The sequence below is a fragment of the Oncorhynchus kisutch genome, linkage group LG22 (genome assembly GCF_002021735.2).
Source record: "Oncorhynchus kisutch isolate 150728-3 linkage group LG22, Okis_V2, whole genome shotgun sequence".
NCBI lineage: Eukaryota > Metazoa > Chordata > Actinopteri > Salmoniformes > Salmonidae > Oncorhynchus > Oncorhynchus kisutch.
The window spans coordinates 35341408-35413496 of NC_034195.2; positions in this window are offsets into that span (position 1 = coordinate 35341408).

Sequence of the window (72089 nt, forward strand, 5' to 3'; positions counted from 1 at the left end):
TCAGTCCCCTCCTGTACTCCCTGTTCACCCACAACTGCATGGCCAGGCACGACTCCAACACCATCATTAAGCTTGCTGACGACACAACAGTGGTAGGCCTGATCACAAACAACGACGAGACAGCCTATAGGCAGGAGGTCAGAAACCTGGCCGGGTGGTGCGAGAACAACAACCTATCCCTCAATGTAACCAAGACTCAGGAGATTATTGTGGACTACAGGAAAAGGAGCACCGAGCACGTCCCCATTCTCATTGACGGGGCTGTTGTGGAGCAGGTTGAGAACTTCAAAGTCCTTGGTGTCCACATCAACAACAAACTAGAATGGTACAAACACACTAAGACAGTGTTGAAAAGGGCACGACAAAGCCTATTCCCCCTCAGCAATACAAAATTGGGTTTCATTATTTATTTACTAAATACCTAACTAATCACACAGAATTACATACACACAGAATTAATCATACCTTGATTACAAATGACGTCATAAAGGAAAACGTCCCAAGCAGGCGGAACAGATATGACAGATGGTTACACAAAAGAAAAGGGCTGGGTTTGAGTGAAAGAGCGGGAAGACTGAGAGGCAAAGGGAGAAGCTGTGCTATCGTAAACATAGTATTTTATGCATTCTAAATTACTGCCTATTTGGAAAAGGAAAATGCAATAAATATTTACTCTGAGCTGCGATTCGGTAGGTTGGTGGTAGATGGAAGGCCGTGTTGCCAAACCGAGTCCTTTGTCCTTTGAAGAATGTCTCTGGTGGTCAATTGGATATGTTGTTGTAACGTCGTAGTGTGATAGACAAGATACTCTGTCTGTTCCTTCCTAACCCTCATTTGCAGCTGCTGTTGCTAACTCAACGGCTAGGAGGTATCACTTCTGAAGTGAATAAGAGTTCAATGTTCATACCATTTGCAACCAAAGCTCACGCTGAAGTTGGCTTCGTTCTGCAGTTATTATCTGAACCATTCTGACATCGGACAGTCGTCCTCAAATCCTCGGAACAGGAGGTTACATTTTTGTCAAGGGTTTATATAGTGGAGGGAGAAAAGGGGTGTGTTTCATAGTTTACAACCTATGTCTCTTCACGTGGGCAGGCCACTGAGTCGTGCCTAATTCACTCATGAAAACACAATTCTCACATTTTAGAAGCTAAAATCACAGTTCATCCCATCACGAAGAATTTCATATTCAAACATTTATATTGAACAACAATTCCATGTGAATCCGATAACTCTGATGTGTAGACTTTACACTGTACAGTTTATGTCATCTTATCGTTGATGAGAATGTCTCAGATGACAACCGAACTGACATCATATTCATTAATGCAACCGCTGTGTCAGAATTTCTTTTTAAACGTTACGAAAAAAAGCATACCATGCAATAATCTGAGACGGCGCTCAGAAGTAAATATATTTCTCCGCCATGTTGGAGTTAACAGAAATATGAAATTACATCACAAATATTCCCTTACCTTTGATGATCTTTCATCAGAATACAGTGCAAGGAATCCTAGTTCCGCAATACATTGTTGTTTTGTTCCATATTGTCCACTACTAGTGTCCAATTAGCTACTTTTGCTAGCAGGTTTAGTTCACATGCTGGCACTGGTCCAGGCGAACTCGGACGAAAACTTCAAAAAGTTATATTCCAGGTCGAATAAACTGGTCAAAATAAGTAGAGAATCAATCTTCAGGATGTTATTATCATATATATCCAATAACGTTCCAACCGGAGCATTCGTTTTTGTCTACAGAACGTAAGGCGATATAACGACTACTGCGCGTAACCAGGAAATGGCAATCTGCCAGACCAGTGACTCAAATAGCTGCCATCCGGGTCCCACATCACACTAGAGGCTTCATTCCATGTTCTACTGACTGTTGACATCTAGTAGGATGTGCGAACAGATCCATATCTTATTTGGCTGTGAATAGGCGATGAGTTGAAAATCAACCAGCCCCAGAATTTCCACTTCCTGTTTGGAAGTTTGCCTGCGCTATGAGTTCTGTTATACTCACAGACATAATTCAAAGAGTTGTAGAAACTTCAGAGTGTTTTCTATCCAATAGTAATAATAATATGCATATATGGGCACGCAATTCATCCAAAGTGAAAATGCTGCCCCCTATCCCTAACAGGTACCACTGCATATGTTCAATTTGTCGGATTACCAGAATATAGTTCATTTCCCCCCACCTTCTGATGTTCCCAGAATCTCTATGTTAACCAATGGGGTTTTCAAATGTAACATCAGTAGGGTAGAGAGAGGGGGGAGAAAGCATGTAGAGGTCTGTAATTTTTTATCATAGGTACACTTCAGCTGCGAGAGACAGAAAATCACAGAAAATCCAGAAAATCCAGAAAATCATATTGTAATTATTTTTAAGTCATTCATTTGTAATTTATTGCATGACATAAGTATTTGATACATCAGAAAAGCAGAACTTAATATTTGGTACAGAAACCTTTGTTTGCAATTACAGAGATCATACGTTTCCTGTAGTTCTTGACCACGTTTGCACACACTGCAGCAGGGATTTTGGCCCACTCCTCCATACAGCCATTGTCCAGATCCTTCAGGTTTCGGGGCTGTCGCTGGGCAATACGGACTTTCAGCTCCCTCCAAAGATTTTCTATTGGGTTCAGGTCTGGAGACTGGCTGAGCCACTCCTTAGTTGCCCTGGCTGTGTGTTTCGGATCGTTGTCATGCTGGAAGACCCAGCCACGACCCATCTTCAATGCTCTTACTGAGGGAAGGAGGTTGTTGGCCAAGATCTCGCGATACATGGCCCCATCCATCCTCCCCTCAATACGGTGCAGTCGTCCTGTCCCCTTTGCAGAAAAGCATCCCCAAAGAAGGTTTCCTCCATGCTTCATGGTTGGGATGGTGTTCTTGGGGTTGTACTCATCCTTCTTCTTCCTCCAAACACAGCGAGTGAAGTGACCAAAAAGCTCTATTTTTGTTTCATTAAACCACATGACCTTCTCCCATTCCTCCTCTGGCTCATCCAGATGGTCATTGGCAAACTTCAGACGGGCCTAGACATGCGCTGGCTTGAGCAGGGGGACCTTGCGTGCGCTGCAGGATTTTAATCCATGACTGCGTAGTGTGTTACCTATGGTTTTCTTTGAGACTGTGGTCCCAGCTCTCTTCAGGTCATTGACCAGGTCCTGCCATGTAGTTCTGGGCTGATCCCTCACCTTCCTCGTGATCATCGAATCACCACGAGGTGAGATCTTGCATGGCGCGCCAGACCGAGGGTGATTGACCGTCATCTTGAACTTCTGCCATTTTCTAATAATTGCGCCAACAGTTGTTGCCTTCTCACCAAGCTGCTTGCCTATTGTCCTGTAGCACATCCCAGCCTTGTGCAGGACTACAATTTTAGCCCTGATGTCCTTATACAGCTCTCTGGTCTTGGCCATTGTGGAGAGGTTGTAGTCTGTTTGATTGAGTGTGTGGACAGGTGTCTTTTATACAGGTAACGAGTTCAAACAGGTGTAGTTAATACAGGCAATGAGTGGAGAACAGGAGGGCTTCTTAAAGAAAAACTAACAGGTCTGTGAGAGCTGGAATTCTTACTGGTTCGTAGGTGATCAAATACTTATTTCATCCAATAAAATGCTAATTAATTACTTAAAAATCATACAATGTGATTTTCTGCATTTTTGTTTTAGATTCCGTCTCTCACAGTTGAAGTGTACCTATGATAAAAAATTACAGACCTCTACATGCTTTGTAAGTAGGAAAACCTGCAAAATCGGCAGTGTATCAAATACTTGTTCTCCCCACTGTAGATGGGCTGTTTACAGATGGGCTATATACAGGTGCAGTGATCTGTGAGCTGCTCTGACAGCTGGAGCTTAAAGCTAGTGGGCGAGATATGAGTCTCCAGCTTTCATTCCAGTCATTGGCAGCAGAGAACTGGAAGGAAAGACGACCAAAGGAGGAATTGGCTTTGGGGGTGACCAGTGAGATATACCTGCTGGAGTGTGTGCTATGAGTGGGTGCTGCTATGGTGACCAGTGAGCTGAGATAAGGCGGGGCTTTACCTAGCAGAGACTTGTAGATAACCTGTAGCCAGTGGGTTTGGCGACGAGTATGAAGCGAGGGCCAACCAACAAGAACGTACAGGTCGCAATGGTGGGTAGTGTATGGGGTGACAAAATAGATGGCACTGTAATAGACTGCATCCAGTTTGTTGAGTAGAGTGTTGGAGGCTATTTTATAGATGACGTCACCGAAGTCGAGGATCGGTAGGATGGTCAGTTTTACGAGGGTATGTTTGGCAGCATGAGTGAAGGATGCTTTATTGCGATATAGAAAGCCAATTCTAGATTTAATTTTGGATTGGAGATGCTTAATGTGAGTCTGGAAGGAGAGTTTACAGTCTAACCAGACACCTAGGTATTTGTAGTTGTCCACGTATTCTAAGTCAGAGCCTTCCAGAGTAGTGATGCTGGACAGGCCAGCAGGTGCGAGCAGTGATCGTTTGAATAGCATGCATTTAGTTTTACTTGCGTTTAAAAGCAGTTGGAGGCCACGGAAGGAGATTTGTATGGCATTGAAGCTTGTCTGGCGGTTAGTTAACACAGTGTCAAAAGAGGGGCCAGAAGTGTACAGAATGGTGAAGTCTGTGTAGCGGTGTACCAGAGAATCACCAGCAGCAAGAGCAACATCAATGATGTATACAGAGAAGAGTCGGCCCGAGAATTGAACCCTGTGGCACCCCCATAGAGACTACCAGAGGTCCAGACAACAGGCCCTCCTATTTGACACACTGAACTCTATCAAAGAAGTAGTTGGTTAAGCGAGGCAATCATTTGAGACACCAAGGCAGTCGAGTCTGCCAATAAGAATGTGGTGATTGACGGAGTCGAAAGCCTTGGCCAGGTCAATGAATACGGCTGCACAGTAATCAAATCAAATCATCAAATCAAAAGTATTTATATAGCCCTTCGTACATCAGCTGATATCTCGGAGTGCTGTACAGAAACCCAGCCTAAAACCCCAAACAGCAAGCAATGCAGGTGTAGATGCACGGTGGCTAGGAAAAACTCCCTAGAAAGACCAAAACCTAGGAAGAAACCTAGAGAGGAACCAGGCTATGTGGGGTGGGGTGGCCAGTCCTCTTCTGGCTGTGCCGGGTGGAGATTATAACAGAACATGGCCAAGATGTTCAAATGTTCGTAATGACCAGCATGGTCAAATAATAATAATAACAGGCAGAACAGTTGAAACTGGAGCAGCAGCATGGCCAGGTGGACTGGGGACAGCAAGGAGTCATCATGTCAGGTAGTTCTGAGGCATGGTCCTAGGGCTCAGGTCCTCCGAGAGAGAGAAAGAGAGAATTAGAGAGATCATACTTAAATTCACACAGGACACCGGATAGGACAGGAGAAGTACTCCAGATATAACAAACTGACCCTAGCCCCCAAACACATAAACTACTGCAGCATAAATACTGGAGGCTGAGACAGGAGGGGTCAGGAGACACTGTGGCCCCATCCGATGACACCCCCGGACAGGGCAAAACAGGAAGGATATAACCCCACCCACTTTGCAAATGCACAGCCCCCACACCACTAGAGGGAAATCTTCAACCACCAACTTACCATCCTGAGACAAGGCTGAGTATAGCCCACAAAGATCTCCGCCACGGCACAACCCAAGGGGGGGGGGGTGCCAACCCAGACAGGAAGATCACATCAGTGACTCAACCCACTCAAGTGACGCACCCCTCCTAGGGACGGTATGAAAGAGCCCTAGTAAGCCAGTGACTCAGCCCCTGTAACAGAGTTAGAGGCAGAGAATCCCAGTGGAAAGAGGAGAACCTGCCAGTCAGAGACAGCAAGGGCGGTTCGTTGCTCCAGAGCCTTTCTGTTCACCTTCACACTCCTGGGCCAGACTACACTCAATCATATGACCCACTGAAGAGATGAGTCTTCAGTAAAGACTTAAAGGTTTAGACTGAGTTTGCGTCTCTCACATGGGTAGGCAGACCATTCCATAAAAATGGAGCTCTATAGGAGAAAGCCCTGCCTCCAGCTGTTTGCTTAGAAATTCTAGGGACAATTAGGAGGCCTGCGTCTTGTGACCGTAGCGTACGTGTAGGTATGTACGGCAGGACCAAATCAGAGAGATAGGTAGGAGCAAGCCCATGTGATGCTTTGTAGGTTAGCAGTAAAATGTTGAAATCAGCCCTTGCCTTGACAGGAAGCCAGTGTAGGGAGGCTAGCACTGGAGTAATATGATCAAATTCTTTGGTTCAAGTCAGGATTCTAGCAGCCGTATTTAGCACTAACTGAAGATTATTTTGTGCTTTATCCGGGTAGCCGGAAAGTAGAGCATTGCAGTTGTCTAACCTAGAAGTGACAAAAGCATGGATTAATTTTTCTGCATCATTTTTGGACAGAAAGTTTCTGATTTTTGCAATGTTACGTAGATGGAAAAAAGCTGTCCTTGAAACAGTCTTGATATATTCTTCAAGAGAGAGATCAGGGTCCAGAGTAACGCCGAGGTCCTTCACAGTTTTTTTCGAGACGACTGTACAACCATTAAGATTAATTGTCAGATTCAACAGAAGATCTCTTTGTTTCATGGGACCTAGAACAAGCATCTCGGTTTTGTCCGAGTTTAAAAGTAGAAAGTTTGCAGCCATCCACTTCCTTATGTATGAAACACATGCTTCTAGCGAGGGCGATTTTGGGGCTTCACCATGTTTCATTGAAATGTACAGCTGTGTGTCATCCACATAGCAGTGAAAGTTAACATTATGTTTTCGAATGACATCCCCAAGAGGTAAAATATATTGTGAAAACAATAGTGGTCCTAAAACGGAACCTTGAGGAACTCCGAAATTTACAGTTGATTTGTCAGAGGACAAATCTTTCACAGAGACAAACTGATATCTTTCCGACAGATAAGATCTAAACCAGGCCAGAACTTGTCCGTGTAGACCAATTTGGGTTTCCAATCTCTCCAAAAGAATGTGGTGATCGATGGTATCAAAAGCAGCACGAAGGTCTAGGAGCACGAGGAGAGATGCAGAGTCTCGGTGTGATGCCATTAAAAGGTCATTGACCACCTTCACAAGTGCAGTCTCAGTGCTATGATGGGGTCTAAAACCAGACTGAAGCATTTCGTATACATGGTTTGTCTTCAGGACGGCAGTGAGTTGCTGCGCAACAGCCTTTTCTACAATTTTTGAGAGGAATGGAAGATTCGATATAGGCTGATAGTTTTTTTATATTTTCTGGGTCAAGGTTTGGCTTTTTCAAGTGAGGCTTTATTACTGCCACTTTTAGTGAGTTTGGTACACATGCGGTGGATAGAGAGCCGTTTATTATGTTCAACATAGGAGGGCCAAGCACAGGAAGCAGATCTTTCAGTAGTTGAATTGGAATGGGGTCCAGTATGCAGCTTGAAGGTTTAGAGGCCATGATTATTTTCATCATTGTGTCAAGAGATATAGTACTAAAACACTTGAGTGTCTCTCTTGATCCTAGGTCCTGGCAGAGTTGTGCAGACTCAGGACAACTGAGCTTTGAAAGAATACGCAGATTTAAAGAGGAGTCCGTAATTTGCTTTCTAATAATCATGATCTTTTCCTCAAAGAAGTTCATGAATGTATTACTGCTGAAGTGAAAGCCATCCTCTCTTGGGGAATGCTGCTTTTTAGTTAGCTTTGCAACAGTATCAAAAATAAATGTGGGATTATTCTTATTTTCCTCAATTAAGTTGGAAAAATAGGATGATCGAGCAGCAGTAAGGGCTCTTCGATACTGCACGGTACTGTCTTTCCAAACTAGTCGGAAGACTTCCAGTTCGGTGTGGCGCCATTTCCGTTCCAATTTTCTGGAAGCTTGCTTCAGAGCTCGGGTATTTTCTGTATACCAGGGAGCTAGTTTCTTATGAGAAATGTTTTTCGTTTTTAGGGGTGCAACTGCATCTAGGGTATTGCGCAAGGTTAAATTGAGTTCCTCAGTTAGGTGGTTAACTGATTTTTGTCATCTGGCGTCCTTGGGTAGACAGAGGGAGTCTGGAAGGACATCAAGGAATCTTTGTGTTGTCTGTGAATTTATAGCACGACTTTTGATGTTCCTTGGTTGGGGTCTGAGCAGATTACTTGTTGCAATTGCAAACGTAATAAAATGGTGATCCGATAGTCCAGGATTATGAGGAAAAACATAAATTAAGATCCACAACATTTATTCCATGGGACAAAACTAGGTCCAGAGTATGACTGTGACAGTGATTAGGTCCAGAGACATGTTGGACAAAACCCACTGAGTCGATGATGGCTCCGAAAGCCTTTTAGAGTGGGTCTGTGGACTTTTCCATGTGAATATTAAAGTCACCAAAGATTAGAATATTATCTGCTATGACTACAAGGTCAGATAGGAATTCAGGGAACTCAATGAGGAACGCTGTATATGGCCCAGGAGGCCTGTAAACAGTAGCTATAAAAAGTGATTGAGTAGGCTGCATAGATTTCATGACTAAAAGCTCAAAAGACGAAAACATCATTTTTTTTGTAAATTGACATTTGCTATCGTAAATGTTAGCAACACCTCCTCCTTTGCGGGATGCACGGGGGATATGGTCACTAGTGTAGCCAGGAGGTGAGGCCTCATTTAACAGAGTAAATTCATCAGGCTTAAGCCATGTTTCACTCAGGCCAATCACATCAAGATTATGATCAGTGATTAGTTAATTGACTATAATTGCCTTTGAAGTAAGGGATCTAACATTAAGTAGCCCTATTTCGAAATGTGAGGTATCATGATCTCTTTCAATAATGACAGGAATGGAGGAGGTCTTTATCCTAGTGAGATTGCTAAGGCGAACACCGCCATGTTTAGTTTTGTCCAACCTAGGTTGAGGCACAGACACGGTCTCAATGGGGATAGCTGAGCTGACTACACTGACTGTGCATGTGGCAGACTCCACTATGCTGCCAGGCTGGCTAACAGCCTGCTGCCTGGCCTGCACCCTATTTCATTGTAGAGCTAGAGGAGTTAGAGCCCTGTCTGTTGGCAGATAAGATGAGAGCACCCCTCCAGCTAGGATGGAGTCCGTCACTCCTCAGCAGGTTAGGCTTGGTCCTGTTTGTGGGTGAGTCCCAGAAAGAGGGCCAATTACCTACAAATCTTTTGGGAGGGGAAGAAAACAGTTTTCAACCAGCGATTGAGCTGTGAGACTCTGCTGTAGAGCTCATCACTCCCCCTAACTGGGAGGGGGCCAGAGACAATTACTCGATGCCGACACAGCTTTCTAGCTGATTTACACGCTGAAGCTATGTTGTGCTTGGTGATCTCTGACTGTTTCATCCTAACATCGTTGGTGCCGACGTGGATAACAGTATCTCTATACTCTCTACACTCGCCAGTTTTAGCTTTGGCCAGCACCATCTTCAGATTAGCCTTTACGTCGGTAGCCCTGCCCCCTGGTAAACAGTGTATAGTCGCTGGATGATTAGTTTTAAGTCTAGTACTGCGGGTAATGGAGTGGCCAATGACTAGAGTTTCACATTTGTCAGAGCTAATGGTGGGAAGCTTCGGCGTCTCAGACCCCATAACGGGAGGAGTAGAGACAAGAGAAGGCTCGGCCTCTGACTCCGACTCGTTGCTTAATGGGGAAAACAAGTTGAAAGTTTCTGTCGGCTGAATGAGCGACACCGGTTGAGCATTCCTACAGCATTTCCCTCCAGAAACCATGAGAAAGTTGTCCGGCTGCGGGGACCGTGCGAGGGGAATTATACTAGTGTTACTATCTGTACTTACTAGTGGCATAGACGCTGTTTCCTCCTTTTCTACACTGAAATTACCCTTGCCTAACAATTGCGTCTGAAGCTGGGCATGTAGCACACCTATCCTCGCCGTAAGGCGATCGTTCTCCTGTATATTATGAGTACAGCGACTGCAATTAGAAGTTAATGTTACTACTTAGCTTCGGCTGTTGGAGGTCCTGACGAACCATGTCCAGATAAAGCGTCCGGAGTGAAAAAGTTGAATGAAAAAAAAACAGTTGAGGGAAAAACCACAAATATAAACGGTAATTAAAAAGTAAAAACCGTAAAGTTGTCAGGTAGCAAAGTAAGGTTGGCAAAAAAACGCACAGCAACACGTAAACAAGTCTGCAAGGTGTGACCAGAAATGTCGACAAAATCTTATCGTTGGCGGTTATTATGTCGTTTAGGACCTTGAGCGTGGCTGAGATGCACCCATGACCAGCTCGGAAACCAGATTGCATAGTGGCGAAGGTACGGTGGGATTCGAAATGGTCGGTAATCTGTTTGCTAACTTGGCTTTCAAAGACCTTAGAGAGGCAGGGTAGGATAGATATAGGTCTGTAGCAGTTTGGGTCTAGAGTTTCACCCCCTTTCAACAGGGGGATGACCGCGGCAGCTTTCCAATCTTTGGGAATCTCATACGATACGAAAGAGTGTTGCAACAATTTCGGCAGATATTTTTAGAATGAGAGGGTCCAGATTGTCTAGCCCGTTTGATTTGTAGGGGTCCAGATTTTGCAGCTCTTTCAGAACATCAGCTATCTGGATTTGGGTAAAGGAGAAATGGTGGGGGCTTTGGCAGGTTGCTGTGGAGGGTGCCGGGCAGTTGACCGGGGTAGGGGTAGCCAGGTGGAAAGCATGGCCAGCCGTAGAGAAATGCTTATTGAAATTCTCAATTATAGCAGATTTATCGGTGGTGACAGTGTTTCCTAGCCTCAGAGCAGTGGACAGCTGGGAGGAGGTGTTCTTATTCTCCATGGACTTTACAGTGTCCCAGAACTTTTTGGAGTTAGTATTACAGGATGGAAATTTCTGTTTGAAAAAGCTAGCCTTAGCTTTCCTAACTGCCTGTGTATATTTGTTCCTAACTTCCATGAAAAGTTGCATATCACGGGGGCAATTCGATGCTCATGCAGAACGCCACAGGATGTTTTTGTGCTGGTCAAGGGCAGAGAGGTCTGGAGTGAACCAAGGACTATATCTATTCCTAGTTGTAAATTTCGAATGGGGCATGCTTGTTGAAGATGGTGAGGAAGGCACTTTTAAAGAATAGCCAGGCATAATCTACTGATGGGATGAGGTCAATGTCATTCCAGGATACCCAGGACAGGTCAATTAGAAAGGCCTGCTCGCAGAAGTGTTTTAGGGAACGTTTGACAGTGATGAGGGGTGTTAGTTTGGTCGCAGACCCATTACGGATGCAGACAATGAGGCAGTGATGGCTGAGATCTTGATTGAAAACAGCAGAGGTGTATTTGGAGGGCGAGTTATTTAGGATGACATCTATGAGGGTGCCCGTGTTTACAGATTTGGAATTGTACCTGGTATGTTCATTGATAATTTGTGTGAGATTGAGGGCATCAAGCTTGGATTGTAGGATGGCCGGAGTGTTAAGCATGTCCCAGTTTAGGTTCCATAGTCGCACGAGCTCAGAAGATAGTTGGGGGCAATCAATTCACATATGGTATCGAGGGCACAGCTGTGGGCAGAGGGTGGTCTATAGCAAGCGGCAACAGTGAGAGACGTGTTTCTGGAAAGGTGAATTTGTAGAAGTAGAAGCTTGAATTGTTTGGGTACAGACTTGAATAGTAATACAGAACTCTGCAGGCTATCTTTGCAGTAGATTGCATCACTGCCACCTTTGGCATTTCTATATTGGCGGAAAATGTTTTAGTTAGCAATGGAGATTTCAAGATTTTGGGTGGTTTTCCTAAGCCAGGATTCAGACACGACTAAGACATCCGGCTTGGTTAGAGTGTGCTAAAGCAGTGAGTAAAACAAACTTAGGGAGTAGGCTTCTAATGTTAACATGCATGAAACCAAGGCTTTTACAGTTTAAGGCTTTTACAGAATTCAACAAATGAGAGCACCTGGGGAGTGGAGCTAGGCACTGCAGGACCTGGATTAACCTCTACATCACCAGAGGAACAGAGGAGGAGTAAGATAAGGGTACGGCTAAATGCTATACAAACTGGCCGTCTAGCACGTTCGGAACAGAGAGTAAAAGGAGCAGGTTTCTGGACACAATAGCATAGATTCAAGGCATAGTCTACAGACAAAGGTATGGTAGGATGTGAGTACATTGGAGGTTAACCTAGGCATTGAGTAATGATGAGAGAGATACAGTCTCTAGAGACGTTTAAACCAGGTGATGTCATCGCATATGTCCGAGGTGGAACAACATGGTTGGTTAATTAAAGCATATTGAGCAGTATTAGTCTCTACAGTGAAATAAGACAGTAATCACGAACCAGAACAGTAATGGACGAGGCATATTGGTATTAGAGAGAGGCATGCGTAGCCAAGTGAACATATGGGTCCAGTGAGTGGTTGGGCTGACTGGGAACACGGCGATTCAGACAGTTAGCAGGCTGATGCTAACACGCTAACAGTTAGTAGGCCTGGGCTAAATAAGCTAGCAGTTAGCAGACCGGGGCTGGCAAGCTAGCAGTTAGCAGACCGGGTTAGCAAGCAAGCAGTTAGCAGGGGATAGCAGTTAGCAGACCGGGGCAGGCAAGCTAGCAGTTAGTAAACCGGGGCTAGCAAGTTAGCCTTTGAGGGACATCACGATGGGGGTAAGTTTGACATGCGGTGACGTGTGGTGATGTCGATAGACCCGTCGTGGAGTTAGTAGGGTTCCAAGTAGCTCTCGGTAGCTAAGCAGGCCTAGCAGGTTAGCAGAATGGGCCTTCAGCGGGCGTTGCACCTGAGGGGCCTGTTGAAATCCTCGGGCAGATTCGGTCTGTATTCCAGTCGTAGAGGATCGGTGGGGTTCCGTGCCCTGTACCGGCAGTAGAAGGGGTCCAGATGTTGTAGCCCAGGAGTGGGCTTCGGTGGTAGCACAGGAGCCCTCGCCGGGCTAGCTTCAGGCTAATTGGTGTTTGCTTCGGGATGGAAACGCTAACCAGGACTGGTCACCCTGGTCACCTGTTGTTAGCTAGTTGGGAATTCCAGATGAAAATGTTCCGAGTTTGCGGTAGGAATCCGGGGTTATGGAGAGAAATAGGTCCATTATGCTCTGGTTTGAGTCACGTTGTTCGAACTGGCGAGAGCTTTCCGAGCTAAAGGTTAGCTGATGACCACTATCAATGGTTTGCTAACTGATAGCTGGTAGGTAGTTAGCTGGCTAGCTTCAGTTGAGGGATTCCAGATCCGGAGTAAATAGAAATGCTTTAGAAAAAAGCAGATCCACGCCACATTGGGTGAGCCGGGTTGCAGGGGAGTCCTTAGCAGTTGAGGTTTAGGAAAATATTTAGAAAAAATGCGAAGAAAAATATGTAAAAAAGATATATACAAGGGACATGACAGGACAAAAGACAAAGATGTCTGACTGCTACGCCTTCTTGGAATTATCTGAGGTTTTGGTCAGGTAGCGGCTCCCATCACCTCACTGCTGAAGGGGGGCCTGGTACGCTTGCATTGGTCGGCTGAGGCGGGCAAGGCTTTTGGTCACCTGAGGGCTCTGTTTACCTCGGCTCCCTTGCTGGCCCATCCGGATCCTTCTTTGGTGTTCATAGTGGAGGTGGACGCGTCCGAGCCTGGGATAGGAGCCATGCTCTTTCAGCGCTTGGGTACGCCACCGAAGCTCCGCTCCTGTGCTTTCTTCTCGAAAAAGCTCAGCCCGGCGGAGCGAAACTATGACGTGGGGGACCGGGAGCTGTTGGCTGTTGTCAAGGCTCTGAAGGCGTGGAGACATTGGCTTGAGAGGGCTGCATTTGAGAAACCGGATCCTGTCTATTCTCCGTTTATCTCTGCTGGTTGTGTTTCCTTAACAGGAGAACAAGCTGATCAAAAGCCTATCCAAATCCTACGAGACACCGGGACGGCGTAGTCAGTAATCGTTACTGATGCTTTACCCTGGTCTCCTGAAATGTATTGTGGATCGCATGTCATATTACAGGGGATAGAGACAAAAACCGTACCTGTACCATTACACTGGGTCCACTTAGTGTCAGACTTGGTATCAGGACGTTTCCGTGTTGGTGTAGTGTCTACACTGCCAGTAAAAGGAGTCACATTGCTACTAGGGAATGATATTGCTGGTGGTAATGTCACTCCTGTGTTAGAGGTAGTAGACAACCCAGAAATCAGAACTACAGATGAGAAATTGGTTCAAGCATTTCCACATGTTTTTCCTACTTGTGTGTTAACGAGGGCACAATCTCGCAAGCTATGAGATGTGGTGGATTTGGCTAGTTTCATTTTTGAGAATGTTGAGGTAGAAGACAATGCACCGAGTATGCCTTCTGCAATGCCAACAGTTTTTACCCCCGTAAAAACTAAGGCAGGGGGAAACGAAATTGTGCCCCAATTACATTACATTCTTTTGTCTGTCACCCCCGAGAAGGTGATTGAATGTCAAAAAAGAGACACCAATTATGTGATAAAGACACCAGATCGAAGGCGTTCTTCCCGTGTGTGTCATGTTAACATGCTGAAAACATATTATGTGTGTGATTCTCCCGACAGCTCCTCAAGTAAGCCGGTCCAGCCCGCCGTCTCCAGTGTGGCTGCGGTGGTGCTGAAGCCTGGCTGGGACCTAGATGAGGATAAGGAGGACGGGTTGGAGTTATGCCATACGTTACAACAAGGTGAACGCCTATGTAATTCAGAGATGCTGAAAAAGTTACCCTCTCAAATGGAACATTTGTATAACGATCAAACTAAGGATCTTATCCTATTGATAAACAGTTTTCTCAGTGTGTTTCATGACATTCCAAGTCGCACATCCATCTTGGAACATGACGTGGATGTGGGGAATGCTCTTCCTATACGTCAACATCCGTACCGGGTTAATGCTAAGAAAAGGGAGGAAATGAAAAGTGAGGTAGCTTATTTATTACAGAATGACATGGCAAAACCCAGTAACAGCTCCTGGAGTTCCCCATGTATTCTTGTTCCTAAGCCTGACGGTACGTCCCGCTTATGTATGGACTATCGTCGCGTAAATGCAGTTACAAAGTCTGATTCTTTTCCCCTACCTCGCTTAGATGACTGTATTGATAGAATTGGGTCTGCTGCTTACTTTAGTAAGTTAGATTTGCTAAAAGGTTATTGGCAGGTGCCTCTGACCTCTCGAGCTTCTGACATATCGGCTTTTGTTACGCCAGATAACTTCGTACAATACACTGTGATGCCCTTTGGCATGTGTAATGCACCTGCTACTTTTCAGCGGCTAGTTAACATTGTGTTTGCAGATGTGCCAAATTGTACTGCTTACCTTGACGATGTGGTGATTCATTCGTCTACATGGTCTGATCATCTCTCCACTTTGAAAAGTGTGTTTCAGCGGTTGGAGAATGCTTCTTTAACCCTCAATTTGGCCAAGTGTGAGTTTGGGAAGGCTACAGTGACTTACTTAGGGAAACAAGTGGGACGAGGTCAAGTGCGCCCAGTAACTGGCAAAGTGGAAGTAATTGTTGCTTTTCCTGCTCCCACGACTCGCCACCAGTTGCGCAGATTCCTGGGGATGGTAGGGTACTATCGTACATTCTGTAAGAATTTCTCAACGGTAGTAGCTCCCCTTTCATCTCTGCTTAGTCCCAAGGTACCATTCAAGTGGTCCAAGGACTGTAACTACGCTTTTGAGTCCGCTAAAGCGCTACTTTGTAGTGGCCCAGTGCTTGCTGCCCCCAACTTTGGTGGGTGCGGTTCTCTTACAGGAAGATGAAGACGGAGTGAATCGGCCCGTTAGTTTCTTCTCCCGTAAGTTCAACTCGTGTCAGTCAAGGTACTCTACAATTGAACAAGAGACGCTGGCTTTATTGCTTGCCTTACAGTTCTTTGAGGTATATGTGGGCTCCAGTGCCTTGCCTGTTATGGTCTTCACGGACCATAATCCGTTGGTGTTCTTGAAACAAAGGTACAACCAGAACCGCCGCCTTATGCGGTGGGCTCTGATTGTACAAGGATATAATGTACAGATAGCTTATGTGAAGGGCTCGGCGAATGTGGTTGCTGACGCTCTATCACGGGTTTACTAACTGGGGATGCGATGGCTTTTGTTATTGCAAAACTAGGTTTGCAATTTGTGTGGTGGGCGTGTTACGTTCCCCAGTTTATGTGTTGTAGTTTGTGTATTTGCATGTGTTTATTTCAGGAAATGGCTTCCTGAAATCCCTCAAGCAGCTGATTGGTCGACTCCATGGCTAATTGGAGAGCTGACCCCGCCCCCTCGTCAAGACGCAGCTGTCTCCAATTACCTATTCCTTCTGAAGCTATATAAAAGCCAGTGTTCTGTTCAGGAGAGAAAGTCATTGCTGGGAGGTCATTGCAGAGAGGTCATTGCAGAGAGGTCATTGCAGAGAGATTGAATGTGAGGGAGGTCATTGCTGAGAGAGGAGGCTGATGGCTGTGGATAATTTACTATGTTAGTTGTTGGTAGCAGTTGGTATGTTCTGTGAGTTTGTTGCTCAGATAGAGCTTATTTGATGTCCTTTGTTTCTTAGTTTGTTTGAGAAATTATTTGTTCTCCTGTTTCATTTGTTCCCAGGGGGGAAGGGGAAGGCACCTAGGGAGTGCTTAGGCAAGAGGCCCGCGGGCATACATATACCCGTAGTATATTCATTGTCTAGGCACAATAGGTAAGACCTGGGCAGACCACCCCCTGTATTTTGGTTAGGGCACCAGGTGGTGCTAAATTAGGTAAGTATTGGTTAGGCAGGTAAGATAGGAGAGGGGGCTTCGAGATTGACTTTCTTTGCTTTGGTTCCGTCCAGCCCCTTTTCCCCATATTACCGTGTAAAGGAATAAAGTCCTTGTAAACGGTACCACATTCTGCCTGTTGTCATCCTTACTCACGCCTACAGTCCATACCTCTTTCTCTTCACGGAGAGTTTAGTTGTAGCAGGGTGTTGCGTTCCATCTTCATAGAGGAGTGCGTAACAGGGGCAAAACACCCTTTTCTCATCTGGACTGACCACCGCAATCTGGAGTACATCCGGGCAGTGAGGAGACTGAAACCTCGCCAGGCAAGGTAGGCCATGTTTTTCAACCGTTTTTGTTTTTCCCTTTCCTACAGACCAGGTTCCCAGAACGTGAAGGCAGACGCACTGTCCCGGCTGTATGACACAGAGGAGCGGCCCATGGATCCCACTCCTGGCCTCCTGCCTGGTGGTGCCGGTAGTGTGGGAGCTGGACGCGGACATTGAGCAGGCGTTACGTGCAGAGCCCTCTCCCCTCCAGTGTCCTGCAGGGCGTCTGTACGTTCCGTCTGTTGTCCGTGACCGGTTGATCTATTGGGCCCACACGTCACCCTCCTCTGGTCATCCTGGGATCAGTTGGACGGTTCACTGTTTGGTTGGGAAGTACTGGTGGCCTACCTTGGCCAAGGACGTGAGGGTTTATGTTTCCTTCTGCTCGGTGTGCGCTCAGTGTAAGGCTCCTAGGCACCTGTCCAGAGGGAAGCTAGCACCCCTTACCAGTTCCACAGCAGCCTTCGTCGCACCTGTCAGTGGATTTTCTTACCGATCTCCCCCCTCACAGGGAAACACCGTTGTGGTCGTTGTGGATCGGTTCTCTAAGTCCTGCTGTGTTCTCCCTCTGCCCGGTCTCCCTATGGCCCTACAGACTGCTGAGGCCTTGTTTATGCACGTCTTCCGGCACTACGGGGTGCCTGAGGATTTAGTGTCTGATCGAGGTCCCCAGTTCACTTCGAGGGTCTGGAAGGCGTTCATTGAACGTCTGGGGGTCTCGATCAGCCTTACCTCAGGGATTCATCCCGAGAGTAATGGGCAGGTGGAGCGAGTGAACCAGGATGTAAGCAGGTTTCTGTGGTCGTATTGCCAGGATCAGCCGGGGGAGTGGGCAGCGTTCGTGCCCTGGGCCGAGATGGCTCAGCCACTCCTCCACTAACCTCTCCCCTTTCCCATGCGTACTGGGGTACCAGACCGAGGCTCCTGCGGTGGACGACTGGTTCAGGCGCACGGAAGAGACATGGGACGCCGCCATGTTCACCTCCAGCTGGCCGTACTGCTCCAGAAAGCCAGCACAGACCATCACAGCAGTGAGGCCCTGGTGCGAACACCAGGGGACCGGGTCTGGCTCTCGACCTGAAACCTGCCCCTCCGACTGCCCTGCCGGAAGAAGGGCCCGCGGTGTGTGGGGCCATTTAAAGTCCTGAGGAGAGTGAACGAGGTTTGTTATAGGTTACAGCTTCCCCCCGATTACTGTATTAGCCCCTCGTTCCATGTTTCTCTCCTCAGGACGGTGGTGGTTTGCCCGCTCCAGGAGTCTGAGGTGCGGGAGGTTCCTCCACCCCCTCTGGACATCAAGGGAGCCCCGGCGTACTCCGTCCACTCCATACTGGATTTGAGGCGTCGGGCGAGGGGCCTTCAGTACCTCGTGGAGTGGGAGGTGTACGGTCCGGGGGGAGAGGTGCTGGGTTTCAGTGGAGGACGTGTTGGACCCTTCAATGCTGCGGGAGTTCCACCGTCTCCGTCTGGATCGCCCTGCTCCTCGCCCTCCGGGTCGTCCCCTAGGCCAGCGTCGGTGCGCTGCTGAAGCCGCGCATCAAGGGGGGATACTGTCACGACTTCCGCCGAAGTTGGGTCCTCTCCTTGTTCGGGCAGCTATCGGAGCTCGGCATCACCGGACTTCTAGCCATCGTCGATCCACTTTTCATTTTCCATTTGTTTTGTCTTGTTTTTTCTCACACCTGGTTTCAATTCCCTCATTTACTTGTTGTGTATTTAACCCTCTGTTCCCCCCATGTCTTTGTGTGGTATTGTAGTGCTTGTGCACGTTCCCCGGGAGCGCATGACGGGTTATTTTGTGCCCATTTATTCTTGTTGTTCCGGATGCCGTTGGTTTTGCTTAATACATCTCCGGTTATTACCAAGTTCTGCTCTCCTGCGCCTGACTTCTCTGCCGCCAACTACGCAACCCGCTACGACAAGGGTGGAGTAAACAGCTTCTGCTGGAAAATGTTTTGCAACAGATTAACCATTTTGCAACAGAATCGGCGTAATGAATACACCCCTGATGTCTGTGTTACCTTAGTCCAGCTTGCTACCAAGGTCTTTCAAGTTAAACTACATGACCAACAGTATGTGGACACCTCGTTGAACATCTCATTCCAAAATCATTGACATTAATATGGAGTTGCCCGCCCCCATGCTGCTATAACAGCCTCCACTCTCCTGGGAAGGCTTTCCACTAGATGTTGGAACATTGCTGCGGGGACTTGCTTCCATTCAGCCACAAGAGCATTAGTGAGGTCAAGCTCTGATGTTGGGCGATTAGGCCTGGCTTGCAACCGGCATTCCAAATAATCCCAAAGGTGTTCGATGGGGTTGAGGTCAGGGCTCTGTGCAGGCAAGTCAAGTTCTTCCACACCGACCTCGACAAACGATTAATGTATGGACCTCACTTTGTGTACAGGGGCATTGTCATGCTGAAACATGAAAGGGCCTTCCCCAAACTGTTGGCACTATGCATTCGGGCAGGTAGGGTTCTCATAGCATCTGCCAAACACAGATTTGTCTGTCGGACTGCCAGATAGTGAAACGTTATTCATCACTTCAGGGAACACGTTTCCACTGCTCCAGAGTTCAATTGCGGCGAGCTTTACACCTTTCCAGCCGATGCTTGGCATTCCGCATGGTGATCTTAGGCTTGTGTTTTATGGCTGCTTGGCCATGGAAACCCATTTCATGAAGCTCCGACGAACAGTTCTTGTGCTGACGTTGCTTCCAGAGGCATTTTGGAACTCGGCAGTGAGTGTTGCAAGCAAGGACAGACGATTTTTAGTGCTTCAGGACTCGGAGGTCCCGTTCTGTGAGCTTGTGTGGCCTACCACTTCGCGGCTGAGCCGTTGTAGCTCTTAGACGTTTCCACTTCACAATAACAGCACTTACAGTTGACCAAGGCAGCTTTAGCAGGGCAGAAATTTCATGAACTGACTTTTTTGGAAGGATGGCATCCTATGACGGTGCCACATTGAAAGTCAGTAAGGCCATTCTACTGCCAATGTTAACCGGGTCCACTAATTTGAAGGGGTGTCCACATACTTTTCTAAATATAGTATATGTTCTCTCGCTGTTGGGTATTATCATCAGAACAACTTAGACCTACTTTTTGAGCAGACAAACCGGGTTTCCATTCAAACGTTTTATTTATTTAGTACGTTGGATAAAAAAAAGTCATGATAGGCCCAAATTTGTAAACTTGTCGCCAAAACAAAATACGCTAGACCAGTTGAGTCATCTCCCACTATGACTCGGGAAAGCATACAGTTTATTAGGCTACACATTAAATAAGTTATGAAGAACTTCACAGGGTGAAAATGCACAGTGATAAGCTTGCTGCTCTTTTCCAAAAAAAGATCAAGGGTCTGATTCTGGTGACACAATGACCAATGCTTGGCTGCTGCTATATACTGAACAAAAATATAAATGCAACATGTAACAATTTCATTGATTTTTAGTAAGTTACAGTTTATATTAGGGAATCAGTCAATTGAAAGAAATTCCTTAGGCCATAATCTATGGATTTCACATGACTGGTAATACAGATATGTATCCGTTGGTCACAGATACCTTTAAAAAAAATGTGTCTCAGGATCTCGTCACATTATTTTTGTGCACTCAAATTGCTATCAATAAAATTGAATTGGGTTTATTGTCTGTAGTTTACACCTGCCCATACCATAATCCCACCGCCACCATGGGGCAGCAAACCACTCGTCCACACAGCGCCAGCGTGGAGAAATTATCATTCAATTATCTGGCAACAGCTCTGGTAGACATTCCTGCAGTCAGCATGCCAATTGCACACTCCATCAAAACTTGAGACATCTGTGCCATTGTGTTGTGTGACAAAACTTCACATTTTAGAGTGGCCTTTTATTGTCCCCAGCACAAGATGCACCTGTGTAATGATCATGCCGTTTAACCAGCCACAATGGATTATCTTGGCAAAGGAGAAAGGCACACTAACAGGAATGTGAACAAATTTGTGCACAACATTTTTGAGAAATAAGCTTTTTGTGTGTATTTCAGAGATCTTTTATTTCAGCTCATGAAACATGGGACCAACACTTCATATTTTTGTTCAGTGTATTAATGAAAAAATAATAGATTTTACATGCCTCCTCTAGATTGCATGGTATCAGTAAACGCAGATATTTCACAAGTGTCTTTGTCCATTCACACTTAAATGTACTATCCAAGTTTCAATTAGAAATGGCCATTATTTTTCCCAATACACTTTTAATCCTGATACAGCACCATATGTGTCCAACAGTAGCAAAATAAATGACAGAGAATGTTCTGGTTCAGATAAATCAAGTAAAATGTCATCTGCATACAATGATATCACATGTTAATCTTCACCAATCTCTATGCCCCGGATTGAGCCATGAGTTATAATTATTGATACCAGGGGTTCTGTAGCTAAAATAAATAAATAGCTAGACAAAGGGCATCATTTTTTTGTCCCTCTTGATAACTTAAATGATTCAGAGATCTGTCCATTTGTTCATATACAGTGGGGCAAAAAAGTCTTGTAGATGCTTGGTGGATTCGTACAATAGCTTAATCCAGGAAAGAAATACTGGACCAAACCACACTTTTTGAAGACAGCCACCAAACATTCCCGTTCCACCATATCGAATGCTTTTTCAGTAACTTTTGATACTGCCACTTTTATAGCGTTCAAGTTCTTGGTATAGTCGATGACACTGAAGAAAAAAAAACTGCTGAGATTGATGACCTGAGTGAATCAACTTTTGTATTACTGTTTCTACACTGCTCAAAAAAATGAAGGGAACACTAAAATAACACATCCCAGATCTGAATGAATTAAACATTTTTATTAAATACTTTTTTCTTTACATACTTGAATGTGCTGACAACAAAACCACACAAATTATCAATGGAAATCAAATTTATCAACCCATGGAGGTCTGGATTTGGAGTCACACTCAAAATTAAAGTGGAAAACCACACTACAGGCTGATCCAACTTTGATGTAATGTCCTTAAAACAAGTCAAAATCGGGCTCAGTGGTGTGTGTGGCCTCCACGTGCCTGTATGACCTCCCTACAACACCTGGGCATGCTCCTGATGAGGTGGTGGATGGTCTCCTGAGGGATCTCCTCCCAGACCTGGACTAAAGCATCTGCCATCTCCTGGACAGTCTGTGGTGCAACGTGGCGTTGGTGGATGGAGCGAGACATGATGTCCCAGATGTGCTCAATTGGATTCAGGTCTGGGGAACGGGCGGGCCAGTCCATAGCATCAATGCCTTCCTCTTGCAGGAACTGCTGACACACTCCAGCCACATGAGGTCTAGCATTGTCTTGCATTAGGAGGAACCCAGGGCCAACCGCACCAGCATATGGTCTCACAAGGGGTCTGAGGATCTCATCTCGGTACCTAATGGCAGTCAGGCTACCTCTGTTGAGCACATGGAGGGCTGTTCGGCCCCCCCAAAGAAATGCCACCCCACACCATGACTGACCCACCGCCAAACCGGTCATGCTGGAGGATGTTGCAGGCAGCAGAACCTTCTCCACGGCGTCTCCAGACTCTGTCACAACCTCCACCTGTGGACGTCGGGCCCTCATACCACCCATACCACCCAGCATTTGGCAATGCTGCTATTAGACAATAGAAATGCATTGAATAACAGATTTACTACATGGAACAAAAAAAATCTAAAGAAAGATTGTTCTGAAGTGATATAAGAAATGTGTTTTTTTAAACTTGTATTTATCTGTTTGGATGCTACAGATGTTTTCGTGACAAGACCATTTTCGGCATGTCTCATGGTATGAAAAACATCACTCTAGCTCTGTCACCTTTCACCGCAGATGCAGAGGGGCAATATTTTAACAAATGGATTCCAGGTGATTACCTCATGAAACTGGTTGAGAGAATGCCAAGAGTGTGCAAAGCTGTCATCAAGGCAAAGGGTGGCTACAAATATATCAATATTTTGATTTATTTAACACTTTTCTGGTTACTACATGATTCCATATGTGTTATTTCACTGTTTTGATGTCTTCACTATTATTCTACAATGTCAGAAATAGTTTAAAAAAAATAAAAAATAAAAAAACTTGAATGGGAAGGGGTCCAGAGTGGCGCAGAGGTCTAAGGTACTGTATTACAGTGCTAGAGGCATCACTACAAACCCTGGTTCGATCCTGGGATGTGTCACAACCGGCCGTGATCGAGCGTCCCATAGGGCGGAGCACAATTGGCCCAACATCGTCTTGGCTAGGGTTTGGCCGGTGTAGGCCTTAAAATAAAAAAAATAGGTGTGTGCAAACTTTTGACTGGTAATGTAGATCGGCAGGTAAGGGTGATCTCAAGTGGCTAGATGTTCTTTATCATTCGGCCATCAGATTTGCCACCAATGCTCCTTATAGGACACATCACTGCACTCTATGCTCCTCTGTAAACTGGTCATCTCTGTATACCCGTCGCAAGACCCACTGGTTGATGCTTATTTATAAAACCCTCTTAGGCCTCATGCCCCCTCCTAATCTGAGATACCTACTGCAACCCTCATCTTCTACATACGACACCAGTTATGCCAGTCACATTCTGTTAAAGGTCCCCAAAGCACACACATTCCTGGGCCACTTCTCTTTCAGTTCGACTGCAGCTAGTTACTGGAACGAGCTGCAAAAAAACATTCAAACTGGACAGTTTTTTCTCCATCTCTTCATTCAAAGACTCATTCTGTTACATTCCCCAGTTTCTGTGTTGTAGTTTGTGTATTTGCATGTGTGTATTTCAGGAAATGGCTTCCTGAACTCCCTCAAAAAGCTGATTGGTCGACTCCATGGCTAATTGGAGAGCTGACTCCGCCCCCTCGCCAAGATGCAGCTGTCTCCAATTACCCATTAGACTCCTTCTCCAGTTATAAAAGCCAGTGTTGTTCAGGAGGTTGATCATTGCAGGGAGGTCATTGCTGAGAGAGAAAGACGATTGCTGAGAGAGAAAGACGATGGCTGAGAGAGAAAGACGATGGCTGAGAGAGAAAGACGATGGCTGAGAGAGAAAGACGATGGCTGAGAGAGAAAGACGATGGCTGAGAGAGAAAGACGATGGCTGAGAGAGAAAGACGATGGCTGAGAGAGAAAGACGATGGCTGAGCGAGGAGGCTGATGAACCAATTTACTATTTACATTCATGCACTTCAAAATCAATTTAAATGCTTCTGGGACAACATTTTTTACGTTTTCCCCATTTAATGTGGGGAAAGTCTTCCTGGCATAAATTAGGTGCTCAATTGGTATCAAGGGAATGTTTCCATGCCCTGAAAAACCCAGACTGTTCTGGAGGCAAAGGGGGGTCCAACCTGGTACTAGATTGGTGTACCTAATAAACTGTCCTCAGTGTATACCGTGCATTTGACTTTTTCCACAATTTTTTACATTACAGCTTTGTTAAATGGATTTAAAATGTTCTCCATCTACACACAATACACTATAATGACAAAGTGAAAACAGGGTTTTAGAATTTTTCACATTTATAAAGAATGTCAAAAAGAAATTCCTTATTTACATAAGTATTCAGACCCTTTGCTATGAGACTTCAGCTTAGGTGCTGTTTCTACAACTTGATTGGAGTCCACCTGTGGTAACTCCAATTGATTGGACATGATTTGGAAAGGTACACACCTGTATATGTATGGTCCCACAGTTAACAGCGCTTGTCAGAACAAAAATCAAGCCATGATTTCTGCGGCATTGAAGGTCCAAAGAACACAGATTCTTCTTGAATGGAAGAAGTTTGAAAAGACCAAGACTCTTCCTAGGGCTGGCAGCTGGGCCAAACTGAGCAATCGATGGAAAAGGGCCTTGGGCAGGGAGGTGACCAAGAACCCAATGGTCCCTCTGACAGAGCGCCAGACTTCCTCTGTGGAGATGGGAGAACCATGCAGAAGCCCAGACATCTCTGCAGCACTCGACCAATCAGGCCTTTATGGTAGAGTGGCCAGACGGAAGCCACTCCTCAGTAAAAGGCACATGACAGCCCAAATGGAGTGTGCCTAAAGGCACCTAAAGGACTCTGATGATGAGAATCAAGATGAAACTCTTTGGCCTGACTGCCAAGCGTCACGTCTGGAGGAAACCTGGTACCATCCCTATGGTGAAGTATGGTGGTGGCAGCATCATGCTGTAGGGATTTTTTTCAGTGGCAGGGACTGACCGGCAGGGACTAGTCAGGATCAAGGGAAAGATGAACGGCTTAATGTACAGAGAGATCCTTGATGAAAACCTCCCCCAGAGCACTCAGGACCTCAGACTGAGAAGAAGGTTCACCTCCCAACAGGACAACGACCCTAAGCACACAGCCAAGACAACGCAGGAGTGGCTTCGGGACAAGTCTCTGAATGTCCTTGAATGACCCAGCCAGAGCCTGGACTTGAACCCGATCCAACATCTCTGGAGAAACCTGAAAAGAACTGTGCAACGATGCTCGCCATTCAACCTGTTCGATTGAACATTCGAATGGGCGAAATGAGTGACCTAAGCATCTTTGACCGTGGTATGATTGTCGGTGCCAGGCGCACTGGTTCCAGTATCTCAGAAATGGCCTCTTGGGATTTCCATGAACAACAGTGTTCAAAAACAGTGTTCAAAAACATCCAGTCAGCAGAAGTCCTGTGGGTGAAAGCATCTCATTGATGAGAGCTCGAAGGAGAATGGCAAGACTCGTGCAAGCTAACAGGCAGGCCAAAAACAGGCAAATAACGGCACAGTACAACAGTGATGTGAAGAACGGCATCTCGAAACGCACAACTCGTCGTCCTTGCATGGATGGGCTATTGCAGCAGATGACTACACCGGGTTCCACTCCTATCAGCTAAAAACAAGAAGAAGCGGCTCCAGTGGGCATGCCATCACCAACACTGGACAATTGAGGAGTGGAAAAAACATTGCCTGTTCCGACGAATACCGATTCCTGTTGCGTCATGCTGATGGCAGAGTCAGGATTTGGCGTAAGCAACCTGCCTGGTGTCAACGATACAGGCTAGTGGCAGTGGTTTAATGGTGGGGGGAATGTTTTCCTGGGACACGTTAGGTCCCTTGATACCAATAGAGTAGCACTGTTCTGGAGGCAAAGGGGTTCCGACACAGTACTAGATGGGTGTACCTAATAAAGTAGCCAATGAGTGTTATAAAACACAAGGGAAATCACGTTTTTGACTGCACTGGGCCTAAAATAATGACTAGAGTAAGTGCCTATCAAGTACCAAATAAAGTAACAGGGTTGACAGCAACAGTGTTGACCGTAACGTGGTTGACGATTGAATCTTAAATCAGCCATAAATACCCTTTTGACAGGGGAAATTGAAGCATGTTGTATGCAATAGGGAGTGGCAATTGAATGCAAGCTTCACAAAAAATGTCTAGCCTGTCTATGTATGGGTTGATGTGTTATGCTCGACCCACTCAGTCTTCCACCACAAAACGCCCGAAAATGACTAAAAAGAGTAGAACCAGCTCACCTGCTTTTACACTATGATTTGACTTTAAATGTTCCTTTAAAAAAGGAATGGTGTCACTATATTAAAAAGAGAGTTCAGTTCACGTAACAGGGTTGACCTTGAAGTGAGGGACATAGTTAAATGAATCACTAATCACGTGAAATTAATAATAATCTTCAGAAATTACTTTGGCACAGCAACAAAATAACTAGGACTTTACAATGATGGTGGAACTTGGATAAATGTTTGGATTAAGTGGGTTGGACTCTTCCTACGGGGTTGATAGAGGGACAATTCATAATGCTGAATATCGGATTTATTGAATTCGGTCTATATTAAAGGGCACTTCACTATAGCAGGCTTTTAAAATTCAATATTGGTGCACAATCTCTACTTAAAATACTGTATCAAAGGGAAGCAAAAGGCACTAGAACGACCCAGATGGGGTTGACTGACACAGATCTTTTACTAAACACTGTAGAAACCATGCATTCAAAGACAAATTGAAAACTCCTGTTCGTGTGCAGGACACCTTGAATTGAATCTCAGTTTCAGTCAAGTAATCTGATTGATAATGTGAATATGGTTGAAAACAGACGTAAAAAACGTATATTTTCAATCATTGTAAAACTTGACCGTGACAAAACTTCAGGTGCTGCTCACGTCGATCAAATGAATGATAACGTGATATCACTACTAGAAGAAGTGCCTCCTCACAGTAGAGTTGCTACATTCTTACAGTAATGACTATCTTCATGGCTCACAAAACCATGATCTCAAAATCGATGTGATTTTTTTCTTGAAAGATTGATGGTGGATCCTGACCTTGACTCACAACAGCACAATGACACTCAGTCAGCACCTGGCAAAGACAGCCACCCACTTTCCTTACCCATCCACTCACTCCGATACCGTTAGTTTACAAGGTAACTCACGCCCTCTAACGAGTCCAAATTAACATCATTGCATCAAGGACGGGGCGGCAGGGTACCCTAGTGGTTAGAGCTTTGGACTAGTAACCGAAAGGTTGCAAGTTCGAATCCCCGAGCTGACAAGGTACAAATCTGTCGTTCTGCCCCTGAACAGGCAGTTAACCCACTGTTCCTAGGCCGTCATTGAAAATAAGAAATTGTTGTTAACTGACTTGCCTAGTAAAATAAAGTAAAAATTGAAAAAAATTTAAAGGACAAACCTCAGTTGCCATACCCTTTTAACTTTTCATGACATGAGTGAAATGTTATTGTATTGTAAGGCTGAAGCAGAGATCCCCAGTTAAAGTTATTGAAGATGGCTGGCACCAGAACCGATGTTGATGATGATAGGCTCAGTGAGGTTACAGAGTCTCTCCCACTCCAACCAGTCAGTTCATCTCTCCATCCCCACTGCACTCCCTCCCACTGACCCCTCTCTTTATTGGGGACCTGCCCAGTAAGGCTCTGCTGATCAGAAGCCTTTCCTTCTAACCAACGTCAGTGTCAACCGTCAGGAAACTTTATGGACTCTGACGGCCAATACGAGCCCTAATCAAGACCTTATTACAGTACCAAACGCACAAATCATCCCCAGCTTTTTGCGAAGCCAGTCAGCTGGCACCTCTCCTTTTTTCGCTCCCTCTCCTCCTCCCTTCCCTGTGAGATGCTGGGTGGAGCAGTTGAGGAAAGCAATCGTGTCGGAGGAGATTTCCAGGAGGCCTTGACAGAACGGATGGGTCTCTATTACTGTAATGAGACTGCAGGAATGGCCGCCGCGCTTCTCTTACTTACGCCATCCCTGCACCTCCTCCAGAGGATACACTCTCTCGTCCATAATAGCCTACTCAGTCTTCTTTTTCATTCTCTCCCTCTCCTTCTCGCTCTATCCTGCTTCTTACCTTCTTTCCTCTAATGTTAAATCAAATCCAAACAAAATGTATTTGTCATATGCTTCATAAACAACAGATGTAGAGTAACAGTGAAATACTTCCTTACGGGTCATTTTCAAATCAAATAAAAATAGAAATAGTGACACAAGGACTGAATAATGCAGAACAATAACGAGTTAAAATAACATGGCTATATAAAGGGAATACCAGTACCAAGTCGATGTGCAGGGGTACGAGGTAATTGAGGTAGCTATGCACATGTAGAAAGGGGTAAATTGACTAGGCAACAGGATAGATAATAGATTGAGCTGTAGTAGCAGCATATGTGGAACAGTAGCAGCATATGTGGAACAGTAGCAGAAACGTATGTGGAACAGTAGCAGCAGCGTATGTGGAACAGTAGCAGCAGCGTATGTGGAACAGTAGCAGCAGCGTATGTGGAACAGTAGCAGAAACGTATGTGGAACAGTAGCAGAAACGTATGTGGAACAGTAGCAGCAGCGTATGTGGAACAGTAGCAGCAGCGTATGTGGAACAGTAGCAGCAGCGTATGTGGAACAGTAGCAGCAGCGTATGTGGAACAGTAGCAGCAGCGTATGTGGAACAGTAGCAGCAACGTATGTGGAACAGTAGCAGCAGCGTATGTGGAACAGTAGCAGCAGCGTATGTGGAACAGTAGCAGCAGCATATGTGGAACAGTAGCAGCAGCGTATGTGGAACAGTAGCAGCAGCGTATGTGGTGAGTGCGAAAGTGTGTGCTATTTCCATCTTTATATAGTGTGTGTGTGTGGTGTGTGTGTGTGGTGTGTTGCGGTAGAGGCCAGTGTGTGTGCAAGAGATTTAGTCAAATAAAAAAAGGGTCAACGCAGGTAGACCGGGTAGACATATGATTAGCTATTTAGCAGCCTTGTTTAGCGGTCTTATGGCTTAGAGATGTTCAGGGTCCTGTTGGTTCCAGACTTGCCGTGCTGTAGCAGAGAAAACGATATATGGCTTGGGTGGCTGAAGTCTTTCATCATTTTTTGTGCCTTCCTCTGACACTGCCTGGTGTAGAGGTCCTGGATGGCAGGGAGCTCGGCCCCAGTGGTTAACTGGACCGTACTCACCCCCATGCTCTGTAGCGCCTTGCAGTTGCCGTACCAAGTGGTAATGCGACCAGTCAAGATGCTCTCAATGGTGCAGCTGTAGAACATTTTGAGGATCTATGGGCCAATGCCAAATCTTTTCAGCCTCCTGAGGGGGAAGAGGTGCTGTCGTACCCTCTTCACAACTGTGTGGGTATGTGTGGACCATGTTAATTCCTTAGTCATATGGACAGCGAGGAACTTAAAGATCTCGACCTGCTCCACTACTGCCCTATTGATGTGGAGGGCATGTTCACGTGGGGGCATGTTCGCCCCTCCATTTCCTGTAGTCCACAATCAGCTCCTTTGTCTTGCTGACATTGAGGGAGGTTGTTGTCCTGGCACCACACTGCCAGGTCTATGACCTCCTCCATGCATCATTTTTTTAAATATTTATTTTACCTTTATTTAACTAGGCAAGTCAGTTAAGAACAAATTCTTATTTTCAATGACGGTCTAGGAACAGTGGGTTACAAATGGGTCTTCCAAATGGACAATGACCCCAAGCATACTTCCAAAGTTGTGGTAAAATGGCTTAAGGACAACCAAGTCAAGGTGTTGGAGTGGCCAACAGAAAGCCCTGACCTCAATCCTATGAAAAAGCGTGTGCGAGCAAGGAGAGGCCTACAAACCTGCCTCAGTTACACCAGCTCTGTCAGGAGGAATGGGCCAAAATGCACCCAACTTACTGTGGGAAGTGTGGTAAACTGTGGGGTGTTGGGTTGAGTGTGCAGAGATTGACACAGAGACAGGGAGGCTTTAGTCCACAAAAACTACTTTACTAAGACATAAAATAAACATAACAAAGAAAATCACTTAGGTTTGGCACAGTCCTTCTTCTCCTCTGTGGCTTGGTGTCGGTCTCCCGCGGTGTGCCACCGTGCTTGTTTTATTTGGCCTCCACAGCTGGTTGGCACTTTCCTCTAATTACCTCCACTTAGCTGTCCGTGTCGGGGTACCCAGCTCCCGTATTCCCAGCAGAGGGAGCCAACGTCGCCTCACGTACCTCCCCTCTATTACCATCCCCCGGGGTAGACCTCCTGAGATACCACAGAAGCTTGTGGAAGGCTACCCGAATTGTTTGACCCAAGTTAAACAATTTAAAGGCAATGCTACCACATACTAATTGAGTGTATGTAAACTTCTGACCCACTGGGAATGTGATGAAAGAAAGAAATGCTGAAATAAATCATTCTCTCTACTATTATTCTGACATTTCACATTCTTAAAATAATGTGGTGATCCTAACTGACCTAAAACAGGGCATTTTTACTAGGATTAAATGTCAGGAAATGTGAAAAACTGAGTTTAAATGTATTTGACTAAGGTGTATGTAAACTTCCGACTTCAACTGTATATACTGTGTGTGGGTGCGTGCGTGCGTTAGGTTGGTTGCATCAGAGACTTTCTTGGAAACGGTGGGACTAAATGGATATTCTTGCTCTTGCAGCTTAGTCCCTGAAGTGTAGGCCGTGGCTGCCGATAGGGCCACATCTCAGAGGTGACATAACACTTCACTTTAGGAAGTGCTAATTTAGTCATGTGGAGTTTTTGAGCTTGGCTCTGGGTGAGTCGGTGGCGTATACATCACTAATATAAATCAATTAAGTTTGAATGCACATTGTACATCAAGAATGGGGATGACATCCACCTGTTGCTTGAGAAATGAGAAGTGTCTGCAAAACAAATAGTTACTTACACATACAATGATCCAAGCAGAGGAGAGAGGAAAGTGAGATGTAGAGGCAATGAGAGTGGGAATGAGAGAAGGTAGAAGGTGAGAAACAAGGAAAAGTCTCTGACTGTTGAAGGCCCACGGTGTCTTTTTTTTAGTTTTTTACCAGTGCAGCAGTACAAGGACAAAACAAAAAAAATGTACCCAAAATGACACCAAGCTTTCAGTGCAGCACATAGCCTTCCATGGACGTATTTTAAGGAAATTGTTTTTCACCTAATCAATTCTAGCAAAGATGTTTTTATTTATTCCCTAACTACAACAATAAAGATGCCAGGATCAATCAAATTTTGTTGGGCATGGTTGAGCTTACTGTTGCTTTTTCCTCAATTAAGTAATTTCTCTGGTGCAGGTGGTGTATTGATCGGCTGTGGACAGTGTGTATCTGTGGATTTGATAAGGCTGCTGCTGTGGCAGTCAGAGTTCAAATGCTATTGATCCACATTGGGAGGGTAGGGAGCATGAGTGAGCCCAGGGGGAGACCCATATCAGTCCCATAACTACTCCTCTCTTGAGTCTTTCTCTCTCTCTCTCTCTCTGTGTACTTTTTCTCATCGAAATATATGTCAATACATTGTATAGTCTCTAGCTGCCTTTTCATTGTTTATACATTTCAACAAGTAAATAAAAGGGATTCTGTTGTGTGATCATTCATCTGGCTTTAATAACCTAATGTGAACATCAACAAAGCGAGAGGTCCAAGTATTGCTTCCTGTAATAAACAAAAATATTCAAACCAGTGAGCTTTTGGATAGCAGTCATGCATAGTATACCCACCCACCCACACCACTACACAAACACATACAGGCTCAGAGAGTTCCCTAAAGTACACTGGAGCTTTCAGAAAAATATGAATTTCTCACATAACAATGAAGAGGACAGTGAAAATTCTCCATGTGTTGCTTGACAGTTCATCTTGTACACCGTTTTGGTGGTGGTGGAAAGACTAGCAGTTAATTTAATTAATGAAGGTGATGATGTAAATCATTGGCTCTTGATAATTCCCCACAGGGGTAAAGGTCTCCAGAGTATACGATCAACTAATTAACATCATGGCAGAAAGGTCTACTTCGTTAAATTGCTTTTTAATGTAACTTTTCAGGGGGGGTTTTGTAATTAAATTAGGAACTACAAGAAAACGGATGTTAATTTGCAGTGTATGAGGTAGTATGACAGAGCATGTTAATGATGCATATCAAATCAATTCCCTGAATACAACACGTTTCTGTTGTAAAAAATAATTTAAAAAAACATGTTAATCAGAAAGAAAACATGCAAAGAATCTCCATGGAGACCAATGGGCAGTTTAAGGCCAAGTACTCTCCTGTCCTGACAGATGTCTAAATGGTTTAAATTCATTTGTATTTTATTTGTAGCTACAGGTCATATTTCCTGCTCTGTTGACCTGACTTTATGGCCCGGCCCTTCAGGTCCAGCCACCCTGTGATGCCTGATATATAGCTTGGAGACCATTTTGTTAGCAAGTCAGAATTATTCACTTTTATCAGCATTCTCCAGGATGTAGGGAGATATCAAATCAAATCAAATCACATGTTATTTGTCACATACACATGGTTAGCAGATGTTAATGCGAGTGTAGCCAAATGCTTGTGCTTCTAGTTCCGACAATGCAGTAATAACCAACAAGTAATCTAGCTAACAATTCCAAAACTACTACCTTATAGACACAAGTGTAAGGGGATAAAGAATATGTACATAAAGATATATGAATGAGTGATGGTACAGAGCGGCATAGGCAAGATACAGTAGATGGTATTGAGTACAGTATATACATACAGTATGAGATGAGTATGTAAACAAAGTGGCATAGTTAAAGTGGCTAGTGATACATGTATTACATAAAGATGCAGTAGATGATATAGAGTACAGTATATACGTATACATATGAGATGAATAATGTAGGGTATGTAAACATTATATTAGGTAGCATTGTTTAAAGTGGCTAGTGATATATTTTACATCATTTCCCATCAATTCCCATTATTAAAGTGGCTGGAGTTGAGTGTGTTGGCAGCAGCCACTCAATGTTAGTGGTGGCTGTTTAACAGTCTGATGGCCTTGAGATAGAAGCTGTTTTTCAGTCTCTCGGCCCCATCTTTGATGCACCTGTACTGACCTCGCCTTCTGGATGATAGCGGGGTGAACAGGCAGTGGCTCGGGTGGTTGTTGTCCTTGATGATCTTTATGGCCTTCCTGTGACATCGGGTGGTGTAGGTGTCCTGGAGGGCAGGTAGTTTGCCCCCGGTGATGCGTTGTGCAGACCTCACTACCCTCTGGAGAGCCTTACGGTTGTGGGCGGAGCAGTTGCCGTACCAGGCGGTGATACAGCCCGACAGGATGCTCTCGATTGTGCATCTGTAGAAGTTTGTGAGTGCTTTTGGTGACAAGCCGAATTTCTTCAGCCTCCTGAGGTTGAAGAGGCGCTGCTGCGCCTTCTTCACGATGCTGTCTGTGTGGGTGGACCAATTCAGTTTATCTGTGATGTGTACGCCGAGGAACTTAAAACTTACTACCCTCTCCACTACTGTTCCATCGATGTGGATAGGGGGGTGTTCCCTCTGCTGTTTCCTGAAGTCCAGATATACTGTATGACATGGGAGCCTGCTCAGAGGGAATGCAGCAGGGCAGGGATTATGGTTGAGGCAGGGCAATAAGTCATATTTTATTCACATTTTATACCATGCATGGGGAAGACATTAAAGAGGTTAGCCTGCTGATTAATCTATGCCTAACTTACTGCAGCTACAATGCACTGTGCACTGAACAAGGCTGTGGTTATTCCACAGTACTCAAACAATAAAACCCAGACACACTCTCACACTCCCAGATACACAAAATACACACAGGCACAAACAAATACTGTAGAGCCACAACCGATTTGACACTGTCAAATGACTAGGCCTAAGGTTTGGCACACAGTGACTTGTACAGAAGCCAACCTGAGGAGTAGGTCTTTGATAGTTGCAGTGGCTTCATCATCTCACCTGACATTCCCTCCATGTGTTCCTTTTCACATCACAACTCCCTGTCCTATCTCTCTAACAAAACCTGGATGCAAACCACACTTGAAAGTAAAACTACCAAAGTCGAATGACATTTAATCACGAAACACCTTACATTTTCACAGCGTTTCATCTACCTATCAACTTAGCAAAAGGTTTGTTGAATCCATAATATTTTCCTGCTCTGTAGGTCAGTCAGTACACTTTTCATCTTATTGTCAAGAAAAAAGACCTGTCAGAGAGAAATGAGGTGGAAAAAAACATTTCTACTTTCCCGAGCTACCTCACTGGAAGTCCAACGATTCTCCTTTGGGAGTTTGACAGGCCGCTGCTGTGAGCAATACAGCATCACTCAAGTACTGATCCAGCTGCAGCTCCTCAGCTCTCTCTCTCACTTTATCTATTTATTTTTTTCCATCTCTCATTCTCCCTCTCTCTCTTTTTATCTTTCTCCCTCTCTGCCTCTCTCTTTCTTCTTCTCTCCCTTTCTCTCTCTCTCTCTCTCTCTCGCTCTCTCACTCTCTCCACTAACCCCGCTCTCCTGTCTTTGTGAGACGTCCTGGATGCACAGCAGTGTGGACTCCCCACTTTCAACAACACAAAGCTGCCAGACTCTAGAGGTAGCTGGAAGGATTAACTTCAGTATTGCATTGCCAGGAGATATACAGAAATGTGTTGTTGTTGTAAGGCCATGATTGTAAGGCCCTGAGGTTTATTGTTGTAAACCATGATTATAAGGCCCTGAGGTTTGTTGTTGTAAGGCCACAATTTTGAGGAAATTGAGCACCTGTGCGAGTGTCCTCGATCTTCAGGGTACAATGAACCAAATAAAAGAGGTACGAATGAAAAGCCAGGGGAAGAAGTGAATGAAAGTGTCCAAGTCTTGGCAAGACACTCAAAAATAATCTGAAGTTGGTGTAAAGGGAGGTGGTCTCTTGACTTTTTCGTTCAACTCCAGTGTCATTTTACAAGAAGATGTTCAAAATCGTAATAACATTGAATAGTGATAGGGATTTCAGAGAGTTGAGAGGGATTTGTATACATTATCATAAGTTTAAATACGATAGCAATTATTTTGCAATGTTATTGTTCTATCTGTAGGCCTTTTGCCCAGGCTCGCTGAGAGCCATCTCTTCAGTGTCAAAATTATAATTTATTGATCTAATGGTAATTACTCACCATCACACCTGGACCAGTTCTGCACATCAGGGGACCTCCCTCCACTCCGCTCAGAATGAATGGCTTCTCCATCGAGGTGGAGAAACAACAATACATATATGTCACATGTAATATTAACCTGGTGTTCTCAGGGTTCCCTAGCTGTGCTGCACAGCTCTGTAACACGGCTACGATACTAAATATTCATTCTGTAATAGTATTTCAGTTTTTTACACTGCGATGATGGATCTCCCTGTCTAGGCCCACCTTGAGAACACTGTTTCATATATATTTAATGGGGTCTTCTAAACAGTTTTTTAATTTTGTCATCTTCAATGATGCATGCCATCAAATACATTGGAGAAGCATTTCGCCCCCAACTCAGCAAAGTGCAGAATATTCAGGCTCTGTGTTCACATCTTTTAACCCATTTTAATGTGGATGTTTGTAGTCCCATAGTGCCTAACTGTAATGGATTTGTAATAACATGTTCATATGAGATATTTTTAAATACATAGCAATTGCAATCCATCAAAAGGCATGTGTACGTGGATGTCACAACTGTGTGAGTAACATTCATTTATTTGATCCCCAAGGCTACATTTATGCATACTAAAGCAAAGTGTAGTAATCATTGCAAGCTTGATAAATAAAATACATTTGGATTCTAAGAACATTTATAATGTACATAAACACATCCGAGCCCACACACACTCAAAGTACAAAATAGTTCAGTTCGAAAAATACTGCAATGACAGGCACTCAAGAAATTGAATGAGAGTGGCAGAAAGAGACAGACAGGTGGTGGAGGAGGAGGAGGAGGGTGGGGAGGAGACAAGAACTGAGGTACTGTAAGCTGCTGTTTATAGGGGCATCTCTACCACTGAGGGGTTGTGAAATTGTCCTGGCCCCCAAATTAACCTGGGCCATGTCTCTGCGAGGGACCTGTGACAGCTCCTCTCATTGCTGCTGACAGAGACACCACGGTGACCCTGCTGGGGGGAAACCATGTGGAAAAAATATGGAAATTGCCACTTAGGCCACACCGTCGGCCCATGTCAACATTCACACAGCATCACCTCACACAGCATCACCGCACCTTCGTCCCTTCGTCTCTCTCTCTCTCTCTCTCTCTCTCTCTCTCTCTCTCTCTCTCTCTCTCTCTCTCTCTCTCTCTCTGGCTGTCTGTCTCTCAATCTCTCTCTCTCTCTCTCTGTCTCTCAATCTCTCTCTCTCTCTCTGTCTCTCTCTCAATCTCTCTCTCTCTCAGTCTCTCTCTCTGTCTCTCTCTGTGTGTCTCTCTCAGATTGGCTAAGTCTCTCTCTCTCTGTCTCTCTCTGTGTGTCTCTCTCAGATTGGCTAAGTCTCTCTCTCTCTGTCTCTCTCTGTGTGTCTCTCTCAGATTGGCTAAGTCTCTCTCTCTCTCTCTCTCTCTCTCTCTCTCTGTGTGTCTCTCTCAGATTGGCTAAGTCTCTCTCTCTCTCTCTCTCTGTGTGTCTCTCTCAGATTGGCTAAGTCTCTCTCTCTCTCTCTCTCTCTGTGTGTCTCTCTCAGATTGGCTAAGTCTCTCTCTCTCTCTCTCTCTCTGTGTGTGTCTCTCTCAGATTGGCTAAGTCTCTCTCTCTCTCTCTCTCTCTGTGTGTCTCTCTCAGATTGGCTAAGTCTCTCTCTCTCTCTCTCTCTCTCTGTGTGTCTCTCTCAGATTGGCTAAGTCTCTCTCTCTCTCTCTCTCTGTGTGTCTCTCTCAGATTGGCTAAGTCTCTCTCTCTCTCTCTCTCTCTCTCTGTGTCTCTCTCCCAGATTGGCTAAGTCTCTCTCTCTCTCTCTCTCTCTCTCTGTGTGTCTCTCTCAGATTGGCTAAGTCTCTCTCTCTCTCTCTCTCTCTCTGTGTGTCTCTCTCAGATTGGCTAAGTCTCTCTCTCTCTCTCTCTGTGTGTCTCTCTCAGATTGGCTAAGTCTCTCTCTCTCTCTCTCTCTGTGTGTCTCTCTCAGATTGGCTAAGTCTCTCTCTCTCTCTCTCTCTCTCTCTCTCTCTCTCTCTCTCTCTCTCTCTCTCTCTCTCTCTCTGTGTGTCTCTCTCAGATGGTCTAAGTTTGTTGTACATTTTAAAACACTCACTTCAGGGTAGAACACTGTACAGTTCTGTATCTAATTTAAGTTAAATTCTTCATACATTTCTCCATATTTGTTGCTTTTTTTGTTTAATTCTGACCTGCTGAATTAAATGGATTTCTTATGCAACTATCAACCAATTAACTGTGTCTGTATGCAGACAGGTGGTGATAACCTTTGAAAGAACAATTCAGGCTAGAATATGCATCGGAGATAAAACCCCACTGTTACTGTATCTCTAAGTTTCTCTCTTTCTCTGTCTCCGTCAGTTGTACTGTACAGCCACAGGCTTTCAAAGATTTAATGAAGACATAACTTAATTAATTACGATAAAAGGGGATAACGCGTATTTAAAAAATTGTTCCAGTATTTTATGAGAACTGTGCTATTAAAGTTTTGCATTTAATAAAAAGGAATAATGTCAAAAAGCAGCATTGGTGAGGCTGCAAACTAAGGGCATAATGTAGAAAAGGACCTGGATAATTTTAGGATTTGTCCCAGAAACTCCTTGTGGCAGTCAGATAGCAGTACAAAACCATATATTTTTTATTTTGGTCCAGGGTTTCCGTAATGAACATGATAAAACCAACGTTCCTCAGCAATGCCTCATTACATTGATATGAGGTTAAATATAATTTAACTGCGTGTTTGATTAAAGAGACAAGTAGGTTTTTTTTCACTGGGTTAAAAAACATGTTCAATTATGTTCTGTAGGAAAATATGGCTGCAGGATTCAACTGAAAATCATTTGGGGTTGTTTCGTCCACATAATAAAAAACTGCATTTTGGAATTGAAAACCTTCTGCCAAAGAAAACATCCATGTGTATATATCCATATGTGAAGACTGATGATGAAGACTGATGGTAAAAACCTATTTTCCGATTATTCACAATAGACCAGGATCAATTCAATAGGATTCTGAAAACTGGCAGTTTATCAATGGCATTTGACAAATTCAAGATTCAAACAAACCACTGCTGTACAGACTCCGTAGATTCACTTTCGTAATGTGTTTTCCCAAAGATATTATAGGCATGTTTTTTTTTATTAAACTAAAGTGTGACAGTTTTAGTACACAAAAAATGACCAATTACCAAAATTAGATGCCGCTGCTGGTAATATTGATGGAAGACTCTGTTACGGTAAATGCTTTTATTTAGCCTGAATCATGTTGTTGTATTGTTTCGTTGTATGTTTTAATTCTGTAATGTATTGACTGTTGCTGCCTTCTTGGCCAGGTATTTTCTTTCAATCAGACTCTCTCTACATCAAACCATATGAAATTATTAAACCTCTCAATTTTAGCCATTTTCCCATTATCTGCTCTCCATTCATTCTAAAAATATGAATAAGGGTTTGTTGACTTCAAGAATGTTGAAGTACTGCCATACCTGTGTGTGTGTGTGTGTGTGTGTGTGTGTGTGTGTGTGTGTGTGTGTGTGTGTGTGTGTGTGTGTGTGTGTGTGTGTGTGTGTGTGTGTGTGTGTGTGTGTGTGTGTGCGAGCGAGCGAGCGTGCGTTACCCTATAATTAAGCTCAAATTCCATTAACAGGGCCCTATCTTCAGCAAAAATGTCTACATCATTAAAAGGGCTAGAGACCCCTCCGCTTTCCAACATCCGTCCCTCTACCACCTAATTCACGCTCCCATCTAATTCATTTACCCCTGCTTTCTATATACCCCAACAGTATAATTGCAGTGGTAATGAATGTGTAAAAGCAGCAAATTGGGATGGGAATAACATTAGCAACCAAGCAACGAACAAACACACACACACACAAACTTGCACACACACATCAATGTAAAAAAAACACTACCACGTCAACAATATGCCCTGTCAGCACAGCTCTCGTCCCTTCAACAGAGGCATGGCATGGAATAGCCCTGGGACTGGATTTTGTTGGCACTAGGGAGGACAGCAAGGGGTCCACAGGGATCTCCGTGCCATTAGTACCCTGGTCATTTGCACAGCCGCAGCTGAAGGTCGCACAGCTCACATCATGCGGAAGAAATAAGCACATTACATGTTTATCAAAAACTGAATAAAAAAGGAGGGGCTTTAAAAAGCAATTACCTATGATATTTTGAAGTTGTATAACAAGATGATGCTTTTCGTCACAGGATAGGTTGGAGGTTGATATTAGTGCCAAATAGTGTCAGCAGTTTTGATCAGAAGGAATAGAGTCTCAGTTGAATAAATAGGAAAGAGTATAAGGGAATGAATAAACAGTTCTTAGACTTGAAGTAAATACATTTCAAAGAGAAGGGCTGAATCACAGCATGCATGGAAATAAGAGCCACGTCGAAAGCATCACCACTTAGTATGCTATCAGTGTTAGTTTAAAGTTGGGGGATATTTAAAAACCAAAGAGTTTAGAAAGAGATGTCAATGGGTGAGCTCGCCTTCAGTTAACCTTTTAAAGGCATCCATCCTCATCTGCAATGGTTAACAGTGTGTTTAGCTGATGAAAACCCCAGCCTATTGCTCACCATCAGATATGTTGGATTCCACTCAAGTTCAAGTGCTCCTCAAACAGACTCATCGGATATTCCAGCAGCATAGCCTGCTAGGCTGGGGGTGCTGCCTGCCCACTGCTAACGGCTAGACGTACAATAGATGTGGACATAGCATACTAACTCTCTCATCGTCTGTACTTTACTAGGTACTCCTTTGTACACATACACCAATTAATGCTAGGCATTTTGCATGTAACGAAGCAATGACTTCAACTTCATTTAAGCTCGCAGGACCTCTGCGGTTTTCTCAGAAACGGATACGGGGGAGGGAGGGATTAGATTGCATTAGTCGCGTAATTCCTTCCTGTGCAAAAGATCATGATATGAAATGACTGTCTTTGTTTGTGCAGTAATAGACTAGCATTAGACCCTGCTACATCCAGCATTCCTGTGCAATAGATACGACCACAAACACACACACACACACACACACACACACACACACACACACACACACACACACACACACACACACACACACACACACACACACACACACATAGATAAATAATCAGCTAAAATACAGTCTAGTTCTGGCACAAGGATTTAGATCCATTTCATGCTTGCATGCATTCACAAGCAGGGATGTAGGGATGCGGTGAGCGCAGTGAGACACTGAGAAAGTAAGATTAATGGTTAATTTGGTTCTTGTGGTGGTGAGTTGTAATTGGGAGCTGTATTTCTTACAGACCACAGTGATAAGTCACCATTTCATCAAGTGTCTTAGCAGCGCAGATGAGATTTTGTCTTCAGTAGCTGGTGAAATTAACTTTGAATTCTCTAATCCAGAGAGAAATTCTGTACTGCAGCACACTCCTGTCTCACACATTCTCAAACAATCAAGTAAATATGCAGATGACACATCACACACGTTGCCTAGGGGAAGAAATGCTTTTGCTTTGCACTCTCGCTTCTCATAGAAAGCTAAACAAAACGATGTCACTTTTCTTTGAAGTATTCATTTTGTCATGGTATTGGTAAGCACGGTAATATGTCTTGCAGTGGGATAGGAAGAGAAGATCTTGAAGACGGGATCCTGAGCGTCAGCCAGCCATCACTCAAGTGGCAAACGCAATCAGAATCACACAAAGATAACCAGTTTAGTCTTGCAATTACAAATGCTCAAAAGGCATAATTGCTAAGGTTTCTTATTCTGTTTTTTGACCGATCACCCTGAGAGACGTCCTAACATAATTCTCAGAGTAACACTGTAATAGCAGCAACAGTGTGACACAGAGCCGGGCTACTGTTCTCCACTACCCATAATGCACCTGGAACGAGACGCAGAGCAGAGGCAAGGAGCACCACCAATGTCTTATGTAATTATCCATGACAATGCAAACACCATCCTATCCTGTCCATGTATGCCACATTCAAATAAACCACAAGTAACTTCAGCTGAGTATTTCAGAGTGGATTGATCACGCAGATTCTGTGATCTCCTCAATTTTAGAGATATAGAGTGGGCTCATTAATACTTAACGTACATGCATACAGTACATATGAAGAACACATACTACACAGACAACAAACACACACACACACACACACACACTTCCTCAACTGGTTGGAGTCAATAAGCCCACAATGTGTGTAACTCGTGGTACCCTACAGATCAACCAAGTAAATATGCCAGTAAAAGGTGTTGATTACCATGCAGATTAGATTGGATTACTTTAGCAGTACCTTTAAACACTAGACACAGTAGACGCTATAGTAGATTGGTTAGGTGGAAGAAGTTCAACCGAAGATAATTTAGTGGGGTTTTTTGGAAACAGCGGGAGACCATTCGATCTAAGAGGACCATTAAAACAAATGGCTCCTCTTAGCTGTTTAGCTCCAGCCTGGCAGCAAACGGTGTCTGATTTAACATTTCCCCCTGGACAGTAAACGCTCTGTAGGCCAGTGCTGTCCATTCCACTCCTCTGACCTGAGAGGAAAGGAAACCCTTCGCTACCCTAATTTATTCTGTCTGCTTAATTAAATGTGTTTATTGACTAAACCCTCTAAATAAAAGTCCAGTATGTCCTCTTGCTAGCAGTTAGCAACCCTGGAGTGACCATTGGGTGTTATTGAACATTCCAACAGAGACAGTATTCTAGAATAATTTGATCATGTTTATCACAGAGGGAGTGTGCTACACTGCTAAAAGGCTCATCTTACTGTATCTATGCATCACATCTAATTACACTAGACCCTATGGCTCCATGTGGACACATAATGCATACACATCCATAACTTGTCATACCCTTGTGTTTAGAAACAGATTCTCTTCAGATGTGTAGCTGGCTGGTGCTATTGAAAACATTACCTAACCACAGAATTAATTAACAGCATTTATATTTTCTTTGGCTAGCATGGAGTGCCAGTATTCCAACGTGGTCTCAGGGCAATTCGTATTATTCTGTATGTAACTCTGTGACACCCATTTAGTATATGATATATTACGTTACATTAGGATACATTATGAATGGAATAGAGGTCGTATAATATCATACAAATTATGAGATGTATAGTATCATACGTCTTACCCCGTCGTAAGACAGCAAGCGAATTGGGTGACATAACTTATCATACGTCTTGGAGGACGTGGGCCCTTATCCACAAAGCACCTCAGAGAAGGACTGCTGATCTAGGATCAGTTTAGCCTTTTAGATCATATGGACAGTTCTTAGATCAGCCATCCTACTCTGATATGCTTTGTGGATACAAGCCCAGGTTGCTTGTTGCGCCTTAACAACAAAGGAGAATTACGGGGAGAATTTACATTAGTGGTTAGGGGAACTAACGACAGAGCTTAGGGTAATTTACGTCAAAGGTTAGGAGGACTAAAACAACAAAGGTAAGGTGAAATGACCTACAGTAGCAGGGTTAAATTTAGAATAAGGATTAGGGGAAGGGTTAGCTGAAATGCTAGTTGTCCCCAATCCGACTCGAACACACAACCTTTGGATTGCTTGATGTTGCGGATTACGCATACCCATCCTCCCCGACCAACCTCCCTACTTTAATTTCTATTCAAAGTAATTAGACGATTAGTAGGTATCATATGTATCATATGTATCATATGCTCAGAAATACGGAAAGTATTTTTCATATCGTTCTGAGGCCAGGCTGAATATTCAGCCAGAGGTATTGGACTGGTTGAGGAAATTGTTGTGGCTAAGGAGGTTTGGGTTCTAAAGACATTCAAGTACAAAATGGTTATTGTTTGTGTGGTGCATTCTAAAATAAGTCTGTGCTTTTCAGTACATGTATATTATGTGAAAGCGTTGGTGTAGGTAGACAACATGATTATAGTGATGATGGTAATGGTAGGTCCACAGCATATCACTGAAAGACACATATTTAGACAGTCAGACATACACTGAGTATATAAAACATTAAGAAGGAAAGAAATTCCACAAATTAACTTTTAAGAAGGCACACCTGTTAATTGAAATGCATTCCAGGTGACTTCCTCATGAAGCTGGTTGGGAGAATGCCAAGAGTGTGCAAAGCTGTCATCAAGACAACGGGTGGATACTTTGAAGAATCTCAAATATAAAACATATTTTGATTTGAATAACACTTTTTTGGTTACTACATGATTCCATATGTGTTGTTTTCATAGTAGAAATAAAGAAAAACCCTTGAATGAGTAGGTGTTCAAAAACGTTTTACTGGTAGTGTAGGTCAAATTAAAAATCAACATCTGGATAAGTGGACAGACATACTGCACTTACACACAATGACATGTATATAGTATGTGCAGAAGAGAGCACAGCTTTTAGCACAGACATATTCTGAAAAGATCCAGGGGGGAAAAGGACATGGGAGCAAGGAAAAAATATCTCCTTTAATCCAATCAGGGGAGCCTTCTTCATGCTGCCCTTATTAATATGTAATGTAGCTAGATTACTGGATCTGTGGGCAGCTTAGTTTGTTTGCCCAGAATAGTGTGATCATTTCTGATGTGTGTCTTACAGTCTCCAGTTTACTGAGGCATTTACCCAGATCCTTACCTGGAAGCTAAACACAGAACAGCTTCTGTGTCGTGAGCTGTCCAGAGGAGCAGATACACATCCAACCACTGTCTGTTTGGACATATGGTAGCCTAGTGGTTAGAGCGTTGGGCCAGCTGACAAGGTAAACATCTGTCATTCTGCCCCTGAACGAGGCAGTTAACCCACAGTTCCTAGGCTGTCATTGTAAATAAGAATTTGTTCTTTACTGTCTTACCTAGTTAAATAAAGGTTCAATTCAAAAAAACTATGAACAAAGATGCTGCTGTAACATTTTTGTGCAAACAGGCTTTTCAAGGTCGCTTCATCAGTTTACAAAGGCCAATGTGCGTAAAGGGCATTGGTTAACTTGAAGACGACATGCTGATTACAGCAAGGCATAGTTAATGGTTGAGAAGCGAGGAGCTCGCCGTGTTTGTTTTCAGGTGAGTGTTCACGGAAGATCAATCAGGGTTGTGTGAGGAGAGGAGAGGATCCCTGAATGGCCCATCTGGTCACAGTCATACACAGGGAAACATACAGCACACAGGCTGTGGCTGGCAGCTGCAGAGAGAAGCAAAGAGAGGCAGAGAGAGAGAGAGCGAGTGAGAGCAGAATCGTTGCCTCTAGAGAACAAAGGTACCGACAGACAGATGTGCCTGAGTCACAGTGCAACGCCTCAAGAGGCCAGAGGGGAGGAACAGCACAATGCACAACTATAAAGTTGGGAATATTTTGCCTGGGTTTTCACTAACTTTAGAATCTCACATGACCGAGATACTATACATTCATTATGCACTAATTACATGTCCATAATAAACTCAGCTCAACAGACATGAGCTCTGAATATGCCCAGTACTAAAACCAATGCCTAGCCCCTACTCCTAGACACCTCTCGGAAATGTAAAATGATTAGATGAGCGTGAGTGTTTCAGACTGGGCATAACGCAACATAGAAGTCCAGTTCCTGGCTCAGGAGAAGACGAGGACCCTGAGACCTGCCTGTCAGAACTCAAACGGAGAGGATGAGGCGCAGGAGGACCCTCAGGGGAGAATGGAGTAATTAATCTCCTCTGTCAATAACTGGCAGCTCTAACTGGCACTATTACTGTGTGAAAATTCCAGATTGTCTCCATAATCAAATAACATTCAGCTCAGACACCCATACATAACCCACAAGACATGCCACCAGGGGTCTCTTCACAGTCCCTAAGTCCAAAACGAATTCAAGGCAACTCATAGTATTATACAAAGCCATGATCGCATGGAACTCCCTACCACCTCCAATTACTTAAGCAAAGAGCAAAAATACTTTAAAAAATATATATTAAACAACAACTCATGGAACGATGGGGACTGTGAGGGGACACACACACAAACACATGCACACACACTCTAGCACACACATATTTTTGTATTGTATTGTTTGTATATCATTGTATTTTAAATCTGTGTGACTGTCCTTATCTATCAGTGTTTTGTTACTTGCCATGTTTTGTGTTTTTTTATGGACCCCAGGAAGAGCAGCTGCTGATTCTGCCAAAAACGAATGGGGATACAAATAAACCAATAAATGAATGAATTGATTATCAGCTGAGAGGGGAGGCAGGCAGACACACCAGCCAGGCCTTTTGTTCCAAGTTCTGTAGGGGGATTGACAGAGAGAGCTCTCACCACAATGAAAGTCTCAATACTTTAAGGTCAAGGCTTATGGTCAAGCTTGGCCATTATCTCTTTACTCCAATGGAGTAGAGTGGCAGAACGGCTCCAAATGTATGGGGATCAGTACGGTGCCAGCTATGATTAACCGCTTGCTGTCTTCAGTTTACTCTCCCACTCTTATGTTTGTGGGGTTTATCTCTCTCTTTATTCAGAAGAGAACGCCTATTCCTATCCCTGCCTCTCGGCCTGAAGCGGAATGTATAGGATTCATTCTGATAACATATATAATATTTCAATCAACTAGATCTAATGCAATATAGGTAGAGAGCAAACTGATTGCTCCCGGCCGAGGAACAGGATCTACAGAATGTAAATCAAGGCTGCATTGTTCCTGCCTGTCTGCAGTCCTGGTGTAGGAGAATAGAGCATGCGCTGCATGTGGGCCGTAGCCTGCACTGAGAGAGGAGAGGGTCAGTATTGGATCGATGTTGTGGGTAATTAATTCATGCAGAGTATGGAAACTAATGAATGCAGAGAAAAGCGTTTTTTTCTTTCCCCCAAGCTTGGCAGCCAAAAGCTCACGGACAGTGCTATGCTACCCTCTAGCAAGTCTGGGAGATACTGCAGCCGGAGCTTTGGTGTTAACAGACCACACTGCATTTGATGATATCCACTTTTATGTGCATAGAAAATCCTCAATAAAAATAAGCAATTCATACATGTAGAATTCATGGCTTACATCTTACAGTAGGTGTGTAACGGTTCCCCAGAGGTATTTACATGTTACTACAGCCTCCATTTACTTTATCCTTCCCAGAAGGAATGAGTGGCTCTGATAAATCTTTTTAAATCCTTTGTGCAGAGGCCACAAGTGAGATTGTAGAGTAGGCAGTAGTATTTGTCATACTGCTACAATGTAGATATAACTGTAGATATAAAGTGCCTTCAGAAAGTATTCACACCACTCGACTTTCTCCTCATTTTGTTGTGTTACTGCCTGAATTAAACATTTATTAAATTGAGAATTTGTGTCACTGGCCTACACACAATACTGCTCATGTCAAAGTGGAGTTTTAGAAATGTTTACAAATTAATTTAAAAAATGAAATACTGACTCAATAAGTATTCAACCCCTTTATTGTGGCAAGCCTAAATAAGTTCAGAAATGTGCTTAACAAGTCACATAATAAGTTGCATGGACTCACTCTGTGTGCAATAATAGCATTTAACTTTTTAATGACTATCTCGTCTCTGTACTCTGTACCGACAATTATCTGTAAGGTCCCTCAGTCGAGCAGTGAATTTTAAACACATATTCAACCACAATACTAATCTAAATGATGGAATAAAAAGAAAAGAAGGATAAAAAGAAGGATGCCTGTATAGATTAACTTTTTCAAAAACATACATCCTGTTTGCATTGAGGCACTAAAGTAAAACTGCTAAAAATGTTGCAAAGAAATAAATAAAATAAAATGTACTTTATATCCTTAATACAAAACGTTAAGTTTGGGGCAAATCCAACACAACACATCAATGAGTACCACTCCTCATATTTCCAAGTATGGTGGTGGCTGCATCATGTTATGGGTACGCTTGTCATCGGCAAGGATGAGGGAGTTTTTAAAGATAAAAATAAATGGAATAGAACTAAGCACAGGCAAATTACTAGAGGAAAACTGATTCAGTCTGATTTCCAACAGACACTGGGAGACAAACCCACCTAAGCATATGAGAGCATATGTGGGGTGGCCAGTCCTCTTCTGGCTGTGCCGGGTGGAGATTAAAACAGAACATGGCCAAGATGTTCAAATGTTCATAAATGATCAGCATGTTCGAATAATAAGAAGGCAGAACAGTTGAAACTGGAGTTGAAAATGTCTATCCAGCAATGATCAACAACCAACTTGACAGAGCTTGAAGAATTTAAAAAAGAATAATGTGCAAATATTGTACAATCCAGGTGTGTAAAGCTGTAATCGCTGCCAAAGGTGATTCTACATGTAATGACTCAGGGGTGTGAGTATTTCTTTATTTAATATTCAACACATTTGCACGTATTTCTGAAAACATGTTACATTGTATGTACAGATAACACAGATAATTGTATGTACATGACATTATTCAAAGAAATGTACTTGAGATGTGCTTGTCTTTGCAGATGATCTAGGAAGGACACCTTTGTTTATCCTTGAGATATGTAGCTGTATTGTACTGTACATAGAAAACATACAGAGAATGACTCAGATATACAAAGAAATGGTTACATTGCTTCTTAGAAATACTTTTAGAGATGTTTCTATCAGTACATATCCACAGGTCTGAGCAGAAAAATTCACAGTGACTGCTTTTCCTTGTACCAAATCCCCTTGGCTGTCTATCTAACAGCTAGATGTTTAATGCACCATTCTTCTCTCCGGTTCCCCCTGACAACGGACTGGTGAGAAGAGAGACTGAGAGAGCCATAGCAGATGGCAACAACCGCAGTCTCTCCACCAGATTTCACACTGAGGATCGCACGATTGTGGCTCTATGCCTTCCTCAGCTCTCAGGCCATCTCTCTCTGCAGCATAAACAACCTGTGGATCTCCCCTGCCTGTTGCTATTGCATGGGCTAATGCAGAGTAAACACAAGCACACAATGGCTCAATAGTCTCAATCTCAGGCTGAACGGTGTGTGTGTGTCAGAGAAGCAGAAAGAACAATGTCTCATCTGATTTTCAGCAGTCTTATGGCTTGGGGGTAGAAGCTGTTCAGGAGTCTTTTGGTCCCAGACTTGGTGCTCCAGTACCACTTGTCGTGCGGTAGCAGAGAGAACAATCTATGACTTGTCTTTGACAAGGGGATTCCTCTGACACCGCCTTGTATAGAGGTCCTGGACGGCAGAGAGCTCGGCTACAATGATGTACCGGGCCGTATGCATTACCTTCTGTTGTGCCTTGTATTCGGATGCCAAGCAGTTGCCATACCAAGCGGTGATGATGCGAGTCAAATGCCCTCAGTGGTGCAGCTGTATAACTTTTTGAGGATCAGAGTGCCCTTGCCAAATCTTTTCAGCCTCCTGCAGATCAGCAGATCAGCCACAGGGTATTCCAAGGGATGGGGGGACCACCAGGCTTAACTGCAGACATCTCTGATGTTTATCCCTGCACACCTCCACCCTAATGTATTTAAGAATGTAATCACATAGAAATAAATCTCAGAGGCGGGATGGATGCAGCCACCTTAAAGAGAGACTGGTTTATCTCTTATCAAATTCCCCATATTTTAATGGGAGGCTTGATCAGTGTCTAAACTCTAAAGCATGCAGGCTCTATTGATTTTTCAATTCCAACAGGGCAAATGCAACCGAAGGGCATCCTCTTTCGTATGTCAGGTATCACATAAACAGAGTGGATTCTTTCACACTGTTTGTCTCTCCTTTTCTTGGTGAAATGTCATTGGTAAGTAAGGATCCTTTAGAGTTGATCAATTCTTCCACCCAATGGTGACACACACCAAGAGGACAATTAACTGTGATTACAGCTCTGAGGGGACATGAGTAAACACTGGGCTAAAATGCTAGCCTTTGTTTTGGTATGCGTGCCATCATACCCATTCAGTCAATTCTCATGTCAAATCCTTAATTTAACACTGGGAATTGTACCTTACTGCTGTCCTCAGTGAGCACTTTTCTCTCCTGCACGTTCCAATTATCTCTGCCTGCTATGAGTTCTCACTGAGTGTGTAGTGTTCATAAAGATATGAGAGACAACAGAGATGGAGAGAAAATGAGAAAGAGAGAGGAGCGGGCAGCGAGGGAGGGAGAGGGAGAGTGGAAGGATAGACTAACTACCTCATTCTGCCCATCTGTGCCAAGACAAAACAAACCCAGAGGAAAAGGAAAATCATCTTATCAAGGTGATAGCAGACAAACAGAGAGACACTGTCAAGAAATGTTTGTTAGTATTCAAGCCACGACTTGCTTTTCCTTGTCACACTATAACAGTGGGAAGGCAAGTCGAGAGGCAGAGGGAGTATAACGTAGAAAGAGCAGAGAGAGTTATACTGTGAAAGAGAGAGCGATAGAGGAAGAGAGAGAGAGAAAAAAAGGGAGACAGACAGACAGAAAGAGAGAGAGAGAGAGAGAGAGAGAGAGTTGGACAGTATAGCTCCACTCGCTTCACAAGCTGCTCTCGTGCACCTCATCTGAAACGTCTGTGTTTGAAATCATCTTTATAGACTGGGAGGTAGGGGGAGGCAGTGCGGAGCTGTGTGCCCAGGCATGCCTGTCAGGCCCAGGGAAGAACAGTCTGCATGGATGAGCAGTGATTACTTACACACACCGCTAACATTAATCACACAAACACAGGTCTCTCCTAAAAAAGAGGGAGGGACACTGAGGGCAGTTTCAACAACATTTAATTTTGCTACACAGAGCTAGAGGTAGAGTGAGAGAGGGGGGGGGTGAAAAGAAATAGCAATGTTAAGTGATTTTCGACAGCACATTATTTTGCCACGTAGAAAGAGAGCGAGAGCACGAGAGAGAGAAAGAGAAAGAGAGAGAGCACAAGAGAGAGAAAGAGAGAGAGCATGAGAGAGACAGAGACAGACAGTGACAGAGAGATTGCAGGTGGTGGAGGAGTGTGCTGCTCTCCATGCTAATACAGAGACCACCAGAACACTGCAAACCTGTCTGGAGCACCAGGCAGAGGAGAGAGACTGGAGAGCATAGACAGAAACCGTCTGTGAACTCGTCTGCTTGCGGCTCATCTCCTCGTAAACACTCCACCTGTTCAGGACACGACCCGACCGTATCACAGCACCCCACACAGTTCAACCACACATTAACATACGCTTGAACTCATGCTGAATTTATGGACCATAATTTATCATAGGCCCCAGGTTATTGACATACTCAGTGATAAGACAGTGGAACATGAGTATTGAATGTAGATAAAACATGCATCTATGTTCATTTTAGTGATGAGCCAACTGACAAATAATCACAAGGGAGCGCATTTGATTAATCAACATGTGCAAGAGTGATAAATACACTGGATGGGATGGGGAAGAAGTTATGGGAAGTGACAGGCATGACTTAGATGTGAAATGTGCACAGCTTATCGCTTTGCTTTGTTTGAGGTGAACTTTCCCTCGCTCTCTCGTCTAATTGACTTGGCAGAAGTGATTTGTAAATATAGGTGGTTTTGTTACTCATTTATATACTTGAACCCTGACGAGGAGCGTTCGAATTCTGTGCCTGTGGCCCTTACTGTTTGGCACACACAAACACACACACACACACACACACACACACACACACACACACACACACACACACACACACACACACACACACACACACACACACACACACACACACTAGTCCCCCCACTACAGCACTCACTCAAGGGAGAGCTTTTTGCATACAACAAGCCTCAAACACACTCCCTTATACATACACTTACAGTTGAAGTCTGACATTTACATACATCTTAGCCAAATAAATTTCAACTCAGTTTTTCACAATTCCTGACATTTAATCCTAGTAAAAATTCCCTGTCTTAGGTCAGTTAGGATCACTTTAAAATAAAGTGTCTCCTAGAGATGAACGTACTTTGGTGCGAAAAGTGCAAATCAATCCCAGAACAACAGCAAAGGACCTTGTGAAGATGCTATAGGAAACAGGTACAAAAGTATCTATATCCACAGTAAAAACGAGTCCTATATCGACATAACCTGAAAGGCCACTCAGAATGGAAGAAGCCACTGCTCCAAAACCGCCATAAAAAATCCAGACTACAGTTTGCAACTGCACATGAGGACAAAGATCGTACTTTTTAGAGAGATGTCCTCTGGTCTGATGAAGCAAAAATAGAACCATTTGGCCATAATGACCATCGTTATATTTGAAGGAAAAAGGGGAAGCTTGCAAACTGAAGAACACCATCCCAACCGTGAAGCACAGGGATGGCAGCATCATGTTGTGGTGGTGCTTTGCTGCAGGAACAACTGGTGCACTTGACAAAATAGATGGCATCATGAGGGGGGGAAATTATGTGGATATATTAAAGCAACATCTCAAGACATCAGCCAGGAAGTTAAGGTTTGGTCGCAAATGGGTCTTCGAATTGAGTGTATGTAAACTTTTGACCCACTGGGAATGTGATGAATGAAATCAAAGCTGAAATAAATAATTCTCTCTACTATTATTCTGACATTTCACATTCTTAAAATAAAGCAGTGATTCTAACTGACCTAAGACAGGATATTTTTTACAAGGATTAAATGTCAGGAATTGTGAAAACTGAGTTTAAATGTATTTGGCTAGTATGTAAACTTCTGACTTCAACTGTACACGTCACACACAGACTCAAGCTAATAGACGACACACACCTTCAAGTGTAAGAGTCTAGCAGGGTTTGCCCCTTCCAACCCGACCCCCAACAGCTCCAGTTCCTGCCCCTGCAGAGTTATTTCAATGCTGCTTCTCTCTGCTCCACGCTCTGATCTCATTCCCTTAAGTAGTCCTCAGTAGAGGGAAACAGTGCCACTGGCCGTCCCATCACTGTTGTTACTGTTTTTGTTGTAAAGCTGAGAAACGTCGAGCAGCTCCTCATCTCTTCTATTGGTTGTGCATTGATGTCAGAAGGGAAAAAAACATTGTTTGTTGTAGCTTCTTTGATGTAATATTGCAAACGGTCATGGCTGTTTTTTTAATATATATTTTTTACTCTTATTTTACCAGGTAAGTTGACTGAGAACACATTCTGATTTACAGAAACAACCTGGGGAATAGTTACAGGGGAGAAGAGGGGGATGGATGAGCCAATTGGAAGCTGGGGATGATTAGGTGGCCATAACGATATGAGGGCCAGATTGGGAATTTAGCCAGGGTTCACACCCCTACTCTTACGATAAGTGACATGGAATCTTTAGTGACGACAGAGAATCAAGGCCACCCGTTTAACGTCCCATCCGAAAGGCGACACCCTGCAATGTCCCTAATCACTGCCCTGGGGCATATTTTTAGACCAAAGGAAATCGTGCTTCCTACTGGCCCTCTAACACCACTTCCAGCAGCGTCTGGTCTCCAATCCAGGGACCGACCAGGACCAACCTTGCTTAGCTTCAGCGGTAAGCCAGCAGTGGGATGTATTGTGGTATGCTGCTGACCACTAAGGACTCCCCCCACCCCCCGCTACACACACACATACACATACACACACACACACACAACACCATCACTCTCCTCAAAAGCCCAAACTTTGTTTTCTTTGATTTTACATCTCGCCCAGAGAAGTGACAGTCTCTCATTCAATCCCCCTTAAGGTTGCGCCCCAGCGCTGTCCAAACACAAAGAAAATCACACCACCAAATCCCTGCTACCAGTAAGAAAGAGAGAGAGAGAGAGAGAGAGAGAGAGAGAGAGAGAGAGAGACGTTGGTAGCGGTTAAAGACAGACTAACCACATTTTTTGGGAAAGGTCACTTCACAGGCAGATGGTCAGTACGCACTGCTAATGTTCCCCGTCATAACAGAGCCCAATTTTCATATTTTATTCCCTTTATACCGGTGGTTGGTCGTTTGCTGGGAGCCAGGAGATGGGCACGTTTATCTGGCCTGGCAGAGTATCAATCACAGCGGCGCTATGACCAACGAGAGCGGCCAGTGGGAAGTTAATAACAGGCTTATGAGATAAGACAAATAGGAGAGCTGGCTGCCTCTTACACTTATTCCTCTGTCTCTCTGGAAGGGGCCCCAACACAAATGAGTTAGACATGGTGGGATGTGTGTTAGGGAGTGCTGTCACCTTGTGTTAGGTCCAACTGGAGTGGCACTGTGTTGTGTTTGGTGGCGTTAGCATTCCTAGATAACACTCAATCTGCTGGCTGTTCTCGCGGAGTCAGGGTCCAGGGGAGCCAGATGAAGTCGCAGCCATACCAATTTCCTCATGAGGGAGAGGACTCAATATTCATGTGAGACAAAGCGTCTAGGATGATTGTGGACAATAATGGAAAAAGCGGTATGAATCTCAGCGCTGACCCCTCATTCAGCTATGTAGTGTCACAATAACCTGACAAGTTGCTGTGATGTACTTCTCTTGTTTTTGAGGGACTGCACATTAATCAACATTGGCAACCAGCAAGAGTTGCACGTTAACTGAGGTGTGTCGTGTCAAAACAGGGAGAAAACCCACAGACCCAATCAGTCTCCTCAACAGGAAGAGATGTATTACTGTACAGGACCTATGGTGCCTGTATTTTGTATGGTGCCTGTACAAAACAAAATGAAAAAGTCTACATTTCTGAGAAACTCATAATGTCTACAAATGATCAGAAATGATACCAGGTTTGAGGTTAACTCTATTTCATTCAAGGGACGAATTAATTTACAATTAAATTCATTTTCTATGAAATTTTTCACAATTTTCAATTCACATATCCGAATTTCAATTTCAATTCATTCCACTGAATTGAATTGAAAAGACACCTCACACACAACAAAAGAGACAGGGAAAAACAGGCAAGGTTTTGCTTGTACAGTATTGTTTCCAGAGGGAGCCATGAGATATTTCCACAGCGTTGAACAACAGTGCTGTAGCTAGCTAGTGTGTTAGAGGTTAAGTCTGTCCACCAGGGCATAGCCTCAAGCCCTGATAAAAATGGTGCTTATAATGCAGCTCCAAGGACCAGATACCCAGCCAACAGAGAGGTAAACAGGCCTGCTAGCCTGCTATCATTTCCAAACAGTAGTATCCCAGCTGGTACATAATGTTCTTAGAACCATTTGATTCTTAGAGCTTGGTGAGAGCATGGTTGTCCTATGGATATTTGCATACAACCTTCCCACAATGTTCTGGGAATGGTGCAGGATAGTTGTTTGGCTATGGAACATTTTCAGTACATTTAAGGAACCTGACAAAAAAAACATTATTAGTATTTCATTACTTTATCGGGCTTCCACGCCTTAGCTGGCTTGAGAGGATACTTGGCCTCGGTTGGCTCGGCAGGCTCCCATCCCACATCATGCCTCAGCCGCACGCCTCAGCCGGCTCATCAGGCTCCTATCCCACGTCATGCCTCACAGCTTGTTCGTCGGGCTCCCACACCTCAGCGGGATTGTTGGGCTCCCAGGCCTCAGCCGGCTCGTCCAGTGCCTATGCCTCGGCCCATGCCGTCAGGCTCGCCCAGATGGTTCGCCGGGGGGCACCCCTAGAGGGGGGTACTGTCACGCCTGCTCCCGCTCCTCCTCTCTGGTGCTCGAGGGCGCCAGGCTGCCCATCATTACTCACACCTGTCACCATCATAACGTGCATCAGCGCTCATTGGACTCACCTTGACTCCTTCACTTTGTTGATTGCCCCTCTATATCTGTCTGTTCCTCAGTTGGTTCCCCGTGTCAGCATTATTGTCATAATATCGTTTGGCTACCCCCGTCCAGATGCTGTTCTTATTTTGTTTGATGTCCATTTTCCATTGAATGTTCACTCCCTGTACTTGCTTCTCGTCTCCAGCGTCTGTCCTTACAAATTGTTTATTTCCATCATTCACTTCCAGCATTTTAATCAATTTATTAATTTCCTGGGCTAATGTGTTATCATTTACAATCTGTGTCAAGTTTCTTTTGTTTTAGTATGCCTCTAGAAAAAATTACAATAATAATAATTACGTGAAATAATAATTATTCTTCTGGCTGCATTTTCGGAAGTTCTTACATTCACCACTAGAGGGAGATCAACCGATTTATTGGGGTTTGTACTCCCAAAATTGTTTACTGTTTTTGTGCATGGTAGTTAGCTAGCAGTTCTCAGCTGTTAGCAGCCAACAGCCAACTATGTGTGTGTGATATCCAACTCCCCCTCGTCTCACCCTCACACACAAACACACACACACCATCCCTTTCCCAACCCCTGCCACGCCTCAAACACCAGTGGACCTGTCAGTCAAGGATACTGCAGTACGACGAGACAGCCATCATCAGGAATGAAAGCGTGTCATTAACTGGCAGGAACAAAACAGACATTTAGTCTTTTTTTCTCCTGTATGATTCTGTAGTCATCATTTTTAGAGAGAGAGAGAGAGAGAGCGAGAGAGAGAGATGTGGCTAAGTAGGCCACAGTGCTCCCATCTCCTCGTCTGCAGCTGTAGAATGATGTGAAAGTTACCCAGCTTCTCCTGACAAGGCCACCACGAGGGGCTTCACAAACCTCACTGAAGTTGTACCTTCAAAATATACTCTCTTTTAACAAAGTTTTGCTGTCTGAATGAAATCTTAATTCTTTAGTCAACAAAACAAGTTCTTCGAACTTGCTGAAAATATGATACTCTTTCAGAGTTGGACTCAAAGTTTTATACCCTGTTGTATGGTCTGTTTTTTACAGAGAATAAGATACATGAGTTACATGAATACTGCAAGCATAAGTTACATAAACACGCAATAGCTCACGAATGACATATGTTGCCATGCAACAATAATGATTGACGACCCATCTTCCACAGACTTAGAACTTTAAAACAAATTATTTTTGTAAGTAAGAGGCTCAAAGACTCGGCACAGAGGAACATTGGACAAATTGGACAGTTTTTGGACTGTTATGTAACTGTAAAATATTGATCTTCGGAGAGAAGAGCTTGTGCTCATTTTTAGGATATAAATAAATCATAAAAAAGGACTGAGGATTTTTCAAAAGTATGGCAAAAACAGATGAAATATGATACAATCAGCTAATGAAGTCCTTAACAGGTGAGTGTGTGTGGAGAGAGGAGAGGATGATGAGAGGAGAGGATGAGGTAAGGTGAGAGAGAGGAGTGAGACAAGCCGATTGAAGTCTCTCCCTAAACTAAACTGTCAGATCAAAATGGCTGTTTCGGCATCAAAGATACCTGGAGCAGCAGTGGCTGGGGTGATAAAGACGTTACTTGCCCTGCTTCCCTCTTCTGTTTTTAATTAGAAATATTTATAAGCAGCTTAGGCCTCGTGTTCGTGTTTTTACGGGAAGGAAAGGGTGTGGGGGTGTGGGGAGGTGGTGTATCTACACAGCTGGTGGATATGATAAGATTATTTACCCGTTTTGTTAATTTTATTCATTTTATTTTGTTTTAATTATTCATACACACTTTTAACCCATCCGGTTTCCTGCCACAAAAAACTACCTAATTAGGATATACAGTTGAAGTCGGAAGTTTACATACACTTAGGTTGGAGTCATTAAAACTGGTTTTTCAACCACTCCACACATTTCTTGTTAACAAACTATAATGTTGGCAAGTCGGTTAGGACATCTACTTTGTGCATGACACAAGTAATTTTTCCAACAATTGTTTACAGACAGATTATTTCACTTATAATTCACTGTATCACAATTCCAGTGGGTCAGAAGTTTACATACACTAAATTGACTGAAATACATGCACAAGTACATCTCCAATTGACTCAAATGATGTCAATTAGCCTATCAGATGCTTCTAAAGCCGTGACATAATATTTCTGGAATTCTTCAAGCTGTTTAAAGGCACAGTCATCTTAGTATATGTAAACTTCTGACCCACTGGAATTGTGATTCAGTGAATTATAAGTGAAATAATCGGCCTAAACAATTGTTAGAAAATGTACTTGTGTCATGCGCAAAGCAGATGTCCTAACCGAATTACCAAAACTATAGTTTGTTAACAAGAAATTTGTGGAGTGGTTGAAAAACGAGTTTTAATGACTCCAACCTAAGTGTATGTAAACTTCCGACTTTAACTATGTGTGTGTGTGTGTGTGTGTGTGTGTGTGTGTGTGTGTGTGTGTGTGTGTGTGTGTGTGTGTGTGTGTGTGTGTGTGTGTGTGTGTGTGTGTGTGTGTGTGTGGATAGGAAAAACAAACTCAGAGAAAAAGCTAGTGAGTGAACTTCTCGCTGGAAATTAAAATGGTGTCCTGTGGGCCTGAGGAGAGACAGTTTAGCATATTACTTCATTTTGGATCTCCCTCTAGTTATGGGCATCTATGGTATCTGTGGCCTATCCTGTTCTCTCCTTTCCTCCTACTCTCACCCACTTTGCATAACTTAATGGAATGAAATTGCTAGGCTGGGTTCAGATAACCGCTCTCCTCTCCCCTGAATAACACTACTGTATCAATCTCTCTGTCGGATCTGAAGCAGAAACAAAGCAGAGGGAGAGAGAGACACAGCGTGCCACTGCCACCAAACGCTCCTCTCCTTGTAACCTCTACAGAGTCTCAGACCACTCTGGAAGTCACCTTGTATGAACAAAGAGAAAGAGGGAGGTAATGGGAGATAAATAGAGGAGAAGAGAGCAGAGGTGCACTTAAACTTCACAAAACAAAAGTACATTATCATCCAGCGAGTAGACAGGAGAAGGGGATGGAGAGGAGAGGAGGAGATGAGACCTTTATCTTATTTGTACCCAACTCTGATTCTATTCCCTCTAAGCCCCGTCGACTGGAAAGTTTCAGTGAGATACTGTTCAAACACCAGCCACTCCATTCCCTTCCTTATTTCCACCTCCTCATTCCCTTCCTTATTCTCTATTTGTTTGTTGTTGATCGAAACGTCCACTGCAGACCCTCTACAGAGCTAGACGGAGTCTTGTTTTTGTTTTTCCAGGTTTTGTTTTTGATTTCACTCCCATTCTCTTCCTTGCTCTATTTGGGGTTTAGGGTTTATTTTGTTTGCAGCATTTTCAAATGAGTGGTGGACAGTAATCACATCAGCTCTCATTAGCCGCACCCACTTGAATCTGCACCGCAATCAAGTTAATGTATGTGGCCCTTCCTGTTTGGGAGAAAATGGATTTGTTCTCCATTAGCTGATGAGACAGGTAAATTGCATTATGTGCCCCAATGTGATCTTAATGTCAGTCATTCTGGGATGGGACTCCTTAGGCTTGTTAGTGTCTGTCTGTCTTTCTGTCTTTCTTTCTTTCTTTCTTTCTTTCTTTCTTTCTTTCTTTCTGTCTGTCTGTCTGTCTGTCTGTCTGTCTGTCTGTCTGTCTGTCTGTCTGTCTGTCTGTCTGTCTGTCTGTCTGTCTGTCTGTCTGTCTGTCTGTCTGTCTGTCTGTCCATCCACCACTCTGTCTTTCTCTATGAGACAACAGCTGAACATTTTTCACCAAGAGGGAGAGGAAGTGCTGTCTTCATACCTAAAAACAAAATGTACAAAGGTTACTTGACATGCTTAGGTGGGGAACGGATAGTTAAAAAACATACAGTACAGGTCAAAAGTTTGGACACACCTACTCACTCAAGGGTTGTTCTTGATTTTTAATATTTTCTACATTGTAGAATAATAGTGAAGAAGTCAAAACTATTAAATAACATATGGAATCATATAGTAACTAAAAAAGTTTTAAACAAATCAAAAGATGTTTTATATTTCAGATTCCTCTTTCCTTGATGACAGCTTTGCACACTCTTGGCATTCTCTTAATCTCTTAACCAGCTTCATGAGAAATGCATTTCAGGTGTGCTTTGTTAAAAGTACATTTGTGGAATTTCTTTCCTTCTTGTCACAACCTGATCTGTTTCACCTGTCTTTGTGCTTGTCTCCACCCCCCACCAGGTGTCTCCCATCTCCCCTCATTATCCCCTGTGTATTTACACCTGTGTTCTCTGTTTGTTGCCAGTTTGTTTTGTTTGTCAAGCCTACCAGCGGTTTTCCCCTTTCTCCTGTCTTTTCTAAAGTTCCTGTTTTCTAGTTTTCCTGGTTTTGACCATTCTGCCTGCCCTGATCCTGCCTGCCGTCCTGTATCTTGTCCCACCACACTGGATTATTGACCTCTACCTGCCCTGACCCTGAGACTGCCCACCGGTCTGTACCTTTTGCACTCTGATCTGGATTACTGAGCTCTGCCTGCCCTTGACCTGTTGGTTTGCATGGCCCCTGTTCTAGTAATACACTTTTGTTACCTCGACACTGTCTGTATCTGGGTCTTTCCTTAAACGTGATACTTCTTAACGCATTTGAGCCAATCAGTTGTGTTGTGACAAAGTATGGGTGGTATACAGAAAAAAAAGTCCATATTATGGCAAGAACAGCTGAAATAAACAAAGAGAAATGAGACTCAATAATTACTTTGAGACATGAAGGACAGTCAATCTGGAACATTTCACGTGCATGATGAAATTGGCTCTCATGAGGACCGCCACAGGAAAGGAAGACCCAGAGTTACATCTGCTGCAAAGGATAAGGTCATTAGAGTTACCAGCCTCAGAAATTGCAGCCCAAATAAATGCTTCAGAGTTCAAGTTACAGACACATCTCAATATCAACTGTTCAGAGGAGACTGCGTGAATCAGGCCTTCATGGTCAATTGCTGCAAAAAAAATACTAATAAAGTATACATGATCGCATCCCTTTTGTCTTGTTATTTTGGTTCATTTTGTTTGAGTAAGCAGCTCCCTTATGCAGCTGTTTCAGCCTCCCTCAGTACTCTCTTGTGAAGGGGCTAGCCAGGGGTTAGCCCTCATTGATCTTCTCTGGTTGCAGGTAATTGGCTGAGCATGAATGCTGGGTGCTGAAATGTTCGGATGGGTGAGTGAATTCTTTGGGACAGTGCGCAGCCACAGCACGTACTGCTCAAGGCCCTGGGTATGAACACCTCCCTCTGCAACTGCATCCTGGGCTCCCTAACAGGCAGACCCCAGGTGGTGAGGGTAGGCAACAACACCTCCGCATGGGGGGGTGCCCCATAGGTGTGTGCTCAGCCCCCGCCTGTACTCTTTGTACACTTACAACTGCGTGGCCAAGCAGGACCAACACCATCATTAACTTTTTTTCTTTTTTTATGTACACTGCTCAAAAAAATAAAGGGAACACTAAAATAACACATCCTAGATCTGAATGAATGAAATATTCTTATTAAATACTGTTTTCTTTACATAGTTGAATGTGCTGACAACAAACTCACACAAAAATTATCAATGGAAATACAATGTATCAACCCATAGAGGTCTGGATTTGGAGTCACACTCAAAATTAAAGTGGAAAACCACACTACAGGCTGATCCAACTTTGATGTAATGTCTTTTAAACAAGTCAAAATTAGGCTCAGTAGTGTGTGTGGCCTCCACGTGCCTGTATGACCTCCCTACAACGCCTGGGCATGCTCCTGATGAGGTAGTGGATGGTCTCCTGAGGGATCTCCTCCCAGACCTAGACTAAAGCATCCGCCAACTCCTGGACAGTCTGTGGCGCAACGTGGCGTTGGTGATGAAGCGAGACATGATGTCCCAGATGTGCTCAATTGGATTCAGGTCTGGGGAACGGGCGGGCCAGTCCATAGCATCAATGCCTTCCTCTTGTAGGAACTGCTGGCACACTCCAGCCACATGAGGTCTAGCATTGTCTTGCGAGCACATGGAGGGCTGTGCGGCCCCCCAAAGAAATGCCACCCCACACCATGACTGACCCACCGCCAAACCGGTCATGCTGGAGGATGTTGCAGGCAGCAGAACGTTCTCCACGGCATCTCCAGACTCTGTCACGTCTGTCACGTGCTCAGTGTGAACCTGCTTTCATCTGTGAAGAGCACAGGGCGCCAATTGCGAATTTGCCAATCCCGGTGTTCTCTGGCAAATGCCAAACGTCCTGCATAGTGTTGGGGTGTAAGCACAACCCCCACATGTGGACATCGGGCCCTCATACCACCCTCATGGAGTCTGTTTCTGGCCGTTTGAGCAGACACATGCACATTTGTCGCCTGCTGGAGGTCATTTTGCAGGGCTCTGGCAGTGCTCCTCCTTGCACAAAGGCGGAGGTAGCGGTCCTGCTGCTGGGTTGTTGCCCTCCTACGGCCTCCTCCACGTCTCCTGATGTACTGGCCTGTCTCCTGGTAGCGTCTCCATGCTCTGGACACTACGCTGACAGACACAACAAACCTTCTTGCCACAGCTCGCATTGATGTGCCATCCTGGATGAGCTGCACTTCCTGAGCCACTTGTGTGGGTTGTAGACTCTGTCTCATGCTACCAATAGAGTGAAAGCACCGCCAGCATTCAAAAGTGGCCAAAACATCAGCCAGGAAGCATAGGAACTGAGAAGTGTCTGTGGTCCCCAGCTGCAGAACCACTCCTTTATTGGGGGTGTCTTGCTAATTGCCTATAATTTCCACCTGTTGTCTATGCCATTTGCACAACAGCATGTGAAATGTATTGTCAATCAGTGTTGCTTCCTAAGTGGACAGTTTGATTTCACAGAAGTGTGATTGACTTGGAGTTACATTGTGTTGTTTAAGTGTTCCCTTTTTTTGAGCAGTGTATATTTTATTGAATATTTTAAACATACAATATACTTGCAGTGAAGTCACTCAACAACTACATCACATTAGTCATCTAACAGCCTCTCATCCAGAGTGACACACAGAAGCAACCAGAGTCAATGCCCTGCTCAAGGGCACATCGACGGATCTCCCACAAGGTCAAAAACAGGGACACTTTCATTAAGTTTGCAGACGACATGATGGTGGTGGGCCTGATCACAGACGGCGACAAGACAGCCTACAGGGAGCATGTTATAATCCTGGAAGTGGTGCCAGGAAGACATTCTCTCCCTCAATGTCAGCAAAACCAAGGAGCTGATTGTGGACTACAGGAAAAGGGGAGGTACACGCCCCTATCGAAATCGACAAGGCTTCAGTAAAGAGGGTCAAAAGCTTCAAGATCCTCAGCGTGCACATCACATGTGTGGGTAGGATCCTGACATGGACCGATCACACCGACAACGAGGCTTGAGGAATGTCTGGAAGGTCGCCAAGGACTCCAGTCACCCGAGCCACAGACTGTTCACTCTGCTACCATCTGGCAAGTGGTATCGTAGCATCGGGGCTCCTACCAACACGCTCCGAGACAGCTTCTACCACAAGGTAACCCTAGCTGTCTCCCTGCACAGACCTGCAGGAAGAGTAGCTGCTGCTTTTGCAACAGCTAATGGGGATCCTAATAAAATACCAGAAAAACCAAATACCATAGAGACTATCTGCACCTTAGACAACTACTTGCACTGATTCTCCACACATCCAACCCTTACACACACACACACACACACACACACACCCATAAACACACACACACAAGCACACACATGCACACAGACTCCCACACACACAGTCAACACTGCTGCTCTAGTATATACTATTTATTCAACTGCACAACCAAGACACTACCCACTTTATATTTTTAAATATTGTACTGTAATGTTGTGGGAGCTAGCACAAAAGCATTTTACTGCACCTTTCATACGTGACAAATGTATGTGACAAATAACATTTAATATAATTTAGATTTACTGGTTATGTGGTCAGGCAGCTTCAGCCCTTGGGTGCTGCCATAGAGACACATTAGTAGTGCCCCCTCAAGAAGGCTCAATGTCATTGGCCACGGATAAATCGAAGTCTCATCTCCGGTAGTTTTGATTGGACTTCATGGTTATTTATCGTCTTCTAGCTAGCTAGCTAGCTGATTGGTCATAAGGAATTATGTTAACTACCTCCTAGCAAATCATTTTCAAACTTTGCATTATGAAGGACATGTAGAAAACATTTTGGTGCTCATCAGCCACTGAACACTAAAATAAGGCCTCCGTTAAAATAAAGCAAGCTGGAAAGAAGAGATTCAACCAAATGGTTTGGATGGAAGCAATGGCTGTTTAAGGTAGTTAGCTACGACGTGTCTCGTTGTTAATGTTTGATGTCAGACTGTAACCCATGGACCTGGAACTATGCCATTTCAATCAGTCAAATGTGTTTTATAAAGCCCTTTTCATATCAGCAGATGTCACAAAGTGCTTATACAGATAGCCCATGCTAATACCCCAAACAGCAAGCAATGCAGATTTAGAAGCACAGTGGCAAATAAAAAATCCCTAGAAAGGCATGAACATAGGAAGAAACCTAGAGAGGAACCGGGCTCCGAGGGGTGGCCAGACCTCTTCTGGCTTTGCCAGGTGGAGATTATATGAGTATATGACCATTTAGGCCAGATCGTGGTTAAAGATGTTCAAACGTTCATAGATGACAAGCAGGGTCAAATAATAGTCACAATGGTTGTAGAGGGTGCAACAGGCCAGCACCTCAGGAGTAAATGTGACCGGATCAGGAAACTAGGCGTATGTCACAAGTCACGACTTCACAGGAGAGCCTTTTGAACGTAAAAACATATTTTTGATCAAAAAGCATTTTTTTGGCAGAAATATCTTCTCGAACATGTGAACTTTCATGTGCCTTAATATCAAACTTGTATGTCATCTGTAAATACGAATAAAATTGTTAAATTACGAGCCTAGTTGGTTTAGCCACAGAAAAAGCGAGCAAATCTTCCCGCTAGCCATAATTGGCTGAGATAATGAGTGGGCTGGACATGCCGAGAGATGAGTTTGGATTGGTCGGTGTTGCATTTTGTGCCTATAAAATTAGCTGCTTGTAATGCGTAAATAATTGTTTCTACTGCAGTTATTTTTTTTTATATTATGTTAGCCATGGAGAACTGAAAATATGTTGCTAATGCTCTCAATAACATTGTTGCACTGAATTTATCATTCGACAAAGGTCAGTGGGGAAAAGTTGTGATGGACTACTTTCTGGACGATGATTGTGCCATGCAATGCTGACTCTCTCATTTCATAACACTTTTTGAAATCAGTGGAACACAACGGGCCAAACAAGCTGTGCAAACTAAACAGAAACACAGGATATCTTACAAAAGGGGTTGCAGTCTGCCGTGAAGCTTTCATCCATGTACAGTTGAAGTCGGAAGATGACATACACCTTAGTCAAATACATTTAAATTCAGTTTCACAATTCCTGACATTTAATCCCAGTAAAAATTCCCTGTTTTAGGTCAGTTAGGATCACCACTTTATTTTAAGAATGTGAAATGTCAGAATAATAGTTGAGAGAATGATTTATTTCAGCATTTATTTATTTCATCACATTCCCAGTGGGTCAGAAGTTTACCTACACTCAATTAGTATTTGGTAGCATCGCCTTTAAATTGTTTAACTTGGGTCAAACGTTTCAGGTACCCTTCCACAAGCTTCCCAGAATAAGTTGGGTGAATTTTGGCCCATTCCTCCTGATAGAGCTGGTGTTACTGAGTCAGTTTGTAGGCCTCCTTGCTTGCACACGCTTGTTCAGTTCTGTCCACACATTTTCTATAGGATTGAGGTAAAGGCTTTGTGATGGCCACTCCAAAACCTTGACTTTGTTGTCCTTGAGCCATTTTGGAAGTATGCTTGGGGTCATTGTCCATTTGGAAGACCCATTTGAGATCAAGTTTTAACTTCCTGACTGATGTCTTGAGATGTTGCTTCAATATATCCACATAATATTCCAACCTCATGATGCCATCTATTTTGTGATGTGCACCAGCAAAGCACCCCCACAACATGTTGCTGCCACCCCGTGCTTCACGGTTGGAAGGGTGTTCTTCGGCTTGCAAACCTCACCCTTTCTCTTCCAAACATAACAATGGTCATTATGGTCAAACAGTTCTATTTTTGTTTCATCAGACCAGAGGACGTTTCTACAAAAAGTACAATCTTTGTCCCCATGTGCAGTTGCAAACCGTAGTCTGGCTTTTTAGCGCTGTTTTGGAGCAGTGGCTTCTTCCTTGCTGAGCAGCCTTTCAGGTTATGTCGATATAGGACTTGTTTTACTGTGGATATAAATACTTTTGTACCTATTTCCTCCAGCATCTTCACAAGGTCCTTTGCTGTTGTTCTGGGATTGATTTGCACTTTTCGCACCAAAGTACGTTCATCTCTAGGAGACAGAACGCGTCGACCTTCCTGAATGGTATGACGGCTGCGTGGTCCCATGGTGTTTATACTTGCGTATTATTGTTTGTACAGATGAACGTGGTACCTTCAGGTGTTTGGAAGTTGCTCCCAAGGATGCACCAGACTTCTGGAGGTCTACAATGTTTTCTGTGGTCTTGGCTGATTTTTAAAATTTTTCCCATGATGTCAAGCAAAGAGGCACTGAGTTTGAAGGTAGGCCTTGGAATACATCCACAGGTACACCTCCAATTGACTCAAATGATGTCAATTAGCCTATCAGAAGCTTCTACAGTCATGATATCATTTTATGGAATTTTCCAAGCAGTTTAAAGCACAGTCAACTTAGTGTATGTAAACTTCTGACCTACTGGAATTGTGATAGGGTGAGTTAGAAGTGAAATAATCTGTCTGTAAAAATTTTTTGGAAAAAATGTATTGTGTCATGCACAAATCAGATGTCCTAACCGACTTTCCAAAACTCTAGTTTGTTTACAAGAATTTTGTGGAGTGTTCAAAAAAGGAGTTTTAATGACTCCAACCTAAGTGTATGTAAACTTCTGACTTCAACTGTATACAGGTAAGAATCTAGCTACAGATTCAGATATTTAACGTTTCTAATTTTGTCTGAAATTTGTTTTCATTGCAAACTAAAGCATGCTGTTAGCTAGCCAGCTGGAGTTCGATAGCTGGCTTGTTAACTAACAGTGAACCTAACATTAGCTTTTTGCTTGCTATGACAATCCGGTTTGTATTGCTATGGATTGGGATTATAGTTAATTTTTTAGCTATCTAGCTAACGTTAAAGTGACATGTCTAAACTAAATATCCCAAGGTAAAGCTTGCAGTTAGCTAGCTAGCATTAGTTGAGGTGAGGTGGCTTGCTAGCTAACATTACCCTATGTGTATAAAGTGTGTGTAATGTTAGTGATGTTTTCTCAGAATGCCATTTCGCATTGCTAGTTGTAGCCTATTGTTATTTAGCGAACATTGAACTTATTGGTTAACTTCAGCTAGCTTTGACAATCGGTTTGTATTGCTAGTTAAAGCTTGCTGGTAGCTAGCCACCTGACGTTAGATGGCTGACTAGTTACAGTAGCTAACATTACCTGCATGAACTGTGTGTGGATATATCTCAGAATGCCATTTCGCATCTATTGTATAATAATGCTAAAATATTTGTATCTGGAATTAGTTTTTTAAATTAATCAGTAGAACACGCCTGAATCTAATCCACCATACATACAGTCATTAAAAAGAGAGCTGGCCCAAACAAGCAAAGGCAGCAGCTCAGTCATCAACTACATGCACCATTTCTTCAAATACGGAGTTGGGAAAGCCCGTGTGGACCTGAATTGTGATAACTGCAGAGGCCAAAACAATAACAAGTTTGTGCTCTGGTATTGTGCCTGATGGACCATGCACAAGCTCCACCACAATCTGGACCTTCCCTTCCTGATCACGTCTATCACTGATATCGTTGTTCTTGTACATACTGTATAATTTATTTATATTGACACTATCTATTTCTGATATTGCTACTTTGCAAGTAACCATTTGGCTGTGCCATTTACACCTTCTGTAGAGACCATCCACTTAGCAAGACTTAGTATACATATTGATATGTAAAATTAATATTGATGTGTGGTCGTAACATGATTTTGTGACATACCACAACAATATAACGTATCAAGTGTCCACCACTTAAATATATGGTGCATGCATCTATTTATGTACTGTACATGTGCACCTCGCTCAGGTTTCAACTCAGGTTGCATGGCCTTAACTTATGTATGGAATACTATGTGATAAGTGCATGTGTAACAGTATATAAAGTATGCTAATGTACAGGTGTGAAGGCATTTGGGCAGTGATGTAAAAAATACTTTAAAGTACTACTTAAGTTTTTTTTGTGGTATCTTGCATTACTTTACTATTTATATTTTTGGCCACTTTTACTCCCTACATTCGTAAAGAAAATAATGTACTTTTTACTCCATACATTTTCCTTGACACCCAAAAGTACAGGAAAATTGTCCAATTCAAACACTTATCAAGAGAACATCCCTGGTCATCCATAGTGCCTCTGATCTGGCAGACTCACTAAACGTAAATGCTTAGTTTGTAAATAATGTCTGAGTGTTGGAGTGTGCCCCTGGCTATCTATCAATAAAAAATATTTAAAAAATTGTGCTATCTGGTTTGCTTAATATAAGGAAGTTGAAATGGTTTATATTTGTACTTTTACTTTTGATACTTAAGTACATTGTGCTCCTGGATATCCGTCAATTTTTATTTATTTTTTAAATACAATTGTGCCGTCTGATTTAATATATGGAATTTGAGCGCAAGCAGGCCAGTGACTCAGCCTCCGTAATAGGGTCAAAGGCAGAGAATCCCAGGGGAGAGAGGGAAGCCAGCTACGCAGAGACAGCAAGGGTGGTTCGTCACTCCAGTATCTTGTCGTTCACGTTTGCACCCATGGGCAAACTACACTCAATGATAGGATTTACAGTACTGAAGAGATGAGTCTTCAGTAAAGACTTAAAGGTTAAGACCAAGTTTGCATCTCTCACATGGATCGGCAGACTATTGCATAAAAATGTATCTATACAAGAGAAAGCCCTGCCTCCAACTGTTTACTTAAAATTTCTAGGAACAATAAGGAGGCCTGCATCTTGTGACCGTAGCATACGTGTAGGTATGTACGGCAGGACCAAATCGGAGAGATAAGTAAGAGCAAGTCCATGCAATGCTTTGTAGTAAAACCTTGAAATCATCCTTAGACTTAACAGGATGCCAATGTAGAGAGGCTAGCAATGGAGAAGGCAAGATTTGTTTCAGTCGCTGTAGTAGCTGACGTGTATAGTGTTGAGTCATCCGCATACATAGAAACTCTGGCTTTACTCAATGTCAGTGACATGTCATTAGTAAAAATTGAAAAAAGCAAGGGGCTTAAACAGCTACCCTGGGGAATTCCTGATTCTAACTGGATTATATTTGATAGGCTTCCATTAAAGAACACCCTCTGTGTTCTGTTAGACAAGTAACTCTTTATCCATATTATAGCATGGGGTGTAAAGTCATAACACATACGTTTTGCCAGCAACAGACTATGCTTAATAATGTCAAAAGCTGCACTGAAGTCTAACAAGACAGCCCCTACAATAATTGTATCAACAATTTCTCTCCACCAATCATCAGTCATTTGTGTAAGTGCTGTGCTTGTTGAGTGTCCTTCCCTATAAGCATGCTGAAATTCTGTTGTCAATTTGTTTTGTATCAGCATTGTATCTGGTCAAACTATTTTTTTAAGTTTACTAAGGGTTGGTAACAGGCTGATTGGTCAGCTATTTGAGCCAGTAAAGGGGGCTTTACTATTCTTGGGGAGCTGAATGACTTTAGCTTCCCTCCAGGCTTGAGGGCACATGCTCTCTAGTAGGCTTAAATTGAAGATGTGGCAAATAGGAGTGGCAATATCGTTTGCTATTATCCTCAGTAATTTTCCATCTAGATTGTCAGACCCCGGTGGCTTGTCATTGGTGATAGACAACAATATTCTTTCACATCTTCCACACTCACCTTACGGAATTCAAAAGTAAAATTATTGTCTTTCATAATTTGGTCTGATATACTTGGATGTGTAGTGTCAATGTTTGTTGCTGACATGTCATCCCTAAGTTTGCTTATCTTGCCAATGAAAAGGTAATTAAAGTAGTTTGCAATACCAGTGGGCTTTGTGATGAATGAGCCATCTCATTCAATGAATGTAGGAGCTGAGTTGGATTTATTAATTTTTTTCATTTAAGGTGCCCCAAAGCTTTTTACTATCATTCTTTATATAATACATCTTTGTTTCATAGTGTAGTTTATTTTTATTTTTATTTAGTTTAGTCACACAATTTCTTCATTTGCAGTACATTTGCCAATCAGTTGAGTTGCCATACTTAATTGTCATACCTTTTGCTTCATCTGTCTCAACCATACAATTTTTCAATTCCTCATCAATCCAAAGGGATTTAACCGTTTTTACAGTCATTTTCTTAATGGGTGTGTGCTTATTAGTAACTGGAATAAGTAATTTCATAAATGCGTCAAGTGCAGCGTCTGGTTGCTCCTCATTACACACTATAGACCAGCAAATATTCTTTACATCATCAACATATGAATCACTTCAAAAGTTCTTGTATGACCTCTTATACACTATATTAGGCCCAACCTTTGGAACTTTGGTTTTCCTAGATATGGCTACTATATGCGTATTCCTTCAAAGCTCAGTTGTCCTGAGTCTGCACAACTCTGCCAGGACCTAGGATCAAGAGAGACACTCAAGTGTTTTAGTACTATATCTCTTGACACAATGATGAAAATAATCATGGCCTCTAAACCTTCAAGATGCATACTGGACCCTATTCCAACTAAACTACTGAAAGAGCTGCTTCCTGTGCTTGGCCCTCCTATGTTGAACATAATAAACGGCTCTCTATCCACCGGATGTGTACCAAACTCACTAAAAGTGGCAGTAATAAATCCTCTCTTGAAAAAGCCAAACCTTGACCCAGAAAATATAAAAAACTATCGGCCTATATCGAATCTTCCATTCCTCTCAAACATTTTAGAAAAGGCTGTTGCGCAGCAACTCACTGCCTTCCTGAAGACAAACAATGTATACGAAATGCTTCAGTCTGGTTTTAGACCCCATCATAGCACTGAGACGGCACTTGTGAAGGTGGTAAATTACATTTGAATGGCATCGGACCGAGGCTCTGCATCTGTCCTCGTGCTCCTAGACCTTAGTGCTGCTTTTGATACCATCGATCACCACATTCTTTTGGAGAGATTGGAAACCCAAATTGGTCTACACGGACAAGTTCTGGCCTGGTTTAGATCTTATCTGTCGGAAAGATATCAGTTTGTCTCTGTGAATGGTTTGTCCTCTGACAAATCAACTGTAAATTTCGGTGTTCCTCAAGGTTCCGTTTTAGGACCACTATTGTTTTCACTATATATTTTACCTCTTGGGGATGTTATTCGAAAACATAATGTTAACTTTCACTGCTATGTGGATGACACACAGCTGTACATTTCAATGAAACATGGTGAAGCCCCAAAATTGACCTTGCTAGAAGCATGTGTTTCAGACATAAGGAAGTGGATGGCTGCAAACGTTCTACTTTTAAACTCGGACAAAACAGAGATGCTTGTTCTTGGTCCCAAGATACAAAGAGATCTTCTGTTGAATCTGACAATTAATCTTAATGGTTGTACAGTCATCTCAAATAAAACTGTGAAGGACCTGGCGTTACTCTGGACCCTGATCTCTCTTTTGAAGAACATATCAAGACCATTTCAAGGACAGCTTTTTTCCATCTACGTAACATTGCAAAAATCAGACACTTTCTGTCCAAAAATGATGCAGAAAAATTAATCCATGCTTTTGTCACTTCTAGGTTAGACTACTGCAATGCTCTACTTTCAGTCTACCCGGATAAAGCACTAAATAAACTTCAGTTAGTGCTAAATACGGCTGCTAGAATCCTGGCTAGAACCAAAAAATTTGATCATATTACTCCAGTGCTAGCCTCTCTACACTGGCTTCCTGTCAAAGCAAGGGCTGATTTCAAGGTTTTACTGCTAACCTACGAAGCATTACATGGGCTTGCTCCTACCTATCTCTCTGATTTGGTCCTGCCGTACATACCTACACATACGCTACGGTCACAAGACGCAGGCCTCCTAATTGTCCCTAGAATTTCTAAGCAAACAGCTGGAGGCAGGGCTTTCTCCTATAGAGCTCAATTTTTATGGAACGGTCTGCCTACCCATGTCAGAGACGCAAACTCGGTCTCAACCTTTAAGTCTTTACTGAAGACTCATCTCTTCAGTGGGTCATATGATTGAGTGTAGTCTGGCCCAGGAGTGGGAAGGTGAACGGAAAGGCTCTGGAGCAACGAACCGCCCTTGCTGTCTCTGCCTGGCCGGTTCCCCTCTTTCCACTGGGATTCTCTGCCTCTAACCCTATTACAGGGGCTGAGTCACTGGCTTGCTGGGGCTCTCTCATGCCGTCCCTGGAAGGGGTGCGTCACCTGAGTGGGTTGATTCACTGATGTGATCATCCTGTCTGGGTTGGCGCCCCCCTTGGGTTGTGCCATGGCGGAGATCTTTGTGGGCTATACTCAGCCTTGTCTCAGGATGGTAAGTTGGTGGTTGAAGATATCCCTCTAGTGGTGTGGGAGCTGTGCTTTGGCAAAGTGGGTGGGGTTATATCCTTCCTGTTTGGCCCTGTCCGGGGGTGTCCTCGGATGGGGCCACAGTGTCTCCTGACCCCTCCTGTCTCAGCCTCCAGTATTTATGCTGCAGTAGTTTATGTGTCGGGGGGCTAGGGTCAGTTTGTTATATCTGGAGTTCTTCTCCTGTCCTATTCGGTGTCCTGTGTGAATCTAAGTGTGCGTTCTCTAATTCTCTCCTTCTCTCTTTCTTTCTCTCTCTCGGAGGACCTGAGCCCTAGGACCATGCCCCAGGACTACCTGACATGATGACTCCTTGCTGTCCCCAGTCCACCTGACCGTGCTGCTGCTCCAGTTTCAACTGTTCTGCCTTATTATTATTCGACCATGCTGGTCATTTATGAACATTTGAACATCTTGGCCATGTTCTGTTATAATCTCCACCCGGCACAGCCAGAAGA